This window comes from Thalassophryne amazonica, chromosome 14 (genome assembly GCF_902500255.1).
Source record: "Thalassophryne amazonica chromosome 14, fThaAma1.1, whole genome shotgun sequence".
Classification (NCBI taxonomy): domain Eukaryota; kingdom Metazoa; phylum Chordata; class Actinopteri; order Batrachoidiformes; family Batrachoididae; genus Thalassophryne; species Thalassophryne amazonica.
In genome coordinates, this window is record NC_047116.1 from 67,248,918 (window position 1) to 67,321,006 (window position 72,089).

Genomic DNA, 72,089 nt, shown 5'->3' on the forward strand with positions numbered 1-72,089 from the left:
ACAGAGAGCAAAAGAGCAGAAGCAGTCAGCCGGAAATAATTGCACCTAAGGCATTTTTTTTTTCAATATTTATTTAATTCATTTAAAAAAAGCAGAAAAGCAGAAATGAGTACATTACAAGACACTGAATGAAAAGGACTAGAGAGAAGAACAAGTCTTATATTTTCTGCCCCTTTTTACAATACAATCTTTCAATTTTAAGCATCATTATTCAACATTATTTAACAGATTACATTTTTTGACTTTGTCACATACCACTAACTTATTTCATAATTTTAGCCATTATTTAAAAGATTACATTTTTAACAGGTTACATTTTAGACTTAAAACATTTTAGACATTATTAACAGATTACATTTTAGACTTTGTCACAACCCACTGACTTATTTCATAGTTTCATACTTACTTAATACATCTAGTTTAATACGTTTTTTAAATAATTTAAGCGACCTTGATTCTTTGATTCTTTGTTGAGGTTGTTCCATAATTTTACACCATTCACTGCAATACTCCTTTCCTTTACTTTGGTTCTGAATCTTGGTTTTTTTAAAGACCTCTATTCCTTTCAAATTATAACTACTTACTCTTTTTTCAAACATATTTTGAATGTTTATTGGTAAGGTATTTTTATTAGCTTGGTGCATTGCTTGTAATATTTTCAAATCAACTAAATCATGAAATTTAAGTACCTTATACTTAATGAATAATGGATTAGATGGATCTCTAAAACGACTATTGCTAATCATTTTTAAAGCTCTTTTCTTCAGAATAAATAATGGTTGTGTATAAGTTTTAGATTTCTACACAATAAGTTAAATATGGGACAATCAATGAATTGTACAATGTTAATAAACCATAACTATTCAATGAAAATTTTACTTTATGCAAAACAGCAATGGCTTTTGCTATTTTTCCTTTTGTGTAATTTATGTGTGACTTCCATGTATTAGTTCATTAACAGTACATACACAGGGAAGCAGAGAGAATACTAAGGTGATCGCCGGTAGCTAGCCCTCTGCTTCACTAACAGACCCAAAATTTATATGTATTGGGCTGAGATCTGTTCTGTTGTTACCAATATGAATGTCCAAGGAGAGGAAACATCATTCCATACTACACCAGTATGCTAGCCATACAAGAGCGAGAATAGATGCATCTTTAGTCCGGACTTGCATGTCTCTACGGAATCAGTCTGTTTTATCCCTGCACAGAGATCATTTCACAAGGCAGGCACACGATAAGAGAAGGATCTATGGCATGCCGACTTTATTAAAGTTAGGGACACAAAGTAGTGCTGCACCCTGAAAATGCAGAGCATGGGCCGGTACAAAGGGTGTAATTAGGTCAGCTAGGTAGGGAGGCACTAATGCATGAATAGTTTTAAAAGTTAGTAACAGAACCTTAAAATCAGACCTCACAGAGACAAGAAGCCAATGAAGGGAAACCAAAATTGTTGTAATGTGGTCAAATGGCAATGTTACATCAGTAAGTATGTTGGGATAAATTTGCCCTCCTCAGTCTGTTCTGAGTGAGTGCTGATGCCACCACAGCATTCATTATTACTCATCATAATGGTATGTGAATGAAAGCAGCCACTCTGAACCTGTAAGAAGAGAAGGTGTTCAACTGCACACCATGAGCAACTTGGGGATTAAGGACCTAACTCAAGGGCACTTAATAAGTTTTCTGTCAGATAGGGAAACAGACAGAAAATCCTCATGTTCCATCACAAGCCTGTCCCACCTCAGTCCCACCTGTCCCACACATTCAGCTTGCAAAAGATCAATGTACAGAGACATCTTGGATGAAAACCTGCTCCAGAGCACCCTTGAACTCAGACCTTTCATCTTTCAGATGGACAATGACCCTAAGCACACAGCCAAGATATCAACAGAGTGGCTTCAGTGGTTTCAGGGCAACTCTGTGAATGTCCTAGAGTGGCCCAGCCAGAGCCCAGATCTGAAGCTGAAAATGACTGTGCACTGATGCGCCCCATCCAACCTGATGGAGCTTGAGAGGTGCTGCTATCAGGCATGGCGGGTGCCAGACACCCGAAGTGTTTGGACCCAAAATGCAAACTCTCAGACTAGGCTTGGATGTAGAAGAAATCATGGTCTTTAATTCAAGCTCTGGTTCGGTACACAGGTGATCAGTCGGTGAGGCAGAAGCACAAACAGGGTCAGGCAAAAACGCAGTCATGGGCAAGCAGGGTTCAAAGGCATGAGCAGACACAGACATCATGGGCAAGGCAAAAGGCGCAGTCAAAAAACACAAAGCAGGATCTGGATACACAGCAAAAACAGGACTAGACAAAGCGCTGGTTAGTGTACAAGGACAACAAATGAGCAAGGGTGTGATGGCTGGGTGGAGATTAAATAAGACAGGAGTTAACAAGGTGCAGGTGAGGAACAATCAAGAAGGGGGCGTGGCTAGTGAACGAAGATACTACATTGTGCAAGACAGTGAGGGAGGACAACACAATGTGGAGTGAAGAAAAGACAAAGATATGTGAACAGGTGCACAGAGCGCGAGTGAGAGAAAAACACAAAGCAGACAGAGTTAAAGAAAGAGAAAAACATGACAGGTGCAGGACGTGAAGTGAACATAAATAACTGGGCGTGAGATGAGGACATGAAAGCAGGTGCAGGATGTGGAGTGGGAACAAGAGGCAAAAACAAACCTGAGCTACAACTGAATAATATTACTGAGAACAGAAATCAGACATGAACATGAGAACTAAACATGAACTGGTGAGACAGACTTAACAGGACAGAAAAGCAGACCAGAGATAAACTAGATAAAACTGCTCAGATAATAATAACAAATTAAACACCATGACAAAACTAAACTGGAACAGGCAGACATAAGCTCCAAGTAGAAAAGAAACAAAACCTGACAAAGTGCAGACAGAAAAGAGAACAGCAAAAATAGGCAAACGATAACTAAATGATCAACCATGAAAACACAGATTAATAGAATGGAACTGAGACATGGTCAGAATATAAAAGTAACAAGGAAAGAAAGTGACAAAGCAAAATTAGAGCGTAGAATAAACACATGATGAAAGTGACAAATCAAAACAATGTGACAAATCAAAACAGAACTGAGAATAACCATATGATGAAAATAATATAACTAGTGAATCGTAACAAGAACAAAGTGACCAGAAAAACATGGCAGAATAAAACATGATGAAAATAATTACTAATAAATCAAGGCTGCAGCAGACGGGAGACCATGAAAAGGGGAAAAACAAGGGCTCAGTGCCCTGACCTGGCCCAGTCCCTGACAGCTGCAAAGAGGAATCAGAATCAGAATCAGAATCAGAATTGAATTTATTGCCAAGTAAGTTCTCACATCCAAGGAATTTGATCTGGCATTGTTGATACATAAACAATAATAAAAAAGAAAAGGAAAAAGACTTTTGTAAAAAAGCAAAAGAGTCAAATAGGAAAAACTATTTTCACTGTAAAATAAATAAATATAGCATAGTGGAATGAGACTGTGCAAAAGCATAAGATTGGTGTGCAGATGTACAGTACCTTTCAATGCAGAGATCACCAATCTGGACTTTGTGAAAGTGGGGGAGGGGACAGGGTAAATGGGGGTCTTGTCTGGCATTATTTATTAGCCTAGCAACAGATGGAAAGAGGCTGTTTTTGTGTCTTTAGGTTTTAATCCTGACGGACCGCAGACATCTGCCAGAGGGGAGGGTAACAAAAAGTTTGTGACTTGGGTGAGAGGGATCAGCCACTATCTTACTGGCTCGCCCCAGGGCCCCGGAGGTGTACAGGTCCTGTCGGGATGGCAGATTGCAGTCGATCACCCTCTATGCTGCGTGGATGATATGCTGCAGTCTGTTCCTGTCCTTAGCAGTGGCAGCAGTTTACCAGATGTTGAAAGAGGAGGAGATGATGGACTCAATGATGGCAATGTAGAAGTTCACCATCATTGTTTTTGGGTGGTTGAACTTCCTCAGCTGCCACAGAAAGTGCATCCTCTATTGGGCTCTGTTGATGAGAGCTGATGTTCAGCTCCCACTTGAGTTCCTGGGTGATGGTGATCCCCAGGTAATGGAAGGAATCCATAGTGGCGACTGGGCAGTCACACAGGGTTATTGGGCTGGCCAGGATTGAGTTCTTTATGAAGTCACCAACCATTTCCACTGTCTTGAGGGCACTGAGCTCCAGACTGTTCTGTCTGCACCAGGATACCAGGTGGTCGATCTTTCATCTGTAGGCAGACTCGTCCCGATCAGAGAAGAGCCCAGTGAGGGTTGTATCTGACTGGTGACTGGTGACAGCCGTTGGTGTACAGACAGAAGAGTAGCAGAGAAAGAACACAGCTTTGGGGGGATCCAGTACTGATGGACCAGCTTCATATGCTGCCTCCTGTTGGACAGAAAGTCAGTGATCCACCTGCAGGTGGAGTCAGGCATTCCAAGCTGAGAGAGCTCGTCCTGCAGCAGGACCGGGATGATTATACTGAAAGCAGAGCCAGAGTCCACAAACAGAATCCTGGTATAGGTTCCTGAGGGGCGCAGATACTGGAGGATAAAGTGGAGGGCTGAGACCTGTCTGAGACCTTTCCCGACAGACGTGGAGTCATTGGCTGAGAATCGATGTTGGAGTGTCCCAGAGTTATAGTAGTCGCTCACTCACAAGATGTTCTAGAATGTTAACTAGAACACATATTTTAGAAATAGGCCTGCAGTTATTTACAGTTTAGAACTAAAGGATCCCCTCCTTTCAGCAATGGGAGAATAAAAGCAGATTTCCATATGTTGGGAATTACATTGTTAGTCAACATCAAATCAAATCAAATCAAATCAATTTTATTTATATAGCGCCAAATCACAACAACAGTTGCCCCAAGGCGCTTTATATTGCAAGGCAAAAGCCATACAATAATTACAGAAAAACCCCAATGGTCAAAAACGACCCCCTATGAGCAAGTACTTGGCGACAGTGGGAAGGAAAAACTCCCTTTTAACAGGAAGAAACCTCCAGCAGAACCAGGCTCAGGGAGGGGCAGTCTTCTGCTGGGACTGGTTGGGGCTGAGGGGAGAGAATCAGGAAAAAGACATGCTGTGGAAGACAGCAGAGATCAGTCACTAATGATTAAATGCAGAGTGGTGCATACAGAGCAAAAAGAGAAAGAAACACTCAGTGCATCATGGGAACCCCACAGCAGTCTAAAGCTATAGCGGTATAACTAAGGGATGGTTCGGGGTCACCTGATCCAGCCCTAACTATAAGCTTTAGCAAAAAGGAAAGTTTTAAACCTAATCTTAAAAGTAGAGAGGGTGTCTGTCTCCCTGATCCGAATTGGGAGCTGGTTCCACAGGAGAGGAGCCTGAAAGCTGAAGGCTCTGCCTCCCATTCTACTCTTAAAAACCCTAGGAACTACAAGTAAGCCTGCAATCTGAGAGCGAAGCGCTCTATTGGGGTGATATGGTACTAAGAGGTCCCTAAGATAAGATGGGACCTGATTATTCAAAACCTTATAAGAAGAAGAATTTTAAATTTTATTCTAGAATTAACAGGAAGCCAATGAAGAGAGGCCAATATGGGTGAAATATGCTCTCTCCTTCTAGTCCCCGTCAGTACTCTAGCTGCAGCATTTTGAATTAACTGAAGGCTTTTCAGGGAACTTTTAGGACAACCTGATAATAATGAATTACAATAGTCCAGCCTAGAGGAAATAAATGCATGAATTAGTTTTTCAGCATTACTCTGAGACAAGACCTTTCTAATTTTAGAGATATTGCGCAAATGTAAAAAAGCAGTCCTACATATTTGCTTTATATGCGCATTGAAGGACATATCCTGATCAAAAATTACTCCAAGACTTCTCACAGTATTACTAGAGGTCAGGGTAATGCCATCCAGAGTAAGGATCTGGTTAGACACCATGTTTCTAAGATTTGTGGGGCCAAGTACAATAACTTTAGTTTTATCTGAATTTAAAAGCAGGAAATTAGAGGTCATCCATGTCTTTATGTCTGTAAGACATTCCTGCAGTTTAAGTAATTGGTATGTGTCCTCTGGCTTCACGGACAGATAAAGCTGGGTATCATCTGCGTAACAATGAAAATTTAAGCAATGCTTTCTAATAATACTGCCTAAGGGAAGCATGTATAAAGTGAATAAAATTGGTCCTAGCACAGAACCTTGTGGAACTCCATAATTAACCTTAGTCTGTGAAGAAGACTCCCCATTTACATGAACAAATTGTAATCTATTAGATAAATATGATTCAAACCACTGCAGCGCAGTGCCTTTAATACCTATGGCATGCTCTAATCTCTGTAATAAAATTTTATGGTCAACAGTATCAAAAGCAGCACTGAGGTCTAACTGAACAAGCACAGAGATGAGTCCACTTTCTGAGGCCATAAAAAGATAATTTGTAACCTTCGCTAATGCTGTTTCTGTACTATGATGAATTCTGAAACCTGACTGAAACTCTTCAAATAGACCATTCCTCTGCAGATGATCAGTTAGCTGTTTTAGAACTACCCTTTCAAGAATTTTTGAGAGAAAAGGAAGGTTGGAGATTGGCCTATAATTAGCTAAGATAGCTGGGTCAAGTGATGGCTTTTTAAGTAATGGTTTAATTAGTAATGGTTTACCTTAAAAGCCTGTGGTACATAAGATTACAGATAACAGAAGAACATAAGATTAAAAATTTCTGTCATTGGTTCTGCTATAAAATCTGCAGCCAATCTCAGGAAGTGAAGATCGAGCTTATCAGGACCTATGGATTTGTTGGAATCCAACTTCTTCTGTGGACCTCTGACACATCAAATAGGATAAAATTTAAAGACATTAGAGGTTGATGAAAATTGAGCCCTCTGTGCATGAGACTCTTTTAGAGATGGTTGAAGAGACTTGAAAAGAGAATCCAATGAAACATGGTGTTCATTAAAGCAGTTTTTTATTTTTTTCCCCTGTCTGCATATATAGTAATGGTAAATGCCACACTGGCAGAACCATTTATGAACATTAATACACATATATGCAATTTATTCTTGCAGGACAGAAGGTATGTAGTGCGTGAGTGAATGTGGTGTGCGTGTGACCCCCATCCGCCCTTCCCGATCACCCCACAAGATCCTACTCAAAGCCGACTGACAATCAGGAGGGACGACCACCACAACAACACGAAGACAGACAAAAACGAAAGACAAGTGGTGTGTTGTGGCTGGCGTGCACCTGATCACCTGAGGCTGATCACCTGCGGCTCGTCAGGACTCACAGCTGTGGTGCATCTACACGGATTGGAACATGGTGGCATTTAAGTCTGGAGTACACAGTGTGTATTTGCCAGAGACTCGACCTTGTGACCAGACGGGTGAGATCGTCGTCTCGAGAGCCATCTCATCATCAGTGGATGCAGAGAACGTCCAGGTTTGATGCATGGTCTGTGAAAGAGGAGGGGGTGAGGTCTCACGCTCGTCAGCACACTTCCTGAGACTCGGTTTGTCGCGGCCACCTGGGGGGTGTCGGCGGGGTCCTTGGGTCCGAACTGTTTCTGGCTCTGGACCGTTTGTGCAGCTGGGAGCGCACCGTAATTACCACCTCGCAGACCGCACACTTATTTGTTGTATTATCACATCACTGTTATGTTTATTAAACTCTGTTATCCTTTGTACCGTGCTCTGCTTATTTTATACTGGGTCCTTCAAACGCTGGTCGGTTCTCCGGGCTGCGTCCGACACATAACATGGTGAAAGCAATAACTGTGAAGTGAGACACAGAGGAGATGGGGCCCCAACATAAAACATGCCGGAACAAACCACCACACATGAACAAGCAGTGACCTTGTGAAAGTAAAATGAGTTTTTGGATAAACTCTTTAAACTCATTCAGGGGGTCAAATCGCCAGGTGCGTTGGGGTTTATGGGGTTATGTGTAGCTGTATGGTGCCATGATCAGATATGACAATACTTTTATATTTATACTCCCTGACTGTAGGAAGGATCCTGCTGTCGAGAAGAAAAAAATCTATCCTTGTGTATGAATTATGCACTGGAGAGAAAAACTAATGTTGCTTCATCGTTGGATTTTCTTTTCTCCAGCGATCAAAATGTGCAAAGGATTCAACAAATGACTTGATAACGGTGTCTACCTTTGAAATCTTACTATTGGGCCTTGGGTTTGACCGATCTAGATAAAGGTCCAACACACAGTTAAACCCCCCCCCAATATCAACTGGTGATCATTCAAATCTAAGAAATCTAAGAAATATAATGTTGGAACTCAAACATTTTAAATGTGTAAAAACTGCTGTGTTTTACAGGGTCATGCATCCTCTTTATATTCCGACTTAAAAAGCCAAAAAATGAGTGTTGCCCACAATTGTGCGTATCAGACATCTTTTACCATAAAACAAAATAAATATATAACAAACAAAATTCCCTGTCAGTGACCCACAAAAAGAAAAAGAAAAAAGTAGCCTCAAAACCCCATGCTGAGCTATTAATTCTCTAGAGATCACACTCCTTATCACTAGTATAACAAAGCCAGTAACCATATATAAACTATCAACCAAGGCAAACAATCCTCTTGTCAAGATTACTTCACAAGCAACTTAAAATATTTAGTTTGTTTTTTTTCCCTCTTAACATCAACCCCCTAATTCTCTGGACTACAAAATAATTCCTTTTCAGTGACCTTATATAACCTTAACTATTTTTAAATAACCTTACATATAAGCATTAGATAGGTGTTTTTTACCATTAGATAGTTGTATTTTACATATAGACACCTGCGGCACAACGTCACATTTGGCCAGCAACGTAACCACAATGAATAGGACCTGTCCCCAGCGGCTTCTTCGCTGGCAAGCTTTTCCTCTAAGGATTGCCTTGCTTCAGTGCAGCTCTTGGAGCTGGTAATCTCAGTCTTATGTGACTGAGATTACCAGCAGTTATCAGCATGTGGAACTGAGTGTCATCAGCATAGCAATGAATGGTATGTGTCGTAAGTGGAGTGCGACAAGGGAGTTGCTTCAGTCCATTATTATTAACAATTTTCACAAATGATTTACCATATATTTTAGATAAAGCTAGTATAGTGATGTATGCAGATGATTCAACCATTTCTACATCAGCACGCTCACGCAATGATTTAGAAACTGCTTTAAATATGGAACTGCACAATGTAGTTGACTGGGTAACATCTAACAAGCTAGTGTTAGGGGAGGTGGTGGTCTAGTGGTTAAGGCATTGGGTTTGAGCACCTTGTATGGCAGCACCCTCACATCGGGGTGAATGTGAGGCATTATTTGTAAAGCGCTTTGAGCTTGTGATGCAGATGGAAAAGCGCTATATTAGTGCAGTCCATTTACCATTTAGTGTTAAATACAGTAAAGACTAACTGTATGATTATTGGCTCCAGTTGTGCCATTATGAAAAACCCTGTATTGGTAGCCTTGCTGAGGCTACCAATACAGGGTTACCAATACAGTGCTAACCATACTGTTCACTACTCTTAGCTTCATAGTGGAGTAGAGCAGAGAAGGATTTTCTTTCACCAAAACAGATCAAATCCAGGCTTGCATCTCAGATGTACCTTCTGACAATTTGTAGCTAAACTTTCAGGTCTTCTTTTTAAGAAAATCCTCCTCTATAGCACTTCATCATGAAGATGGATAACTGGTGATACAAAATGCAAAGCTTGCACTGTGCATAATTTCTCCAATCTTGCACAGTCACTCAGTTTTTGAGAACTGTCTACTCCATGCAGATTTACCATAAAGTGCCATATTGTTTGTATTTCTTTGTAATTGATGTAAATAAAGTCTGAAACATATTCAGTGGCAGCTTTACCATCAGAGAGCCTCGTCCACAACTATCACAAAAGACTCCAAGCTGTCAGTGATGTTAAAGGGGGCAATACACAGTAAGAACAGGGGTATGTAAACTTTGGATCAGGGTCATTTGGGTAGTTCTCTTGTCATTTTGATTTAAAAAGAGGAAACACAGTTGTTTGACAATAAATGGCTTCACCCAAACCTCTAACAATGAGTGAGAAAAAGGTTTTTGTGTTGTCATTCATATTCTCTTAAAAATGGCCAAAAAAAGCTAAACTTCTGCCAAGGTATGTAAACTTTTGAGCACACCTGTATGTAACTCTTTGGCCGGGTTACACCTTGGACACGACCCCTGTCTGATCACAGGCCCACATGAACAGGCATCTAACCTGCATGTCTTTGGAAGCAGGAGGAAGCTGAAGCACCTGGAGGGAACCGATGTAAACACAGGAAAAACATACAAACCCAACACAGAAAGGACCAGGCGGGAAGCGATCCCACAGCCTTCTTGCTGTGACACAACAGTGCTAACCACTAAGCCATTCATCCATTTCATTATACTGGGCAACAAAAAAAGTTTAAAATAGTTTTGTCACAGAATTAAACGTACTCACACCATAAGGAGTTCCAGGTACTTCCATCGCTATGTTGAACTGCACATACATGAACCCTTTTTGGAAAAACATCACTGACTCATTGACTGTCTCTTGGGTTTTATCATTCCAGTCATCAGCACTCACTTCAAACCAAATAGTGGTTAAAAAACAAACTTCTTCTTGCACTGGGAGTCAAAGAATAGCATAAAAATGATACATTAAAAAAATTGGTAAATGACTACAAACCACAAGACAAAAAATACCTGCTGTATGGTAGCTGGGAAATGCAAACCAAATTTAAATGTTGGAAAACACAATTATAAAAATAAAACAAATTTACATGGTGGCACAACATTACAAGATGAATGAGCAGGGTGGTCTTGAAACCTTCTGGAAACAGAAGTTTTGCTTGTCTACCACACCTGCTTTATTCTTACAAAATATATGGGTTTTTTTTAAGTCTGTTGGTAAAGACTGCCTAAAATATGATGTCAATCTTCAAATACACCATGCATTGCAGTGACTTTATTTACTTCAATTCTTAAGAATTATACAAACAGGATGGTCTGTATGATAAACCTGTCTGGAGAAAGCAATTCTCAAAAAACGGAGTAGCCGGGCAAGAAATAGATGGTTTATGGAAGCCACCAAGACATGCAAGTAACTCTGAAGAAGTTACGTAGGCATGTGTGGCTGTGGTTGGAGAAATGGTGCTGCATTTGTCTTCTGATACAGAAGACAAGGAAGAAGACAAGGATTGCACAAAGTGCAGAAGACAAGGATTGTCATACAACAAAGCAGATGAAAGCTAGGCTTGCATCTCATGTGTGCCTTCTGGTAAAATTGTAGTGGAACATTCAAGTGTGCTGTTTAAGATCATTTCAAATGCATTGTGATAGTTGTAAACATCATATTACTGTCTAAATACTTTTACTTTCTTTTGGGGTACAGACAAAATACTTTTGACTGTACCCCAACTTACTGTTAAGGTGACTATTTTGATCCATTTATTTAAATTGGCAGCATACAGACAGAGGTAATGTGATAAAAACCTAAACTCTGGGATTTCACCCTGTAATTTATACTTTTAAGTTATTATACATAGATTGGTAGCTTTTCCCAGTTTAAAAAAGTGCAGGGTTTGCAGTTCTGGAACAGAGCTGCCAGCACATAGCCCAGACAAACCTGTCAACCTCAAAAGTCACAGCTCAGCAAGAAATCCAGAGACAACAAACAAGTACCTTCATGTTCAGTAAGAGAAGTGCACATGACAAAATGTCAAGATTTCATCAGCATTATGGTTGACCACAAAATTTCCCCTTCCTGTTTAATGAAGTTCACAAAATCATGAGAATGAGCTGCTGTAACAACAGCTCAAGACCCATCAAGATGACTATGATCAGGATTACCATCTTCATCATGACTTATCTGAGCCTCATCTCCCATGGCCAAGGTAAATATATGTTTTAACTCAGCTCTCACTGTCAGTGTGGGCTTTTAGTTTATTAGTAATTTATACTGTATTGTGCATGTTGGGCAGTATCATACCTCTAGTTATCAACCAAGATAAGGTAGAAGAAACTATATCCATGTGTGATATGTGACTTTAACACAATAGCTGGTTTTCTTTTTTAACCTTCAGGTTTTGAGGTGGTGCAGCCAAAGACTCAGACAGTGAATGGTGACGGCTCAGTCTCTATCAGTTGTGGCCACAATGCCAGTGACAGCATTGTCGATGTACGACTGAACCAACTATCTCTGTATGTATTCTGACATGGCCTGTGTCTCACATACAGTTTTGGTCTGAAATTTACATACACCCATCATGTACATGAATGTCATGTCATTTTGGGCTTTTAAACATGTCTTTGAACTGTTCTTTTGTCAGGGTGGAATGATTGAACGGACTTCATGAATTCATTTATAAAACAAGAATTGGGTGCACAAGTTTGAATTCATTTAAGATTTTATCTAACCCACACAGGGTCAGAATTATACATACAGGCTCAAACATTTCTACATTCACTTAATTCTTTTCATAAGTGGTGCTGAAGGTTCTGCAATGTCTTTTAACGTGACATGGCCTAGGCTTATTAACTCCTCATTCGTAATCATGATTGACTACAACTGGTAGTGTGTCTTACCAGTATAAAAAGGACGTGTTTGACAGCACTCACTGGACTGATCAATACTCAGAACACTGGGAAAGTCCAAGGAACTAAGTGAAGATCTAAGAAGGAGAATTGTACATTTACAGAAGTTGTGAAGGTCTCTTGAACCTTCACACATAACACAAAGTTGGGCAAAAGAAGCAGGGACCGGCCAAAAAAAAGCGAAAAAAAAACCAACCCTTTTTGGCGAATGGCAAAACATTCCAACTATTGTCGGGAGGGACAAATTGTCGGACAGGCGTGAGCGATCCCAGGGTGATGGTTTCGTGTGCACATGCATGAAGAGTGCAAGCACGTACATCACACTCAGATAGCAGCAGCAGCAGCGAGTAAATGATGGACATATTATATATGTTGTGCATAAATCAACGGAAATGTGTAAAGCACAAAAATAATGTGAGTGCACTTAATGTACTGTTTAATTGTAACACAGTCATGTTACTGGCCATGATTCTGTCCTCACTGTAAAAACAATAAAAAAAACATGTACACAGAAAAACACAACCGCACTATTTAATATTTAATTCCTGCTATAAAGAACAGACAATACAGGATTTATCCTCCTCCTGGACATTAATGTGGAAGCACTGAAGTGACATGGATGACTTTTTCTTCCTTTTATTCTTTACATGAATGACCTGATACGCCCCTGATACGGGGTGATCCCGTGTGTTTTTTTTTTTCTCCATGTCATCATCGTTTGCAGACACGCGTGCATAATATTACATTGCAGAGATATTTTCTTTCGACTGGACTTCATGGTGTTCAGCTCATCAATGGATGTTTTTGAAGTGCATCTGTATTTTGGTTGTCTGCACAGCAAATGTTCCTGATTGGGACAAATAAAAATATTTCTTAAAATATAAAGAAACACTAAACAGTTTATATATATATAAAAAAAGAAAAGCAAAGAAACAAACAAAAAAAAAAACTATGGAAAAAAACGCCCCCAAAAAAGTTATTTAAAGTTGAGCTTTTGTGGTGTCCGAAAAAAGCTGTAGCTTTATTTGGTAAAAATAAAAAAAGACTGAGCCATTTACAAATTAAAGCGTTCACTCAGATCAACTGTGCTAAAAGGCTAAGCTAAAGTTAGCTGATCATCAAACCTTCACAGCAGTTCAGTAAATGTCACGTTTTATTTTTATATTATTCTCACCTTGATAAAGCTGCAGAACTAAACTCTGTTGGTCAAACTGGGACTTTGCATATATCCAAAAAGTGGGAGATTTCGGACTGAGTGGGTTTGCTCCATCACCCCGGCTGCCTGCCTCGCTCTGCCCAGGAATGATGCCCCAAATCCTGGCTTCTCCGTGCGGGTCGGCCCGCTGTCGCGGTTCGATTGATATCCCACCAAGTGGTCAGTCCTGTTGTGTGGGCCGCTGAAGAGGAGGTACTGCTGGCCCACCACCACCAGAGGGCGCCCTGCCTGGAGTGCGGGCTCCAGGCACCAGAGGGCGCTGCCGCATCATGGGAGTAGCCTGGGTGACAGCTGTCACCCATCACCAGACACAGCTGTTCCACTCAGCACAGAGGTATATCAGGAGGACGGCGTCTCCACCTCAGTGCCGAGATATCGCCTAAGACTAAGGTAGTATTCTCTGCATTTATATATATTAACCAGCTAAACCTATTAAACCTTTTCAGGACTGGTGACTACAGATAGCTTCACTGTTTTGGATAAGTACTCACCTTCCTGCTGTTCTTTGACAAGAGGTGGAGGCGGCTTCTCCCCTCTCCGTTACTGGGTGCGGTCATCCACGCCTGTGTGTTGTCGCTCTCTCCTGCCAGCAGTACCGGATCCGACGAGCGGAGGCAGTGGCCACCTGGGGATTCGGGACTTGGCGGTTCCAGTATTTCCAGGGTTCGGTGGCAGAGGAGATCTGGGTGGTTCCGGTTCGACTGAGACGGACGTCTCCTACCTTCGAGCCTGCCCACACGACACCAGCGGATTCGACCCCAAATTGTGTTTGTTATATTAATTGTGCCTGTTTCACAGAAGTAAATCTTGTTATTTACCTTCTCCATTGTCCGTTCATTGCGCCCCCTGTTGTGGGTCCGTGTTCCAACACTTTCACAACAGGATATCTCGGCCAGCGTCATGGACCCCAAGGGGCGTCAACCGGCTGTTGAACGGCCAATGGAAGACCAAGGCGCGGCGGAGGCTCCGGGAGGGGTACTCGGTGAGTTGCAGCGGATCCTCACCGCTTTCACCTCTCGGATCGATTTAATGACCGAGCAGTACGTTCTCCTAAACCGCAGGGTGGAGGCTCTCGCCGCACAAGTGGAGGCGCGCCCTTCGGGCGCCGCTGCGGCTTTCCCTCCCGAGGACCCTGCGTGCGAAAGTGACGTTCCACTGGTCGTTCAACGGTCCCTTCCTCCGTCCCCAGAAGCATACATAAGCCCTCCAGAGCCATACGGAGGCTGTGTGGAGACGTGCGCGGACTTTCTGATGCAGTGTTCGCTCGTCTTCGCACAGCGTCCCGTGATGTACGCGACTGATGCTAGCAAAGTAGCTTATGTGATAAATCTGCTTCGCGGGGAGGCACGCGTTTGGGCTACAGCGCTCTGGGAGCAGCACTCGCGGCTCCTTCATACATACGATGGGTTTGTACGGGAGCTCAGAACGGTGTTCGATCATCCCAACAGAGGAGAGTCCGCTTCAACCGCACTACTGTCAATAAGACAGGGGCGTCGGAGCGCAGCTGCCTATGCAGTCGCCTTCCGCATCGCGGCGGCGAGATCCGGCTGGAATAGCACTGCCCTCCGCGCTGCCTTTGTAAACGGACTGTCACTGGTCCTAAAAGAGCACCTGGTGGCTAAGGACGAACCGCGGGATTTAGATGGGCTCATCGATCTAGTCATACGACTCGACAACCGGTTAGAAGAACGCCGTCGGGAACGAGGCGAAGGGCGTGGCCAGGCACGCGTCGTCCCTCTCCCTTCCGGGTCCGATCGAGCTCCGCCCTCCCCACGCTCCTCTGTTCCTGTGCTCCGTGGGGTCACAGCTCCCCCTACTGACGAAGCTAGGGACACGAGTAGGGCAACATTTAGGGCACCAGATGCACAGAGGAGATGGACCCACGGAGCGTGTCTTGGTTGTGGTTCAATGGAGCACCATGTGAGAGACTGCCCTGAGCGGTCAAACGCCAACCGCCCGCCCCTAGAGACTGGGCCAGGGGTGGGCCAAAACATTCGCGTGGGACACACCCACATTGCTACACGACTCCCAGTCATGATCCTGTTTGAGGATTCAACCCTGAAGGCCCCAGCACTGGTGGACACGGGCTCTGAGGGGAATCTGCTTGACAGTAGATGGGCCAGGGAGATAGGGCTCCCTCTGGTGGCTCTTACCTCGCCTGTGCAGGTTCGGGCGCTAGATGGCTCCCTACTCCCACCAATCACACATAAGACACCTCCAGTAACTCTGGTGGTGTCAGGTAACCACCGGGAGGTGATCGAGTTCTTTGTGACTCAGGCCACCTCCCGTGTGGTTTTGGGGTTTCCATGGATGCTAAAGCACAATCCCCGGATCGATTGGCCGTCCGGGGTAGTGGTTCAGTGGAGCGAAACCTGCCATCGGGAGTGTCTAGGTTCCTCGGTTCCTCCCGGCTCCCAAGCTAAGGAGGAGGTCCGAGTCCCGCCCAATCTGAAGGCGGTGCCGGCGGAGTACCATGACCTCGCTGACGTGTTCAGCAAGGATCTGGCTCTCACGCTTCCTCCCCACCGCCCGTATGATTGTGCCATTGATTTGGTTCCAGGCAGTGAGTTTCCGTCCAGTAGGCTGTACAACCTCTCACGGCCGGAGCGTGAATCAATGGAGACCTACATCCGGGACTCATTAGCTGCCGGGTTGATCCGGAATTCCACCTCTCCGATGGGTGCTGGTTTCTTTTTTGTGGGTAAAAAGGATGGCGGGCTTCGTCCATGCATTGATTATAGGGGGTTGAACGAAATCACGGTTCGCAATCGATACCCGTTGCCCCTGTTGGATTCGGTGTTCACCCCCTTGCATGGAGCCAATATCTTCACCAAACTTGATCTTAGGAATGCGTATCATTTGGTTCGGATCCGGAAGGGAGACGAATGGAAGACGGCATTTAACACCCCGTTGGGCCATTTTGAGTACCTGGTCATGCCGTTCGGTCTCACTAATGCTCCCGCGACCTTCCAAGCGTTGGTAAACGATGTCCTGCGGGACTTCCTGCACCGGTTCGTCTTCGTGTATCTGGACGATATACTCATCTTTTCCCCGGATCCTGAGACTCATGTCCGGCATGTCCGTCAGGTTCTGCAGCGGTTGTTGGAGAACCGCCTGTTTGTGAAGGGCGAGAAGTGTGAGTTCCACCGCACTTCTTTGTCCTTCCTGGGGTTTATAATCGCCTCTAACTCCGTCGCCCCGGATCCGGCCAAGGTTGCGGCGGTGAGAGATTGGCCCCAACCTACAAGCCGTAGGAAGCTGCAACAGTTCCTCGGTTTTGCTAATTTCTACAGGAGGTTCATCAAGGGCTATAGTCAGGTAGTCAGCCCCCTGACAGCCCTGACCTCTCCAAAAGTTCCCTTCACCTGGTCGGATCGGTGCGAGGCCGCGTTCAAGGAGTTGAAACGGCGCTTCTCATCTGCACCAGTTCTGGTGCAGCCCGATCCTAGCCGCCAGTTAGTGGTTGAAGTGGATGCCTCGGACTCAGGGATAGGAGCGGTGCTCTCCCAGAGCGGGAAGACCGATAAGGTCCTTCACCCGTGTGCCTATTTTTCTCGCAGGTTGACCCCCGCTGAACGGAACTATGACGTCGGCAATCGGGAACTCCTTGCTGTGAAAGAGGCCCTCGAAGAGTGGAGACATCTGTTGGAGGGAACAGCCGTGCCATTCACGGTTTTCACTGACCATCGGAACCTGGAGTATATCAGGACCGCCAAGCGGCTGAACCCCAGGCAAGCCCGCTGGTCACTGTTCTTTGGCCGTTTTGACTTCCGGATTACCTACCGTCCCGGGACCAAGAATCAGAGATCGGATGCATTGTCCCGGGTGCACGAAGATGAGGTCAAAACAGAACCGTCGGATCCCCCGGATCCCATCATCCCGGAGTCCGCTATCGTGGCCGCCCTCACCTGGGACGTGGAGAAGACCGTCCGGGAGGCCCTGACCCGTGTCCCGGACCCCGGAAACGGACCAAAGAACAGACTATACGTCCCACCAGAGGCTAGGGCTGCAGTCCTGGACTTCTGTCACGGTTCTAAGCTCTCCTGTCACCCAGGGGTGCGAAGGACCGTGGCAGTCGTCCGGCAACGCTTCTGGTGGGCATCCCTGGAGGCCGACGTCCGGGACTACGTCCAGGCCTGTACCACCTGCGCCAGGGGCAAGGCCGACCACAGGAAGACCTCAGGGCAGCTACAGCCACTGCCCGTGCCTCATCGCCCCTGGTCCCACATCGGTCTGGACTTCGTCACGGGTCTCCCGCCGTCCCAGGGAAACACCGTCATCTTCACGATAGTGGACCGTTTCTCCAAGGCGGCCCACTTCGTGGCCCTCCCGAAGCTCCCAACGGCCCAGGAGACAGCGGACCTCCTGGTCCACCACGTCGTCCGTCTGCATGGCATACCATCAGACATCGTCTCCGATCGCGGTCCCCAGTTCACCTCACACGTCTGGAGGAGTTTCTGCCGGGAACTGGGGGCCACGGTCAGCCTCTCGTCTGGGTACCACCCCCAGACCAACAGGCAGGCAGAGCGGGCGAATCAAGAACTGGAGCAGACACTTCGCTGTGTGACAGCCGCGCACCCGACGGCCTGGAGTACCCACCTGGCCTGGATCGAGTACGCCCACAACAGCCAAGTGTCATCAGCCACCGGCCTCTCCCCGTTTGAGGTGTGCTTGGGGTATCAGCCCCCCTTGTTTCCGGTGGTTGAGGGAGAGGTCGGTGTGCCCTCGGTCCAGGCCCACCTACCGAAGTGCCGTCGGGTGTGGCGTGCCGCCCGCTCTGCCTTGTTGCAGGCCCGGACGAGGGCGAAGAAACATGCAGACCGGCGGCGAGCCCCGGCCCCCAAGTATCGTCCTGGGCAGGAGGTCTGGTTGTCCACCAAGGACATTCCTCTACAGGTCGACTCACCAAAACTCCAGGAACGGTACATCGGACCGTATAAGATCCTCAAAGTCGTCAACCCCGCCGCAGTGAGGCTCCAGCTTCCGGCCTCACTGCGGATACATCCAGTTTTTCATGTTTCCCGGATCAAGCCTCTTCACACCTCACCCCTCTGCACCCCGGGTCCGGCGCCGCCTCCTGCCCGGATTATTGATGGGGCGCCGGCTTGGACTGTCCGCCGGCTCCTTGATGTCCGTCGGATGGGCCGGGGTTTTCAGTATCTGGTGGACTGGGAGGGGTACGGACCCGAGGAGCGCTCCTGGGTGAAGAAGGGCTTCATCCTGGACCCGGCCCTCCTGGCCGACTTCTACCGTCGCCATCCGGACAAGCCCGGTCGTGCGCCAGGAGGCGCCCGTTGAGGGGGGGGTCCTGTTGTGTGGGCCGCTGAAGAGGAGGTACTGCTGGCCCACCACCACCAGAGGGCGCCCTGCCTGGAGTGCGGGCTCCAGGCACCAGAGGGCGCTGCCGCATCATGGGAGTAGCCTGGGTGACAGCTGTCACCCATCACCAGACACAGCTGTTCCACTCAGCACAGAGGTATATCAGGAGGACGGCGTCTCCACCTCAGTGCCGAGATATCGCCTAAGACTAAGGTAGTATTCTCTGCATTTATATATATTAACCAGCTAAACCTATTAAACCTTTTCAGGACTGGTGACTACAGATAGCTTCACTGTTTTGGATAAGTACTCACCTTCCTGCTGTTCTTTGACAAGAGGTGGAGGCGGCTTCTCCCCTCTCCGTTACTGGGTGCGGTCATCCACGCCTGTGTGTTGTCGCTCTCTCCTGCCAGCAGTACCGGATCCGACGAGCGGAGGCAGTGGCCACCTGGGGATTCGGGACTTGGCGGTTCCAGTATTTCCAGGGTTCGGTGGCAGAGGAGATCTGGGTGGTTCCGGTTCGACTGAGACGGACGTCTCCTACCTTCGAGCCTGCCCACATGACACCAGCGGATTCGACCCCAAATTGTGTTTGTTATATTAATTGTGCCTGTTTCACAGAAGTAAATCTTGTTATTTACCTTCTCCATTGTCCGTTCATTGCGCCCCCTGTTGTGGGTCCGTGTTCCAACACTTTCACAACAAGTCCTCCCTCGGTCGGCGTCACTCCGAAAAGTAGCTGGAAAAAGCTTCTCCCAGCAGGGTGACGGGAGAATCATTCTACTGCTGTTTTTTTAAAGTAGACCTGTATTGAAATAAAGGTGGTCAGATCTCAGAAAGAAATAGCTGATATGTATTTATAAGACCCTTATGAATGCAGTAAAGTAAATCTGTAAGCCCAAATTTGTAATTCAGCGGAGAAATCTTCGTTTAAAAATGACACATTTGCAGCTAAAATTTAGCCCTCCGTGAAAACAGTTTGTACATCCGGGTCATTTCCATGACGTCGGGGAGAAGACGACGCGCTTGCGCCTTCAGTCCGATCAAAAAAAAAAAAAAAAAAAAGCCTTCAGTCCGATCCCGCATTGAAATTGATTTTATCTGTTAGTAATGTTACTGTTATACACATCCTGATTTCAACATCCAAAAGTAAGCTCCAAAAGTAAAGCATGCTCAGATCAGCAGCGACATCGACAGCGGGCGACGTTCTTCTCTGTTCTTCTCTGTTCTTCTGTGTTTTGATGTGGAGCGGCCAGTAACACCTGTTGCCCGCAAGGACAGACTTCTTGCGGCAAAATCCGCAGCGCTGCACGGTCTCGGTAATCGGAGCCGCAGAGCTCCGTGGCCGCTGAGAGAGGTTTATATTTTTTAATGACTTGAATTCTTTGCAGGTCCCGCATCCGTACCCTGCAACGGTAACACCGGAGGCTAAAGACAGTACATTTTCAATGCGACACCACTCAATCAAATGGGCGTATGGAAAAAGTCCCCAAAAATCATTTTCAAGCAACAATAAAAGAAATGTATACTCACCAAACGTACCGCAAGACAGCGGAGGTCGGTCTTGAAGTCCTGAGCGATTTCTCTCACCAGGCGCTGGAAGGGCAGCTTGCGGATCAGCAGCTCGGTGCTCGAGGACCGCAATGTAAATAAGCATCCGTATTGGAGGCATTCTTGTGTTATCCTCTGCGGTATTTTTATGTATTGTTATATAATTTTATTGCCGAATAAAATAAAATTCTGGGAGCAGTGGACTTCTGTTAGCGGCGGATCTCTCACAGCGCCACGGCGCCGTGAGGCTTCTTCACGCCGACGTTGAAACTTCTGCAATTGTTCGCCAAATGCACGAAGTGTAATCACAGCGGCCACCGCGTTGTAATCTAGAATGGCCACGGGACACAAAATGACGCGACCGATACGTCACATGAAAACCCTCTATAAGACAATAAAAAGGTGCTTTTGTAAGAGATGCAAACTGATGTAAATCCACAAATTACAGTTGGCGCGCGCAATGCATGCTGGGATAGTCTTTTCTCTGATGTCTCGGCAGTGTCCCGGATGTACTGACAGTTTTGCGGAGGGCTAAATTTTAGCTGTAAATTTGTCATTTTTAAACTAAGATTTCTCCATTGAATGACAGATCTGGGCTTGCAGATTTACTTTACTACATTCAGAAGGATCTTACGTGTAAATAGAAGTCATTTTTTGGTCCAAAGATCTGACTGCATTTATTTCAATGCAGGTCTACTTTAAAGCTTTTTTGTGGTTCAAGTGACGCAAATTCAAGATTTCGATCACTCAACTTTTTTCGGGTTGTGGAAACAGCCAGAGTGTGACGTAGCAATCTCTGCCCCCCTTGCCACTTCCAAAGCGAAGCGTTTGATGTCACGACGCTTTGGGAAGCATTGCCGACGCGTGGAAAGTGTGCGGTATGAAAGGCCCTTTATTCTTATTCTTATTCTTATTCTTAGTCTTAGTCTTATTCTTAGTCTTAGTCTTATTCTTAGTCTTATTCTTATTCTTATTCTTAGTCTTAGTCTTATTCTTATTCTTAAACAAACCAAGCATGAAGTCAAAAGAATTGTCTGGAGACCTCCAAGACAGGATTGTCTTGATGCACAAATCTGAGGAAGGGTACCGAAACATTTATGCTGGATTGAAGGTCCCAATGAGCACAGTAGCCTCCATCATTCATAAGTGGAAGAAGTTCAGATCCATCAGGACTCTTCCTAGAGCTGGCCGCCCGTTGAAACTGAGTGATCTGGGAAGAAGGACCTTAATGGTTCTTGGTCCAGTGGCATCAATTTGACGAGCTAACGCTTAGCCTCAGCTTGTGTGTTATGCATCACATTGACAAAGTGAGGAACCGTGGGGTATTTTTGATCCTACCTTGTCCTTTGACCTATACATTAGAGATATTACGAGGACTGCTTTCTTCCACCTGCGAAATATAGCAAAGATCCATCCCATCCTGTCTATGGCTGATGCAGAGACCCTGATCCATGCCAGCCCAGTCTCATGTTTTTTTTTTTCATGCTCCCGTGAAGAAATTAGTCAAATTTTCGTGATGGGGCTTTTCTAAACTCACTATATTCCTAACCCTACTCCCACCCCCACCCATAACCTTAACCATAACCTAATCTTACTCCTTCCCCCCACCCTAACCATAACCACCCTAACCGCTTCACTTTTAATTTTATGCAGCCATCACTGAATGAATGAGAATGAATTTGTGCTGCCGTGACAAAAATGAGGCACTTTTCGTCACAATAGCACGAACCAATAGATTAATGTATATTTCGTGCTGCTGAATCACGACTTGCCATGAGACCAGGTTGTCCATGCATTTGTTTCTTCTAGATTGGACGACTGGAATGTTCTATTTTCTGGTTTACCACAGTCCAGCATTGGACTCCAATTGTTCCAATTGCTGCTGCCAGAGTATTGACAGGAAGCAAAACGTTTGACCACATTACACCCATTTTGGCATCTCTTCACTGGCTTTCTGTCTCTGTGAGATCAGATTTTAATGTTCTGCCACTAACCTATAAAATTATTCACGGACGTGCACCTCCCTCCTTAGCTGACCTAGTCAAGCCCTACGTACTGACCTGGGCTCTGTGTTCACAGGGTGTAGGGCTACTTTGCAGATTTGTAGATGTCAATGCTCTGCCAGGGGCGTAGACATGAAGGAGCTCAGCCAAGTAGTGGGGGGCTAGGCCATTAAGAACATTAAAAACAAATAATAAGATTTTAAAATCTATTCTAAAAGCAACCGGGAGGCAATGAAGTGAAGCTAAGACAGGGTCATATGGTCACGCTTTCGTTTTCCAGTAACGAGAGGAGCAGCTGCATTTTGTACCAGCTGCAGGCGGTGCAGGAGTAAATGGTCCAGGCCAAAATACAGCGAGTTACAGTAATCCATTCATGTCTTTATAAAAGCATGGATTACAGTCTCGAGATCTTTGTGTGACAGCAAATGGGTACCTTTTAATTTTGATAAAATCCTTAAATAAAAAAAGCTGTTTTTCACAACTGAACTAACCTGGCAATCAAATTTCAGCCTGTCATCAAATATTACATCAAGATTTATCACTGATGACTGGATGTTTGGTGTAAGAGGGCCCAGAAAGCCAGCAGGAAAATCAGATGGACCATTTACAAACATTGTAATTTCAGTCTTGTTTTCATTTAAATTAAAAAAAAAAAAATGTGGTCAACCAGGATTTAAGATCATTTAGACAATCAAGCAATGACTGTATAGAGTTACTGGATTTTAATGTTAAAGGCAGATAAATCTGAACATCATTGGCATAACAGTGAAAAGAAAGATTAAATTTGCTAAAAATTTACCCCAATGGTAACATACAGCAGGAAAAGAATCGGCCCAAGGATGTAGCCTTGGGGGACCCCAGTGATGAGAGGAGTTGTGGATGAAGTAAATTCACCAAGCTGAACAGAAAAACTCCAGTCACTCTAATATGACTGGAACCATGAGAGAGCAGAGCCTGTAATGCCCACACACAGTTCCAGTCATGCCAGGAGGATCCCATGGTCCACAGTGTAAAAGCAGCTCTCAAATCAAGGAGCACGAGCAATGCAGGGTTTCCTGAATCAACACTTACCATTAAATCATTAAAAACTCTTAGCAGTGCTGTCTCAGTGCTGTGGCATGGTTTAAAACAAGGCTGAATACATAGATATTGTTGTCCACTAAAAATGATTGGAGCTGAATAAGAACCACTTTCTCTAAAATTTTGGACAAAAATGGCAATTTAGAGAGAGGCCTGAAGTTAGAGGATTCATATTTAAATTTTTGAATAGAGGCTGCACAACAGAGTGTTTAAAAGAGTCTGGAACGCATTCGGTGCTAAGTCAGGAATTAATAAATAAAAGAATATCAGAGTCCACCGTACTGAATACCTCTTTAAGAAGACACCCAGATTACCCAGAAGTGCACATTTTCACCAGCACAGGATATTTCAGGAGCAGTATGTCCAAATAAGGAATGAAATATTTTGACACAGGCCAATTTGGGAAAAATACGCCAATGATTCTGGCTTTATATGGAACCGCCTTCAATGAAAATATAGATTCTGCACCTTTGCATGTGGCCTTTAAGGGATCTGTACAAGCCCAAAAGAGACTAAAGTCAATACAATACAACATCCATAACTGGAGTTTTGTGGTCTGCTCATCTTCAGGTAACACCACACAAGCTTTACTTTTTCAGTCTCCAGGAGCCTCTCCTGCCTGGTTGGAATGCGGTGTGGCTCATTTGGTCATGTTTAATGTTTAACAGACAAACCAAGTGTGACTGTTGGGAGGAACAGATGTTGGAGCACCTGCTCGTCTGCCCTTATCTGCTAGAACCTTGTTCACCTGAACATCTGAAAATGTTCAATCCCCAAGCCAAACCCTACATCCTGCACTCAATAGGTGGTATAGTAACCCTAGAAGAAGAGAAAGAATTACTTCAGAACTTTTTTTTGAGTATGGGAATGTTCAGTGTCCTTTGGTACATTTGGTAATCATTCATTATTTTGTTGTATGTGTGTGTGTGTTCCAGCAGGTCTTCATGTTGAGAATTTATGTTGCTTCAGTGAAATTAAGAAGAAAAAACAAAACTGGAAACAGCTTCTGTTCCCTTCCACCTCTTCACCCATGGCTGTATTTGTAACAGCTAAATACTGTGGCCTCATTTATAAACCATGTACATGTGCTTTTCCACACATGAACTGGAATTTCTATGTGCAGAATTGCATGTACCTCATGCATACTTCTCAAAGCATGCATGCACATTTTTCAGAGAGAAACTCAAGGTGGATATGATAAAATGAAAAATTGCACAACACAGAATTTAATGTACACTCAACAAAAATATAAATGCAACACTTTTGGTTTTGCTCCCATTTTGTATGAGATGAACTCAAAGATCTAAAACTTTTTCCACATACACAATATCACCATTTCCCTCAAATATTGTTCACAAACCAGTCTAAATCTGTGATAGTGAGCACTTCTCCTTTGCTGAGATAATCCATCCCACCTCACAGGTGTGCCATATCAAGATGCTGATTAGACACCATGATTAGTGCACAGGTGTGCCTTAGACTGTCCACAATAAAAGGCCACTCTGAAAGGTGCAGTTTTATCACACAGCACAATGCCACAGATGTCGCAAGATTTGAGGGAGCGTGCAATTGGCATGCTGACAGCAGGAATGTCAACCAGAGCTGTTGCTCGTGTATTGAATGTTCATTTCTCTACCATAAGCCGTCTCCAAAGGCATTTCAGAGAATTTGGCAGTACATCCAACCAGCCTCACAACCGCAGACCACGTGTAACCACACCAGCCCAGGACCTCCACATCCAGCATGTTCACCTCCAAGATCGTCTGAGACCAGCCAATCGGTTTGCATAACCAAAGAATTTCTGCACAAACTGTCAGAAACCGTCTCAGGGAAGCTCATCTGCATGCTCGTCGTCCTCATCGGGGTCTCAACCTGACTCCAGTTCGTCGTTGTAACCGACTTGAGTGGGCAAATGCTCACATTCGCTGGCGTTTGGCATGTTGGAGAGGTGTTCTCTTCACGGATGAATCCCTGTTCACACTGTCCAGGGCAGATGGCAGACAGCGTGTGTGGCGTCGTGTGGGTGAGCGGTTTTCTGATGTCAGTGTTGTGGATCGAGTGGCCCATGGTGGCGGTGGGGTTATGGTATGGGCAGGCGTCTGTTATGGATGAAGAACACAGGTGCATTTTATTGATGGCATTTTGAATGCACAGAGATACCGTGACGAGATCCTGAGGCCCATTGTTGTGCCATACATCCAAGAACATCACCTCATGTTGCAGCAGGATAATGTCCCAGTTCTTGCATGGCCGGCATACTCACCGGACATGTCACCCATTGAGCATGTTTGGGATGCTCTGGACCGGCGTATACGACAGCGTGTACCAGTTCCTGCCAATATCCAGCAACTTCGCACAGCCATTGAAGAGGAGTGGACCAACATTCCACAGGCCACAATTGGCAACCTGATCAACTCTATGCGAAGGAGATGTGTTGCACTGCATGAGGCAAATGGTGGTCACACCAGATACTGACTGGTATCCCCCCCCCCAGTAAAACAAAACTGCACCTTTCAGAGTGGCCTTTTATTGTGGGCAGTCTAAGGCACACCTGTGCACTAATCATGATGTCTAATCAGCATCTTGATATGGCACACCTGTGAGGTGGGATGGATTATCTCAGCAAAGGAGAAGTGCTCACTATCACAGATTTAGACTGGTTTGTGAACAATATTTGAGGGAAATGGTGATATTGTGTATGTGGAAAAAGTTTTAGATCTTTGAGTTCATCTCATACAAAATGGGAGCAAAACCAAAAGTGTTGCGTTTATATTTTTGTTGAGTATAAAACATATTTCTATGTAAGCATACATGTATATTAATATGTACATTTGTCTATTACGAGGGTAGGCTGAAAAGTTCTAAGGCTCACTATAATGCAGTTAATGCATTACTCCTTCATGGGGAGCCTTAGAACTTTTCAGCCTACCCTCGTACAAACTGCAGTTTAAATAATTGAAAGTCATAATTCAAGGGTTTCAGAATTAGAATTACAGATTTAAATATTAATTTTCCTAACATTACTTTTCTTCTGTCAGAGTGGAGAAACAGAGTAGGCGATCACTTCTCTGCCAGTGGCAAAAGGACAAGTGTCACAATATAGTCTTATATGAGGAGAATTCCAGAAAATACCTTTTCATCATGCTGTACGTTGGAGCAGAGCAGATGGACTTTGGCTATGAATGTGAGTTCACAGTGACAAGAGAAGATGATCTACATGAAACCAAGAGAGGAGAGCCAACCAGACTGCTTCCAGGTCAGTTCAGACCAAATATGTTATGTCTACAGTAGAGTGTCTATGTACAGATAGTAGTAACAAATTGTGATTTGATGCCATACTGTTTCCCAGCTCAATCCATTGGACACTGCATTTACTGTGTTTACCCATAACCTATATTGAATCTGCATGATGAGTTGGCACAAGCTTTACACCAGATGCCCTTCCTGACACAACTCCACATTACATAGAGTTTGGGCACCGGTGGTCTTGAACTGGGAACCATCTGCTCTGTCAACAAACACACTTACTGCTTGATTCCCACCCCAGCAATATAGTCTGTATAATTAATTAGTCTAATGTGTTATTTTGACAGCCATAATTACAGTGGTGGGCACTGTTCCGATAATCCTATAACCGATAATTATCAAAGATAAAGCTTTCATTATCGGATTATCTTTTCAGATAACTTTGAAAATCATTATCAGACTAATTATCATCCGATAAATTTTTGTGCGATAATTTTTAGGCCGTTAACGTGGTAAACAAAGGTGAACAGATGTGTAGTTCTACCCTCTGCAAACAGAGGAGAACTGCTTCTGGAAGAAACAGCTCTATCCTCTCTCTGCAGGCTGTCATGGTTTGGCCCTGTTCAAGGCTTTGATTCCTTCTTTCTTTACAACCCCTTCGGCTCCTGCTTTGTCTTATTAGTGGATTATTTTCATCATGTGTTTATTCTGTGTTCCATTTTGCTTTATTACTTGGTCTCTTTGTCACTTTGTATTTCTTTGTCATGATTCAGTTCCATTCTAGTGTTGTCCTGCCAGTTTGTTTTCATCATGAGTTTATCACATTTATTGTATATGCTTAGTCACGTTATTATTTTTTTTAACTTTGGTGTTGCTCATCAGATTATGTTCCATTTGTTATTCATGACATTTTCTGTTCATCAGTTATCTTGTATTATTTATTGCATTATTCTGTATTCTCTGGGTTTTGGTTATTTGCAGTTCAATCCATAGTCGTTGTGCCTTCATCAGTTGTTGTATTCTCTTGTCTGCCAGTATTTGTTTCATCCTAGTTTCGTTTAATTCAAAGATCCTTGTTTTTTCTCTCTTTAGACTTGCCACCGTATTTCTTAGTTCTGCCCCTTTTGGTTTCACTCACGCATTATTGTTTGTCTAGAACACGTCAGGTTATTCAGTTAGTCTTTCTACTACTTATCCTACTTACCTACTTATCTTGCTTAGCACCGTCTTGTTTTGCCTTCCTGCACTTTCTTGCCTTTCGTCCCTCTTCTTTGTCACTAAACCGCACCTCCTTCCACACACCTGCTCCACATCAACCTGATTAGTTTGCTCCTCTTTAAAACCCTCACAGTTCCACAGCTCACAGCCTGATTGTTGACTTTGTACACTTTCTCGCCTCACGTTCTTGTCTAGTTTGCTCTTGTGTGTTTTGACCTTGCTTTTGTGCTCCGATCTCCACCTTGCCATATCCTGAACTCTACTTGTATTTTGACTCTGCCTTTGCTTTGCCTACTATGTTCCTCGACGCTGTGTGAACGACCCCGGCCTGGTTTATGGACCACGTCCCACCCTATACCATGTCTGATACCTCTGCTTCCATGTCTGACTACCAGTGTACCGTACCTAATGCCTGGTTTCAAGATAAAGCCAATTATTCATCTAAACCAACCATGCCTGTGAGTCTGCATTGGTCTCCTACCACTTCTTGCATCAAACCAGCACCAGCCCTGACACAGGCAAAGGACAACTAATCACACACACACACACACACACACACACACACACACACACACACACACACACACACACACACACACACACACACACACACACACACACACACACACACACACACACACACACACACACACACACACAAAGTCATTTATTTTAACCCCATACTGATACGCGGCCTATAACACCCAAGTCATCCAGAGGCATACATTTTTAACAATTTTAACCAAACTTATTTCGGACAAGTTATTTAAATTAACGTCACATCTGAAGTTTTATAAAGTGAAAATATCAGATATATGTTTTAGTTTTAAAGTAATGCACTAATTTTTAAGATTTTAGTGTGGACATGCTGTGTCCAGGTGCATTATGGGTAATCTCAGTATGTTCACAACAGGAGAAATGTATTGAGACACTTTGATCAGGCTCCACAGACAACAGTATTAAACTCTAGTGCCTAAAACTCTCGTGAATATATTCTCTGGGTTTATAGACGTTATTGTGTTTGCATTTATTAAATTCCACGCATCTTAAACGTAGCAAGTAGCAACACAGATTATCTGGAATTTTGTTTTGGCAAGTTTTCAAGGTCTCTACTGCCATCTACTGGCCAGTAGTGTTCATGGCAGTATTCAAACTGAAGCTGGGCAGACACTGTACAATATTTTCAATCGTACTCAGTTCCAGCTCAAACTGTACCACAGAACCACATGGTGTAAAAGTTCAGAGCGCATTTATGTTCTCACACACACTGTATGTTCAAAAACCACACATCGGACTTGTGTTTCTAGAAGGAAAAGTTAAAAGTTAAAAAAAAAATTACAAGACAGGTCTGCGGTGTTTACACAGGCACAGTGTGAGAGGTTGGACGCTTGTAGTGCTTCAGCAGTGGGATACCCTCACAACGGCCGACCAGAATATAGAACAGGTTTGAGTTTCATCTGACCATATGATCGCCGATCAGGAGGTGGTCGTGAGATGTTAAATGCAGCTCATTACTCCATGTATACTAAATGATGCAGGATGCGCGATTAACCTGAAACTCTGTGCGATCCAAAAAATTCTCGCACAAATAAAAAATCAGCTGAAAAAGGGCCAAAACTCGCACTGGCACCAGTAGATCATGGCAGTGTTCTATTTATTTTGACACCGGTTATATCAGACGGTTATCTAATTACAACTTGGCTTTTTTTTTGGAAAATGCCTTTTTTTTTTTTTACAAATAAGAAATGGCATATTTTACAAAAGCACATTTATCTGTAAACACCAACACACGACACACTTGACATTATCGTGTTGGTTTACATAGAATGAATCAACCAATCAGTGTTTAGTGGAGGCACATTTTACCCAGAATGCCATCTGTCTGTGTTTGTTACAAAACTTCAGAATTAGTGCATTATTCAACATTAAAAGATATATGTTATATCTTAACTTTGCACAAATGACAGACAATACTGGAATTTATCGGTTATCTGTAACTTCCGATACATTTTTGGGTGGTTTATCATTTTAGCTTTATCAAAGATAACTTTTCAGTTATCTGATTATCTGTTATTAAAGTTAATTTTTTGGTTATCTGTGTCCACCACTGCATAATTATAATATGATACCCTGATGACTACTGTACAGCTGCAAAAGATAAAATTCACTTTAAACGTTGTGAAATGTTGGCAAACATATCTCACAAAACAGCAACAAAACAGAAAACTACTGGACAGGTGTATAGGCATAAAGATTTTATCATGAATGACTGAAAAGTGTAAAATCTTGAAGTCAGCCTGAAAATGCTCATTGCATAAAATTAATGTAGGTCTATTCACTGACCATCCTCCTCTTCAAGACTACAGTCAGAGCCTTTGTTGCCAGAGAAGCCCCAGTATTGTATCTGACTGATTGATATGATACTTTGGCCTGTTAATAATTCCTGAAATCTATTTCTTGGTGTTGCTGGATGCATTATGATTTATAACTTGTGACCCTTTGGCAATGCAGTTTTATTTCTATATTATTATTATTATTTATTATTTATTAAATAATGAATTTGACCAAGTACTCCCTTCTTGCCCTGTAGTCTATAGAAAAGGCACTTGACATATTCTGACTATAATCTACAGAGGCACTTAAGAACTGGACAGTACAAACCAAGGAATATTTCAAAGACAGTTTCTGGAGACACCACTGGCTCCTACGTAGAATGTTTAATGTGTCTTTTCTGTTGTCTGTGCACCCAAGGTTGTCAGTGGAATCTTTCCATTTACTGCGTGATATAGCCAAGATTATAAATGTACCTATAGATAATCAATCAATCAATCAATTTTTTTATATAGCGCCAAATCACAACAAACAGTTGCCCCAAGGCGCTTTATATTGTAAGGCAAGGCCATACAATAATTATGTAAAACCCCAACGGTCAAAACGACCCCCTGTGAGCAAGCACTTGGCTACAGTGGGAAGGTACCTCTTGGTACGACAATGAGAACGTCGTACCAAGAGGTCAAGCTCCGATGCATTTTACACAATAGCCACTGGCAGCTCTGTGGAAGTACTGCTGCCATCTTGGTCTGTTGATGTCTTCATCACAGTCCGGACAATGTAATTTAACAATCCTTTTTTATTTTTGTGTTGGTGGATCATTAATGGGATTTGTTTTCATCATGAGCAGAATGCTGAGAAAATGATGGATGGCTGTGGTGAGTGCTGGGACCATTGTGACTAATAAAATAATTGCAGAATCGACTTTAATCTCTTAAAATGATTGTTTTTTTCTTCTGAGATGGCAACTGAGAAATGCACTTGGAGCAGACACAGGGATTTTTTTTTAAATGCTGCGATTATTCACAAGGAGTTTCCATGATAAAGAATTAAAGTACTTCCAGATGTCTACTTCTGTGGATAGCAGTTTTCATCAGACTGTGAGTTTGACTCAGGGACAAAGAAGACCTACAGATTAAATTAAAAGACTTCATTTGCTTTCTGTGATGTCAACAAGTCTGCTTCAAATGATGCAAACTTTATTTTTGTTCGTTAAAAAATGAAAATACAGGATCTAACAGCTTTCTTCCCGTTTGCTGGCAGGGATTTCTTTAGAATGGAAATAGAAACAGTAACCATGTCAGGTTCAGATCAGATTTGGTAAGAAATATGGGGTACAAACCACACTCATAATGACCACGAGATGTCGAGCGAACAGGAAGCAACACAAATGCAAAGTAAAACATAATTACCTTCATCTGGTTGGATTTCTAGGGAAGTTACAAAATCAGAGCCGCACTTGAACGCCTCGTACAGCAGTCACCAAATCCATTCAGGCACAGCACATGCACTCTACATTCACGTGCCCCTCGCATCGGAAACCCATTCAAACGGCGGGCAAGATGAGTCACACTACCATCTGATCGTGTTCGCAACATTCACACGGCATATCATACATAGGTCGAACATATTGTGCCGTGGCAGAGGAGCTGTATGAACTCATCGGCCATGTTGAACCCTGGCCGAATGGTGCGATCAAGGCAGCCTTCACACCAGTGGCAGAATGTCGACGAATGCCAGAAGAATGGTCATTCGACCCACTCTCAGCTGGAGTCCAAATGCCACCCACGAACATCTAACACCATTCGTGGGGCACTTAGAAAAGGTGGGGCCATTTGTGCTGCCAGGACGAAAATAGAAAGCAGGCAGATCACTTTCGAGCTGACTGTGCGAATGGCCCCACATTTTCTCAGTGCCCCACGAGCGTGTAACCAAGCAACACAAATGGTGTGTGAGTGTGCCATTCCCCCCAACACAAATGACATGCGAGTGTGCGGTGCCCCCCCCCCCGGTAATACAAATGGCATGCGAATGTGTTGCCTCCTCTCCCCACACCATGATCTACCATTGTCAGGTGCGGCTGAGGTGGCCGGAGTGCAATCGCTGTCTAGTGCAGTGCGCATCTGGACAGCTGTCATGTACAGCTGGGACAGATGACTGCGGTGTACTCGCAACTCACAGCTGGAGAATGCATATCGTGCCATAAACAACATCAGCTGTCCACACAATGCACATGTGTGGGCGGGCAGTCATATTCTCAGAACATGCTGATAATTACATACAGACAAGATCACGGCACGGTGTGAACTGCTATCAGCTGGCCAGCCAGGCTAATGTCACTTCCACCACATAAATTGTTGTCCACATGACAGACAGAAAGAGTGGAAAATAAAGAAAAACATATCCAATAAGGGGAAAGGTATGAACTCATTCATGTGTGATCGATTTGGTCATAGAGTGCAGCAATTAACTGAAACAATCCTTTACTTGGTGATACAAGTATCAGATTTGGCATGAATGTTCTTCATAAATCAGTGTCAATGAATAATTACACAGGGGTCAAAATTTAAAAATGCTCCTGTCATATTGAAAACTATACCACATGATGTGTCTCATCACAAAGATTCCAAAAAGGTATAGTTTGGACTATCTATGACTGAATCTTATGGAGTTATGGGGTAAAAACAGCAAGAATGGTGACAAAGGTCAATTTGAGTTTGTACAGGAGTCAAAAGTTAAACTTGTTCCAATTTTGGTAAAAGGTGGTGCAAATTATTGGTTGCGCTAATAGGATTAATAAATTGAATCGTTTTGACTGTGTTAAATGCTTGGTCTGCGAGGTAAAGGTCAAACAATGTCGATGTCCATTGAATTCTATGTTGTGACATATGTTACGCTGTAATGTGACAGCTGGGTGTGACCCATGGTGTAAACTATTCCTTTTTAAAACCCTATTAACTCAACCAATTATTTGCATTACATTTTACAAAGAGGCCTTCACCCAGACTTTACGTCTGTTTCACTTATCCAGGGATTCATTTTCAACTTTTACCACCTCTGGTTTCTACTATGCAAAGTATAGTGGCACACACACCTTGGCATATCCATTACACAAAGCAAAATGTAAAATAATAAACAAATCATTAAAGATAATAAAAATAAGAAAGGCAAGTTAGCTTCCACTAACACTCATTCGAAACCGTGGAACATGACAAATTTAAGAGTTCCCATTGAGGTGCATTGTGGGAGCTGCAGTGATTTCAGCAACATAATGTCACACGACAGCCAAAATGGCCAAAAAATGGATTTCCAAGTTTATTCCACCTTTTTATATGGAGCGCTTAACAGCTCATTTCAGATACAAAAGACCGGACCCCCACCTTTCTGAATTTACAAGTCTTGTGAGCAGTGCTGCCATCTACTTGTGGCTGACTATATTGTATCCTATCTGGCTTCAAAAGGCTAACCTTGTAGTTTAATGCTGAAAATAAATAAAACTGAAACTTAATAAAATTGCACACTCTTGCATTGTTTTAACATTTTTAATCACTTTTAACTAATTAAGCTGGTACCATCCTGATTGTAATTTAACAGCATCGACTGTCTCTCTCACTTTAGAAAAGAGGATTATAAATTTTTTACCTTTTCCAAATTAATTCCCTACTTGTGTATTTTGTGTTAATCTGCTAATTTTATTTAAGTAAAGTAAAAAGGTCTCGGCCTTCTGTGAAGACTCACGGTTTTTAAAGAAAGATACAAAATCAACTGACAGTTATAATTTTGATAAGAGTATTAGTGATTTCAATAATGATTAGGAAATTTCCTGCAAAAATGAAAGCAGCTACAGGTGATATCACTGTTCAAATCTGGTGACAAACATATCTACTCAAACTATGAGCAGATCTCACTGTTACCACAAAAAAAAAAAAAAAAAATCTTTTTTGGAAAAGGTATTTGCTAAAAAGGTTAAATGATTTCATGGCTAAACACCAAATACTTTGTGAACAGTAATAGGGAATTGCAAAAATTTGAACCATCTGATTAACTTGTGTTATTATTTTTGGATTGTGCCTATTACTTATTTGGTTGTGCTGACGAAGTTTAGGTTCATTCATTATATTCAAATGTTTGTGCTTTCCTCTTGTATATTTCTTAAGCCTGATGAATATAAATTGGTGGATCAAATAGTGGCGGGATTGCGAGAGTTCGGGATCAATACAGAGCTGCGGAGACAGCCAAGCATAAATCGAGCTTTAATGAACCTTAATTCTGTTTTTATTAGGGCCAAAGGAGGCACAGCAGGTTCTGGTCCTTCACTCTGTACCACCTCCTCGGGCTCCACCTGCTCCTCAGGAGTCACAGCTCAGGTGGTGTCTGATTGGTTTGCTGACTCTGATGCTGCTGTACAGCTGTGTCATCACTGCCTTCTACATCATGCTATGGGTGACTGTCTAATTACTTTTTCATTTAGTACTTTTGTTTGTTTGATATTCAGTTTTTTTGATATGCACCTTACACTAGTGACTTCAACAAATGTAATTAAACCACTGGAGCTTTAGGTTAACTTTGTACAGAGGTGACAACAAGTCACCATTTTGTAAGTCCCAAGTCCAAGTTAAATTCTGGGGTTTGAAGTCTCAAACTGGGGAGATATACGAGGTCTATTAGACAATAAACCGACACTTTTATTTTTTTTTAACTATATGGATTTGATTGACGTACGATTACACCAATCATACTTGAACCCTCGTGCGCATGCGTGAGTTTTTTCACGCGTGTTGGTGATGTCATTTCCCTGTGGGCAGGCCTTGAGTGAGATGTGGTCCCGCCCTCTCGGCTGAATTCCTTTGTTTCACACGCTGCTCAAGACGGCACGCGTTGCTTTATCAAAATTTTTCTGGACTTGTGAGAAATATCCGAGTGGACACTATTCGAGAAATTAAGCTGGTTTTCGGTGAAAGGTTTAACGGCTGATGAGAGATTATGGGGTGTTTCTGTTGCTGTAAGGACTTCCCACAGAGCGGGACGTCGTGCAGAGCTTCCAGGCGCCGTCGTCGGCCTGTTTCGACCTGAAAACATCCTAATTTAAGGCTTAATTCACCCAGGACGTCGTGAGAGAACAGAGAAGATTCAGAAGAGGCTGGCATGAGGACTTTATGCGGACATTCCACTGTTTAAGGACATTTTTTAATGAAAGACGTGCACGCAAATTCGCAGAGTCGTTTCTGTGACGACTCGGCAAATCTGTGTGCGCCGCGACAGGAAAAACACCTCCGTGTTGAAAACCATTTGTAAAATTCAGGCGGCTTTTGATGGCTTTCAACAAGTGAGTAACTGAAAAATTGTTTAACAGCTTGGGCATGTTCCAACTTGCCCGTTAAGGTTTCCAACGGAGGTGTTTTTCCTGTCGCGACCCCCCGCGGTCGGGTCCGGCCTGACATGCAACTCTGCCCGCATGTTCTTTCATTACAAAATGTCCGTTAACAATGGAATGTCCGAATAAACTCCTCATGTCGACTTCTTCTGAAAGTTCTCTGTTCTCTGACGACTTCCTGGATCAACAGAGCCTGAAATGTGGAAGTTTTCAACTTGAAACGGTGAGACGCTGCCGCCTCGAAGCGCAGATCGCCGTCAGGCGCCGTGGGCCGTCCTTAAAGCGACACTACCAGACCAAAATCTCTCATCAGCCGTTAAAATTTTTACCGAAAACCAGCTGAATTTATCGAATGGTGTCCACTCAGTTGTGTCTTACAGTTTTGAAAAAATTTTGATCAAACAAAGCAGCAGTCTCTGAGCCATTCCTAAACAATGAAAAAAATCGACGAGAGGATGGGCCACTCCTCACTCAAAGACTGCCCACAGACGAATGACGTAACCGACAGGCATGAAAAAACTCTCGCATGCCCACGAGGGTTCAAGCATGTCTCGTGATTCAAATCCATATGGTTTTTGAAAAAAATAATAAGGTCGGATACTTTTCTAATAGACCTCGTATACAGTGTAGGTGCTACAACAGATTGACATAAAATGTTGTTCTCAGCCAAACAAGGTCTAGCACATGATGTTAAAGTCCATCTGGGCTGGTGGTGGTTGGAGGTCTTGATCCTGACAGACTGGCTGTGTTATCACTTCTTCTTCTGCTACTTCTTTTAGTTGCTCACTACAGCAGATCATCAGCTTCCATCTCACCCTGTCCTGACCCCCTTATGTAAGGCTACTTTAATTTAAGCAATCATTAATTAATCAGTCTCAAATCATTAATCAGTCTCAAAGATGAAAGCCGTAACTTCTATGATATGACTGACCAACACTGTTTTCACCTGAACACAATAAACCACAGCAGGATTATTTACATATTATTTACAAATATACAAGGGAAATGAACAGTTTACTGGCATTTTGAGTTTATGAACAATGATTAAATAGTTTTATTATGGACATATTTGTTACTCATGAGACATTGAAAGAAAGCAGTGAAATAAAGTTTAAGTAATTAAGTAAGTGAATTTAGTGATGAATTTTGAAGCCAGTTATTATTATTAAATGAATATGTCTGAAGCCACTTTGCATCCATTGACAACAAAACCATTGCTGGAACCTTTTACCGGGTACTTAGCTGGTCCGTTGAAGATGTGGGACAAGCAGATTTCATCTGTTTCTGGTGGCCGGGTTCGGCTCCTTTGTGGTGGGACTTTGTGGCCTGAGCTTGCCTGGGTGTGGGGTTGAACCGCTGGGTTTCCCTGGTAATCCCAAGGCAGTGTGGGCTTCAGTTGGTTTGGTGGCAGGATGGCTGATACTTCTGCAGGCAGGTCCGTTGTAGCTTACTTGACCCAAGAGGTGAAGGAGTTTGTTGAAACTGGTTTCTGGTGGCTTTTAAAAATTTGTGGAACCAGATTAAAAGTCTTTGTGAATTTAGAAAAAGTTAATGTTTTGAGAGCGACGTGGTAATGTTACAAAAAAGGAGAAACACACTTTTCTGTAAATTTGCTCTGGGTTTGCAGCATGCCAGCATTTTTTTTGGGGGGGGGGGGGCTACATTCAGAGAAAAAAGGCAACTAGGAACACTTTGTGTGTAAGTCATAATTTTATTGGTTTGGAAAAGGTTTGGAAAAGATGTGGAAGTTTGAGTTTAACCCTCTGGGGCCGACACGCTTTACTAAATTATAAATAACTTTTTAATGATAAGAGATAGAAACATACTTTTTTTTTGTTGAAAAGTTAACTCTGTGGACTTTCTATCCACCGTCGGCCATCTTTGTACTCCTCATAGAAGCTGTGTGATGACGTTCAATGTGAGTGTCCAATCGGAATTGGTTCACCGTAACATGGTTTTCCAAAATCCAATCGTAGGGGAGATTTACCTCACGTGATAAACCAAAGATCATTTTCAGGAGAGATATCTTACTAGTTGGCCCATTTGAATAGGCCCCTCCCTCTCCAATGTGCCCTTCACCATTACGCACAGCGAAAGTGAAAGCAGATGGAGAGCCTTGCATGACAATCTCACGTGCTCAAACAAAGAGTGTGTAACTATCAGGATTGCTCCACTAGTTTGCATTTGAATGTTACTAGATTACTCTGTGGCTCTCTTCCTCTGTCATAAAGCACTGTTTACCATATCAATGAGGTGAAGGAGAGGGGCCGCTCCTCAGACTGGAGCATAAATGCATAGACCATTTTGTATATATTGTTCAAAATGTGCTGGCTTGAGTAGGATTTGGCCCGATTCTTTTTAATGACTTCCGGGATTCAGCCGTCTAAAGTTCATCAGTGCGTAGTGGTAGAGCCCAATTTGTCGTTGAATTCACTTACGTTGTGATATTCATATCTCTGGGTCTTCAGCCTTTGAGATAAAGAGACACATGGAAAGAGCTTATGGAATCATGAGATTGCTGGACAGAGATGTTTGGTGATGTTGATATCTTTGCAGGAAAACAAAGGTCCAAGTCTTTAAGGTTCCGGGGCTTCCCTTCTTACTGTATGGTTGTGAGAATTGGAAGCAAACCAGTGACTTAGGGTGATCACTGGATAACTCTGGAACATTGTCTCTTTGGAGGATCCCTGAGCCCTGCTGGAATGAGTTTGCATCAGATGAACAGTTACAGTAGTGTTCAGAAATAATAGTAGTGCGATGTGACTAAAAAGATTAATCCAGGTTTTGAGTATATTTCTTATTGTTAATGGGAAACAAGGTACCAGTAGATTCAGTAGATTCTCACAAATCCAACAAGACCAAGCATTCATGATATGCACACTCTTAAGGCTATGAAATTGGGCTATTAGTAAAAAATAGTAGAAAAGGGGGTGTTCACAATAATAGTAGCATCTGCTGTTGACGCTACAAACTCAAAACTGTTATATTCAAACTGCTTTTTTAGCAATCCTGTGAATCAATAAACTAGTATTTACTTGTATAACCACAGTTTTTCATGATTTGCTCAAATCTGCAAGGCATTAATTTTGTTGGTTTGGAACCAAGATTTTGCTCATTTACTAGTGTGCTTGGGATCATTGTCTTGTTGAAACACCCATTTCAAGGGCATGTCCTCTTCAGCATAAGGCAACATGACCTCTTCAAATATTCTGACATATCCAAACTGATCCATGATACCTGGTATGCGATATATAGGCCCAACACCATAGTAGGAGAAACATGCCCATATCGTGATGCTAGCACCACCATGCTTCACTGTCTTCACTGTGAACTGTGGCTTGAATTCAAAGTTTGGGGGTCGTCTCACAAACTGTCTGCGGCCCTTGGACCCAAAAAGAACAATTTTATTCTCATCAGTCCACAAAATATTCCTCCAATTCTCTTTAGGCCAGTTGATGTGTTCTTTGGCAAATTGTAACCTCTTCTGCACGTCTTTTATTTAACAGAGGGACTTTGCGGGGGATTCTTGCAAATAAATTAGCTTCACACAGGCGTCTTCTAACTGTCACAGCACTTACAGGTAACTCCAGACTGTCTTTGATCATCCTGGAGCTGATCAGTGGGTGAGCCTTTGCCATTCTGGTTATTCTTCTATCCATTTTGATGGTTGTTTTCTGTTTTCCTCCACGCGTCTCTGTTTTTATTGTCCATTTTAAAGCACTGGAGATCATTGTAGATGAACAGCCTATAATTTTTTGCACCTGCGTATAAGTTTTCCCCTCTCCAATCAACTTTTTAATCAAACTACGCTGTTCTTCTGAACAATGTCTTGAACGTCCCATTTTCCTCAGGCTTTCAAAGAGAAAAGCATGTTCAACGGGTTCTGGCTTCATCCTTAAAAAGGGGACACCTGATTCACACCTGTTTGTTCCAAAAAATTGACGAACTCACTGACTGAATGCCACACTACTATTATTGTGAACACTTCCTTTTCTACTTTTTTTTTTACTAATAGCCCAATTTCATAGCCTTAAGAGTATGCATATCATGAATGCTTGGTCTTGTTGGATTTGTGAGAATCTACTGAATCTACTGGTACCTTGTTTCCCATTAACAATAAGAAATATACTCAAAACCTGGATTAATCTTTTTAGTCACATAGCACTACTATTATTCAATCAATCAATCAATCAATTTTATTTATATAGCGCCAAATCACAACAAACAGTTGCCCCAAGGCGCTTTATATTGTAAGGCAAGTCCATACAATGATTACGTAAAAACCCCAACGGTCAAAACGACCCCCTGTGAGCAGCACTTGGCGACAGTGGGAAGGAAAAACTCCCTTTTAACAGGAAGAAACCTCCAGCAGAACCAGGCTCAGGGAGGGGCAGTCTTCTGCTGGGACTGGTTGGGGCTGAGGGAGAGAACCAGGAAAAAGATATGCTGTGGAGGGGAGCAGAGATCAATCACTAATGATTAAATGCAGAGTGGTGCATACAGAGCAAAAAGAGAAAGAAACACTCAGTGCATCATGGGAACCCCCCAGCAGTCTAAGTCTATAGCAGCATAACTAAGGGATGGTTCAGGGTCACCTGATCCAGCCCTAACTATAAGCTTTAGCAAAAAGGAAAGTTTTAAACCTAATCTTAAAAGTAGAGAGGGTGTCTGTCTCCCTGATCTGAATTGGGAGCTGGTTCCACAGGAGAGGAGCCTGAAAGCTGAAGGCTCTGCCTCCCATTCTACTCTTACAAACCCTAGGAACTACAAGTAAGCCTGCAGTCTGACAGCGAAGCGCTCTATTGGGGTGATATGGTACTATGAGGTCCCTAAGATAAGATGGGACCTGATTATTCAAAACCTTATAAGTAAGAAGAAGAATTTTAAATTCTATTCTAGAATTAACAGGAAGCCAATGAAGAGAGGCCAATATGGGTGAGATATGCTCTCTCCTTCTAGTTCCCGTTAGTACACTAGCTGCAGCATTTTGAATTAACTGAAGGCTTTTCAGGGAACTTTTAGGACAACCTGATAATAATGAATTACAATAGTCCAGCCTAGAGGAAATAAATGCATGAATTAGTTTTTCAGCATCACTCTGAGACAAGACCTTTCTAATTTTAGAGATATTGCGTAAATGCGAAAAAGCAGTCCTACATATTTGTTTAATATGTGCTTTGAATGACATATCCTGATCAAAAATGACTCCAAGATTTCTCACAGTATTACTAGAGGTCAGGGTAATGCCATCCAGAGTAAGGATCTGGTTAGACACCATGTTTCTAAGATTTGTGGGGCCACGTACAATAACTTCAGTTTTATCTGAGTTTAAAAGCAGGAAATTAGAGGTCATCCATGTCTTTATGTCTGTAAGACAATCCTGCAGTTTAGCTAATTGGTGTGTGTCCTCTGGCTTCATGGATAGATAAAGCTGGGTATCATCTGCGTAACAATGAAAATTTAAGCAATGCCGTCTAATAATACTGCCTAAGGGAAGCATGTATAAAGTGAATAAAATTGGTCCTAGCACAGAACCTTGTGGAACTCCATAGTTAACCTTAGTCTGTGAAGAAGACTCCCCATTTACATGAACAAATTGTAATCTATTAGATAAATATGATTCAAACTACCGCAGCGCAGTGCCTTTAATACCTATTGCATGCTCTAATCTCTGTAATAAAATTTTATGGTCAACAGTATCAAAAGTAGCACTGAGGTCTAACAGAACAAGCATAGAGATGAGTCCACTGTCTGAGGCCATAAGAAGATCATTTGTAACCTTCACTAATGCTGTTTCTGTACTATGATGAATTCTAAAACCTGACTGAAACTCTTCAAATAGACCATTCCTCTGCAGATGATCAGTTAGCTGTTTTACAACTACCCTTTCAAGAATTTTTGAGAGAAAAGGAAGGTTGGAGATTGGCCTATAATTAGTTAAGATAGCTGGGTCAAGTGATGGCTTTTTAAGTAATGGTTTAATTACTGCCACCTTAAAAGCCTGTGGTACATAGCCAACTAATAAAGATAGATTGATCATATTTAAGATCAAAGCATTAAATAATGGTAGGGCTTCCTTGAGCAGCCTGGTAGGAATGGGGTCTAATAGACATGTTGATGGTTTGGATGAAGTAACTAATGAAAATAACTCAGACAGAACAATTGGAGAGAAAGAGTCTAACCAAATACCGGCATCACTGAAAGCAGCCAAAGATAACGATACGTCTTTGGGATGGTTATGAGTAATTATTATATTATTATTATTCTGAACACTACTGTACATAGACTTAGACTTACTAAAAGAGAAGATGAGTATGACTTGTACTGCTTTTTTGCAGCAGCTATGACTCGTCCACACCTCTTAAAGTGCGGTGACAACACCACACCTGCACTGAGCTTTACAAAGACATTTTTATGCTTTTTTTTCTCCGAGCCGCTCCGTATCTGCTGCTAAAAACAGCTGATCCTCTGCGATGTGTCAACAACTCACACTATTTTCCACTCAAATGCACCTAAACTCTCTTTCTGAGGACCACATGATGTGAAAATGCAATAAAACTTTTTTACCTAGAAATCTGGTCATGTTTCCTGCATAAATAAATGTTATCAATTCTTTGTGCTCAAATGCCAAAGCAGGGGCGAATCCAGAAGGAACGGGGGCGTGGGGCAGGGATGTGCCCCCACAACACCCCTAGATTAAAGATCCAGTTTTGAAGCCGTTTTTTTACTACAACTACTAATACTACTTAAAATAATAATAATTTCGACAAGTAAAATGTTTAGAGAGAATTTAAATGTTAGAAAAATGTTAGAAAGAATTTAATAGTTAGTTAGTTTAATAGTTACATTTATAAGTTTTACTGTTACAGTGCTGTCAGCAGTTAAATATGAGGTCAAGAAAGAGGTCTTTATTTTACTTTTTATAAAACAAGTATTTATTTTCATTGAAGTCAAGAAAGGGTGACTATAAAGTGAGTTTTGGCAAAACAAGTATCATTGTCATGTTGAGATGGCAGAGGGTTGTTGTCGGCAGCTGGGGAAAGTAACTAAAAAAGTAACTAGTAATCTAACTTAGTTACTTTTCCAATTGAGTAATCAGTAAAGTAACTAAGTTACTTTTTCAAGGAGTAATCAGTAATCAGTAATTGGATTACTTTTTCAAAGTAACTGTGGCAACACTGGTAAGCACACAGAGTATCAAAGGTGAAAAAAAAGAAAAACAGTTTGCAAATATAAATACAAACACAAATATACAATATAAATACCAGACATACTGATCAATACTGGTTTACTTGCTACTACTGTTCCTCTCATTCTCATTCCTGTTCTCTGTCTTCCTGTTACTCCTCCTCTCCCTGAGTGAGGAGTTGTACAGTCTGATGGCCTGAGGGACAAAGGCATTTTCTCTTCTCTGCCACCATCTGTTCAGCTTCATGCCAACCACAGAGCCAGTCCACCTGATCAGTTTGTTCAGCCTGGAGGTGTCCTTCTTGGATGTGCTGCCCACCAGCACACCACAGTGTAAACGAGAACGTTGGCTACTACAGACTGGTAGAACATCCACAAGATTTTCCTGCAGATGTTAAATGACCGCAACCTCCACAGAAAGTACAGCCTGCTCTGTCCCTTCCAGTACAGGTGGTTGGTGTGGGTTGTCCAGTCCAGTTTGCTGTCCAGCCACAGCCCCAGGTACTTGTAGGAATCCACAGCCTCTACCTCAGCTCCCTGTATCAGAACTGGTCAAGGATTTGGTCTGGACTTCCCAAAGTCAATGACCATCTCCTTTGTCTTCGAGGTGTTGAGCTGTAGATGGTTTGTGTGGCACCAGTCAGCAAAGTCCTTCACTAGGCTCCTGTTTTCCTCCTCTCTGTCATTCCTGATGCATCCAACAATAACTGTGCCATCTGTGAACTTCTGGATGTGACACATCTCAGAGTGTAGCAGAAGTCAGAGGTGTACAAGGTGAAGAGGAGAGGGGCCAGCTCCGTGCCCTGGGGTGCTCCAGTGCTGCTGATCACAGTGTCAGATGTGGTGTCCCTCAGCCTGACATGCTGCGGCCTGTTGGTGAGGTAGTTGGAGATCCAAGTGACCAGGCAGGGGTCCACTCGAATCCTGTTCAGTTTGTCCCGGAGCACAAGGGGTTGGATGGTGTTGAAGGCACTCGAGAAATCCTCACTGTGCTGTTTCCCTTATCCATATGATCCAGATCCTTCACACAAACATCTGCCTAATATGCAAACTGCAGACAGTCCTGGGCATGTTGCACCTGGAGTTTGAGGAAGTTGAGGAAAGCTGGTTCAGTGTCTTCATCAGGTGTAAAGTGAGTGCCACTGGTCAGCAGTCATTCAGCTCAGTGGACCAGTTCTTCTTAGGAACTGGAATGATGCATGAAGTCTTCCAGAGCATGGGCACTCTTACTAGCTGCAGGCTAAAGTTGAAGATACATTGTAGCAGTTCTCCCAGTTCAGTCACGCAGGTCTTCAGTAGACACACATTGTCTGGGCCTGCCGCTTTCCTGGGATGGTCCACAGTGATGTATGGAGGAGGTTGTGTTGAGGTGGATGAGGAGGAGGATGTGCTGCTGTTGTGATGTCTGGGAGGAGATGTGCTGAGGGAAGGAGGCGAGATGTCTGCAGTGAGGGAGAGGGTGGGGGAGCATGGACTGGTTGAACCGGTTGAAGAAGTTGTTAAGTTTGTTTGCCCTCTCAGTTGTCCCCCCTGTGTCTCTGGACTTTGTTTTATGGCCTATGATGGTTTTCACACCTTCCCAGACCTCCCTCATGTTATTTTGTTTCAGCTTGTGCTCCATCTTTCTCCTGTAGCTGTCCTTTGCTTCCCTCATGCAGAGTTTCATCTCCCGCTGTGCTGCCATCATTGCCTCCATGTCTCTGATCCTGAAGGTGTCCTTCTTCTTGTTGAGAACAGCTTTGACTTCCTGTGTTACCCATGGTTTGTTGTTAGGGTTACAGCGGACAGTCTTGGTTGGGCAGACCAGGTCTGCACAGAAATTAAGATAATCCGTCAGACAGTGTGTCAGCCCCTCTATGTCCTCACTGTGCAGGTTGATCAGCTCATCCCAGACTGTGGTGCTGTAGCAGTCTCTCAGGGCACTTTGCATTTCATGGGACCATCTCCTGATGGATCAAGTGGTTACTAGCTGCCTTTGTACCAGAGGGGTATATTGTGGCTGTAGGTAGACCATATTGTGATCAGACTTCCCTAGAGGGGGAGGGGTGTGACTCTGCGTGTATCCCTGTTGTTTCTTGTTGGACAGTGAAAAGCTGGTGAAATGCGTGATCCTGACCATTCATTGAGCCATAACAATGGCCATGGGCGTAATTTGGTGGGGGATAGGGGGACATGCCCCCCCACACCTTTTCAACCAGGGGGGACAGAATATGGTATGTCCCCCCCACCTTCTGACATATATGTGTGTACTTGAAACATGTTATGCCAGTCTTATGTGCAAACCATGTCAGTCTTATGTGCAAAACCTGTTGGGAAGGTGTCGTAACACGGACCCACAACAGGGGGCGCAAATGAACGGACAATGGATAAGACAAAGAGTAACAATTTAATGTTGTGAAACGCACAACTGGATACAGACAAAAATATAATGCCAATTAAACACAAGGTGACGTGCGGGCAGGCTCGAAGATAGGAGACCTCTGGCGACCCACACAGCTTCCACCACCAACGGCCTGAAGAACACCGGAGCCGCCAAGTCCTGAGTCCCCAGGTGGTCACCGTCTTCTGTTGCAGACCCTGGTACTGCTGGCAGAAGATGAAAACAGTTAATGGTGAGTGTGTATCCACACACCCAGTAATTCTTCACCTACAGGTCTTCAAGGAGGGAAAACCTCCACCTCCAGATACAATGTCACCCATGCAGCTCCTGTTGGTCTCCTTCCTGGATGGAGTGAGAGACGAAGACCGTCGTCCTCTCACTGTCCGCCAATCCAGCCTTCAATAGACCCCGCAGGAACACGGCTGCACACAGACCTCTGTTTTCAGACCACGAATAATCACAGCAGAGAAAATTACCTTAGACGGTAGCTGATTTCTCGGCGAGGAGGTGGAGTAATAATCCAGCTTTTGTAGGGAAGGTGGTGATTGGTGACAGCTGGTGTAAATGAGTGACAGCTGTCACTCTCTGTTGTCTCGGCGCCCTCTCATGCTTGAAGCCCGCACTCCAAGCAGGGCGCCGACTGGTGGTGGTGGGCCAGCAGTACCTCCTCTTCAACGGCCCACACAACAGGACCCCCCCCCCCTCAACGGGCGCCTCCTGGCGCCCAACCAGGCTTGTCCGGGTGTCGGCGGTAGAAATCGGCCAGGAGGGCCGGGTCCAGGATGAAGCTCCTCTTCACCCAGGAGCGTTCTTCGGGTCCGTACCCCTCCCAGTCCACCAGATATTGAAAACCCCGGCCCTTCCGACGGACGTCCAGGAGCCGACGAACAGTCCATGCCGGCTCCCTGTCGATGATACGGGCAGGAGGTGGTACGGGTCCAGGGGTGCAGAGTGGTGAGGCATGGTATGGCTTCAATCTGGAGACGTGAAACACTGAGTGAATCCGCAGTGAAGCTGGGAGTTTCAGCTTCACTGCGGCCGGGCTGAGGATCTTGACTATAGAAAAAGGTCCGATGAACTGGTCTTTGAGTTTCTGTGATTCAACCTGCAGTGGGATGTCCTTAGTTGACAACCACACCTCCTGCCCAGGCTGGTATGTAGGTGCCGGGGAACGCCGGCGATCTGCATGGGCCTTAGCCCTCGTCCGGGCCTGCAACAGGGCAGAACGGGCGGTCCGCCACACCCGGTTGCACCTCTGCAGGTGGGCCTGGACCGAGGGGACCCCGACCTCTCCCTCCACAAGTAGGAACAATGGGGGCTGATACCCCAAACACGCCTCAAAAGGGGAGAGGCCGGTAGCAGATGAGACTTGGCTATTGTGGGCGTACTCGATCCAGGCCAGATGGTCACTCCAAGCTGCCGGATGCGCGGAGGTTACGCAGCGGAGGGCCTGCTCCAACTCCTGGTTCGCCCGCTCTGCCTGGCCGTTCGTCTGTGGGTGATACCTGGACGAGAGACTCACGGTGGCCCCCAGTTCCTTACAAAAACTCCTCCAGACCTGCGAGGAGAACTGGGGACCACGATCCGAAACAATGTCCGATGGTATCCCATGCAGATGCACGACGTGGTGGACCAGGAGGTCTGCTGTCTCCTGGGCCGTCGGGAGCTTTGGGAGGGCCACGAAGTGGGCCGCCTTGGAGAACCGGTCCACTATCATGAGGATGACGGTGTTGCCCTGGGATGGCGGGAGGCCCGTGACGAAGTCCAGGCCGATGTGAGACCAGGGGCGATGAGGCACAGGCAGGGGCTGGAGGAGGCCCCTGATCTTATGGTGATCCGCCTTGCCCCTAGCACAGGTGGTACAGGCCTGGACATAGTCCCGGACGTCGGCTTCCAGTGACGCCCACCAGAAGCGCTGCTGGACCACTGCCACGGTCCTACGCACCCCGGGATGACAGGAGAGCTTGGATCCGTGGCAGAAGTCCAAGACGGCAGCCCTGGCTTCTGGTGGGACGTAGAGTCTGTTCTTAGGACCGTTCCCCGGGTCCGGGTTCCTTGCCAGGGCCTCCCGGACGGTCTTCTCCACGTCCCAGGTGAGGGTGGCCACGACAGTGGACTCGGGAACGATGGTCTCGATGGGGTCTGACAACTTGGCCTTGGCTTCCTCTTCGTGCACCCGGGACAGTGCGTCGGATCGTTGGTTCCTAGTCCCGGGACGGTAGGTGATCCAGAAGTCAAAGCGTCCGAAGAACAGGGACCAGCGGGCTTGCCTGGGGTTCAGCCGCTTGGCGGTCCGGATGTACTCCAGGTTCCGATGGTCCATGAAAACTGTGAAAGGCACCGTAGCTCCCTCCAACAGGTGTCTCCACTCTTCAAGAGCCTCGTTCACCGCGAGGAGTTCCCGATTGCCCACGTCATAGTTGCGTTCAGCGGGGGTCAACCTGCGGGAAAAGTAGACACATGGATGGAGAACCTTGTTGGACTCCCCGCTCTGGGACAGAACAGCTCCTATCCCTGAGTCAGAGGCGTCCACCTCCACTATGAACTGGCGAGTAGGATCAGGCTGCACCAGAACTGGTGCAGACGAAAACCGGCGTTTCAACTCCCTAAACGTGGCTTCGCACCGATCCGACCAGGTGAAAGGGACTTTAGTGGAGGTCAGGGCAGTCAGGGGGCTAACAACCTGACTGTAACCTTTAATGAACCTCCGGTAGAAATTTGCAAAGCCAAGGAACTGTTGCAGCTTCCTACGGCTTGTTGGTTGGGGCCAATCTCTCACCGCCGCAACCTTGGCCGGATCCGGGGCGACGGAGTTGGAGGAGATGATAAACCCCAGGAAGGACAAAGACGTGCGGTGGAACTCACACTTCTCGCCCTTCACAAACAACCAGTTTTCTAGTAACCGCTGCAGGACCTGACGCACATGCTGGACATGAGTCTCAGGGTCCGGAGAAAAGATGAGTATATTATCCAGATATACGAAGACAAACTGGTGCAGGAAGTCCCGCAAGACGTCATTAACCAATGCTTGGAACGTTGCGGGGGCATTAGTGAGGCCGAACGGCATGACCAGGTACTCAAAATGACCTAACGGGGTGTTAAATGTCGTCTTCCATTCGTCTCCCTTCCGGATCCGAACCAGGTGGTACGCATTCCTAAGATCTAGTTTGGTGAACATTTTGGCTCCATGCAGGGGCGTGAACACCGAATCCAACAGGAGCAACGGGTATCGATTGCGAACTGTGATCTTGTTCAGCCCTCTGTAGTCAATGCATGGACGGAGTCCGCCGTCTTTTTTACCCACAAAAAAGAAACCCGCACCCATCGGGGAGGTGGAGTTCCGAATCAACCCGGCGGCTAAGGAGTCCCAGATGTAGGTCTCCATCGATTTGCGTTCTGGACGTGAGAGGTTGTACAATCTACTCGACGGGTACTCAGCGCCCGGGATCAAATCGATGGCACAATCGTACGGTCGGTGCGGGGGAAGAGTGAGTGCCAGATCTTTGCTGAAGACGTCAGCAAGATCGTGGTACACCTCGGGCACCGCCGTCAGATTGGGGGGGACTTTGACCTCCTCTTTAGCTGTGATTCCGGGTGGAACTGAGGATCCAAGACACTCCCGGTGGCAGGTTTCGCTCCACTGCGTCACCACCCCAGACGGCCAATCAATCCGGGGATTGTGCTTCACCATCCATGGAAATCCCAGAATCACTCGGGAGGTAGAAGGTGTCACAAAAAACACGATCTCCTCCCTGTGATTCCCAGACACAACCAAGGTCACGGGCTGTGTCTGATGTGTAATTAACGGGAGTAGAGTGCCATCTAGTGCTCGCACCTTCAATGGTGAAGGCAGAGCCACCAGAGGAAGCCCTACTTCCCTGGCCCATCTGCTATCCAGCAGATTCCCTTCTGACCACGTGTCTACCAGTGCTGGGGCGTGAAGGGTTAAATCCCCACTCAGGATTGTTACTGGGATTCGTGCTGATTCCTGTTGGGAAGGTGTCGTAACACGGACCCACAACAGGGGGCGCAAATGAACGGACAATGGATAAGACAAAGAGTAACAATTTAATGTTGTGAAACGCACAACTGGATACAGACAAAAATATAATGCCAATTAAACACAAGGTGACGTGCTGGCGATCGAAGAGCCGGGACCCACACAGCTTCCACCACCAACGGCCTGAAGAACACCGGAGCCGCCAAGTCCTGAGTCCCCAGGTGGTCACCGTCTTCTGTTGCAGACCCTGGTACTGCTGGCAGAAGATGAAAACAGTTAATGGTGAGTGTGTATCCACACACCCAGTAATTCTTCACCTACAGGTCTTCAAGGAGGGAAAACCTCCACCTTCAGATACAATGTCACCCGTGCAGCTCCTGTTGGTCTCCTTCCTGGATGGAGTGAGAGACGAAGATCGTCGTCCTCTCACTGTCCGCCAATCCAGCCTTCAATAGACCCCGTAGGAACACGGCTGCACACAGACCTCTGTTTTCAGACAACGAATAATCACAGCAGAGAAAATTACCTTAGACGGTAGCTGATTTCTCGGTGAGGAGGTGGAGTAATAATCCAGCTTTTGTAGGGAAGGTGGTGATTGGTGACAGCTGGTGTAAATGAGTGACAGCTGTCACTCTCTGTTGTCTCGGCGCCCTCTCATGCTTGAAGCCCGCACTCCAAGCAGGGCGCCGACTGGTGGTGGTGGGCCAGCAGTACCTCCTCTTCAGCGGCCCACACAACAAAACCATGTCAGAATAGTATCTTTGTTTCTGCAAGTTTGTATTTTTAGCAGCATTGACTTGTTTACAACATCTGTTTCTTGTTTGTCACATTCTGAATTTTCTGGGACTGCATTTGCCCAGATTTGAAACCAAAAATAGTTGCCTCTAGGGACTAGTGTCTACACATAAGTATCAATGGACCATATGCTAATTTACTAAATTCTGAAAGTTAGAAAAGGAAATCAGAAACGCTATCTGGGACCTCAGAAAGCCCACCTGCAATTATTGCTTGATCTCCAAAATCAGTCTATGCAAGCGAAATTATGTTCAGTATGAGTGTTGTCATTAGTGCCACTTTGAAAATTAAATTCATGATAAGTAATTTATCCCAAACTTATGATCTGTTGTTTTTTCAAACTTCCGTAAAAACTAGAAGCACTCGGAGAGTGCAAACCTCCGCCAAGGCCATGGGGTCACTGACGCCATAACATCTACACACCGTGGAATCATTGAACCTAAAAAGGTATAACAATGATGTAGTAAAAAAAAGTTTCATCTGCTGTGACTGGATAGCATGTATCCTTAGCGCTTGGCATCACAGTTTATTGCAACTTGCACCTTTCCCAGAAGCTACTGTCATCTGAGCACTGATATTGATATTGCATTTGCTTATAGACAAAAACAAATAAGAGACAAAATTCAATTTATTATTCAACTAAACTGCAAATATATGAATTGTTTTACATTTATGAAACACTTCTCTAAATAAATAACAGTAAATTCTGAAATAGAACTATTTTTTAAGTGTTGCATGTGCTACACAAGGCCATAGGGTCACTGACCCTAAAGAGATTCCCTCCTTGGCACAGTGATCTATTCAACAATTCAGTGTTACAACCAAAACTATGATACATACACTTTTCTTTCCTTTATATTTGACATCCTTGACCATGAAAACATACCACTAGAACTTGGAATCACTTTTATGTCTTTATTAGTTCAAACGTTATTGTATAAAAACAATTTTTCGGTAATGGCGGTTTTCTTCTGGATCTAGCTCCATAACATTTGAAGCTACATCAAATCTGATGAATCAGTAATCAGTACAGATTCAGCTACAATTTGGTGTTAGTTGTGCATCTCTAGCTTAATTTGTCACCTCACACTGACACATTTTCTATTTTCCCTATATTTTTGTATATTCTGGATCACCAGATCCGGAATCCGGATCCGATCATCACCAAACTTTGTTGTTTGATAGAACATTTGACTATGTTACACCCTTATGTTTTTCAAGCCTTTCTGCCTTGTTTTTGTGGAGTTAGAAACTAGAATGTCAAAATTCCCCCTATCCCGCAATGGTGAAGAATCCTTTAAAAAATTCCTGGATCCGGATCGTGATCACCACTAAAATTTAATCACTTGTTCCTCTTGTCATTTCCAACCACTCCACAAAATTTGTTCAAAACTTTTTGAGTTATCCTGCTGACAAACAGACAGACAAACAAACAAACAAACAAACTCGACCGAAAACATATCCTCCTTGGTGGAGATAACAAATCTTGAGAAAAAAAAATACAGTATGCGATAGTTAATAATTATTAAGAGCCTGTTCTTTCATATTTATGAATACATTTTACCACATTGCAGTTGTTTTTTTTTAATGAAAATTCAACTTATCATTCTTTTTGAGTTCTACACATGTGGTGATACCTTATTTACACCCGGATGTTAATAAAATCAATGCTGGCTATTCTCAGAATAAAGTACTTATATCCACAGTTTCAAATTGCATAAGTCAAATGGTGTCCACTTTATGGTCTTCTCAAAACATTAAAATTACTGTTCTGGATGCACAGAATGCATCTGAGCTTATCTAGAAACCGTTGGCTTCTGGGGCCGCTTTAGACCCCCGGCCTATGGGCTTCGGCCCTGCGGGCTTCGCACTTTGCCCCCCCCCCCCCAATTTCTAGTTCTAAATTGCACCCTTGACAATGGCTGCATTGTTCCACAGCAGAAACTTAACCAGATGAGATGAGGTGGTGTTCTTCACCACCCATCTGTAATAATGTTTTTTGTTTGACATCTATTGTCCCTTTGAGACCACCAGATCTCAGAAGAGTCTAATTCCCACGGCAACAATAATTGCTTTGAAGTAATGACTATGTCACATACAAATCCTTTACAGATCACACAGAATTCTCACAATTTCTGCAGTAGAAATAGCCTCTCGTTTCCACTTGGTTAGTAAAAGAAGAAAGGTTTGTCACTTTTGCTTTTTTTGCTGTTTCAGAACAGTAGACGAGAACCTGACATCAATGCCACCTATGTGGAAATGAGGAAAGTCCTTCAGCGAGGACACTGATTGAACAGATGAAGCACATCCAATAAAGGTTTATGGGACAGCACTATTACATTATGTTTTTTCCCAGCAATTTCTTTGTTTGCCTTTTTGGGGGAGGAGGGGAGTCCCCCTTCTGGGACAAAGCATACTTCTACTAACATCCAGCAGGCGTGAAAGTATATCTGTTCTGTCTTTCACCTTAGTTGCAGCTACAACAGACTCTCATCTATTCACCCTTCTTCCACTCAACTTTTTCTACTCTGTAAAATATGGTTATTGCAATATTGTTACATTACATAAACATTCTTTCATTTCACCTGATATTTTCTTGTGTATTTCTGAAATAAACATTTTGATATATTTGCAGTATCACAATTTAATTTATTTCATTCATATATCGCCAAATCACAACAAAGCTGCCTCAAGGTGCTTCACACAAGTAAAGTCTAACCCAGGGGTCACCAACCCTGTTCCTGGAGGGCCCCTGCTTTTTTTCTAACTCTCTCTGTAAAACTCCCAGGCAATTAACTCTATCAGATGTGTTCAGCCAATCAAGAGCTGGAAAACACCTGTCATACTTGGCCCTGGCTCGGGGTCCTCATTTTGGCACTATGTCCTTTATGGTTTTATAGTTTTGTTTTCATTTGTGTGTTCTTTCTCTTGTAAATCTCAGTTTGGTTCTGTTTAATGCTTTGCTTTGCTTTCTAGGTAGTCACTGGTTCCATTCTTTATCTTATCATTTTGTTTCACATTTATTTATTCTATAGTTGGTTTTTGTATTTGTTCTGTCATGGTCCTTTAGGTTTCTTTAGTTTTGTTCTGTTTATCACATTTATTGTATATGTTTGGTCACAGGTTTTTGTTATTATTTATCTTTGATGTTGCTTATTGGTTTACGTTTCATTTGTCGTTTATTGTATTATTCACTTGTCACCTGTTTTGTCTTTTGTTCATTCCATAGTTTTGCCATTTTTATTGGACGAGTTCCATTCCAGTTTTAATTTAATCATTAGTTTCCTGGTTTTCCTCTTTTTGATTTGTTATGGTAGTTCTTAGGTTTGCCCCTTTTGTTTTGCTAACATTCATTTTTGAAGACATCATGTTTCTCACAGTTAGTTTTTCTATCACTCACTTCTCTTGTTTCGCATCACTTTGTTTTGCCCTCTCGCACTCTCTTGCCTTTCTTCTCTCTTCTTTGTTCATTTCACCACACCCCTTCCAGAACTTTCCACACACCTGCTCCACATCTACCTGATTGGTTTGCTCCTCCTCACTGTTCCACAACTCACTGCCTGATTGTTGACTTTGTTCACTCTCTTGCCTTCAGTTCTTGTCCTGATTGGTCTTCAGTGTTTTTTTTTTTTACCTTACTCAGTCTTTGCCCTGTACTCAGCCTGTTTTTGACTCTGCCTCTGTTTTGCCTACATTACTCCTCCATGCTGGTTGTATAAACTTTGCTCATTTCTGGACCCTGACCTAGCCTGCATCATGTCTGATACCTCTTGTTGTGAAAGTGTAGTGACACGGACCCACAACAGGGGGCGTAAATGAATGGTCAATAGATGAGCCAAAAAGTAACAATTTAATGTTGTGAAATGTGCACAATGAAATACAGACAATCTCAGAATATAATTACAGTCAAATCACAAAGGTGACGTGTGGGCAGGCTCGAGGATAGAAGACGTCTGTCCTGAGAAGAGCCGGAACCACACGATTTCCGCCGCCTCCGAACCTGGTGAATACTGGAGCCACCAAGTCCCGAATTCCCAGGTGATCACCGTCCCCGACTGTCGGATCTGGTACTGCTGGCGAGAACAAAGACAGTCGAGTGTAGGTGTGTGCACACCCAGTAACAATAACGGTGGGAATGCCACCTCCACCTCTCACTCAATATGTAGCAGAGTACCGCAGTGATCCCTCAGAGGAAAAGAGTGCCGTCCTGCACTCACTCAGCCTCCACAGGAAGAGGGACCGGTACTCCTGCAAACACTCACAATATACAGCTTATTAGTAACACAAATGGCTGAGGATATTACCTCCAATGAAGTACGATATCTTGGCAACGAGGTGGAGATGATGTCTGGTCTTTATGGAGTGAGATGATGTTGAGTAGATGGGTGACAGCTGTCAAGAGATAATGAGTGACAGCTGTCACCCCCGGCTGTGTCCATGGCGGCAGCGCCCTCTCGTGCCTGAAGCCCGCACTTCAGGCAGGGCGCCCACTGGTGGTGGGCCAGCAGTACCTCCTCTTCTGGCGGCCCACACACAACACCTCTGCCAGTAAGTTTGACTACCTGTGTACCGAATCCTATGCCTGGTCTTCTGATAAAGCTTTTTATCAATCTAAGCCAACCATGCCTGTGAGTCTGCATTGATCTCCTCCTGCTTCATGTGTCAAGCCACCGCCAGTACTGACAACACCACTTCAAAAAAAATCAGGTGTTACTTGAGTAGGAAGATGTAGAAAACATGCAGGGCAGGTGCCCTCCAGAAACAGGGTTGGTGACTCCTGGTCTAACCTTACCAACCCCTAGAGCAAGCACATAGGCGACAGTGGTAACAAAAACTCCCTCTGATGATTTCATGAAGAAACCTCAAGCAGACCAGATTCAAAATGGTGACCCTTTGCTTAGGCCATGCCACCGACACACTTGACAATACAAATATACAGGAAATTTTGGTAGTCCGTGCTGGTGTACACGATGGGAGGTTGGCTGGGGAGAGGAGGGGAGGGGGGTTGGGTCCACAGATCCTATCTATTTCATGACCATAACAGAACAAGACACCCACTCCCACTTATGGATGGAGCCACACCTCAGACAGAGAGAAAAAAAATGAATTAGGCTGCAGAAAGACAACAAATAAGACATAATTTGTCAGTATTAAGCAACAAGAAAAACAGAAGAAATACTAAAGTGATCGCCGACCACTAGCCCGAAGCTTCAATAAAATACCCCGACTTTAGATAAAGTTGAGGCCATGACATGCTTGTTTAATAATAAAATAAATTTAAAAGGGTTGGAAGCATAGTACCATACTATGCCAGTATGCTAGCCATATGAAAGTGAAAATAAGTGCGTTTTGACACCATTGATCATCATATTTCTACTTGATAGGCTAGAAAATTGTTTCGGGATTACTGGAACTACCCTTGCATGGTTGACGTCTTATCTGTCTGGTCATTCCCACTGTATTTTGTGCAATGACACTACCTCTGATTTTAGGGACATGATATTTGGGGTTCCACAGGGATCCTTTCAGGGCTTTCTGCTTTTTTCCCTGTATATAGCACCCCTTGGGAACATTATGGCGTTTTGGGGTTGCATTTCATTGCTATGCTGATGACACTTTTATATATGCCGATAACTGCTGTAAATCTTGTCCACATAAAATCTCTAGAAGACTGCCTTGCAGCAGTGAGAAGTTGGATGTCTAGTAACTTTCTACTTTTGAACTCTGATAAGACTGAAATGATGGTTCTTGGTCCAGCAAGACATCGGCATCAATTTGATCAGCTAGTGCTTAGCCTAGGTTCTTGTGTTATACATCATACTGACAAAGTGAGGAACCTTGGGTTAATTTTTGATCCTACGTTGTCCTTTGACCTCCACATTAGGGACATTATGAAGACTGCTTTCTTCCATCTAAGAAATATAGTGAGATTCGTCCCATCCTGTCTATGGCTGATGCTGAGACTCTGATTCATGCTTTTATTTCTTCCAAATTGGACTATTGTAATGCTTTGTTTTCTGGTTTACCGCAGTCCAGCATCAGGGGTCTTCAACTGGTTCAAAATGCTGCTGCCAGACTTCTGACACGAAGCAGAAAGTTTGACCATATTACGCCGGTTCTGGCATCTCTTCACTGGCTTCCAGTCTCTCTGAGATTGGATTTTAAAGTATTATTATTGGCTTATAGTCTTGATTTGGTGCTATATAAATTAATACATTTAAAATTTGAATTTGTCTTAAGTCTGGATTTGAAAGTGTCTACAGAATCTGTTTTTATTGACGCAGGGAGATCATTCCACAAAACGGGCAAAATAAGAGAAGGCTCTGTGACCTGCAGACCTTTTATTCAGCCTAGGGACAGAAAGTAGCCTTGCACCCTGAGAACACAGAGCCCGGGCTGGTACGTAGGGTTTAATTAGGTCAGTTAAGTCAAGAGGTGTAGTCCGTGAATAATTTTATAGGTTAACAGCAGAACCTTAAAATCTGATCTCACAGGGACAGGAAGCCAATGAAGAGACGCCAAAATGGGTGTAATGTGGTCAAACCTTCTGCTTCCTGTTAAATGTCTGGCAGCAGCATTTTGAACCAGTTGGAGAGCCCTAATGCTGGACTGCACTAAACCAGAAAATAGAACATTGTAGTAGTCCAATCTAGAAGAAACAAATGCATGAACCAGGGTCTCAGCATCAGCCATAGACAGCCTGGGACGAATGTTCACTGCATTTCACAGGTGGAAGAAAGCAGTCCTCGTAATATCTCTAATGTAGCAGACAAAGGACAACATAGGATAAAAATTACCCCAAGGTTCCTCACTTTTTCAGTGTGATGTATGACACACAAGACTAGGCTAAGCGTTGGCTAGGCAAATTGATGCTGATGTCTCACTGGACCAAGAACCATCATTTCAGTCTTGCCCATCTTCACTCACTCACTCATCTTCAACTGCTTTTCCGGGATCGGGTTGCAGGGGCAACAGCTCCAGCAGGGGGCCCCAGATTTCCATTTTCCAGGCCATATGGAACAGCTCTGACTGTGGGATCCCGAGGCATTCCCAGGCCAGTGTGGAAATATAATCTCTCCGCGTAGTCCTGAGTCTTCCCCAGGGTCTCCTTCCAGATGGACGTGCCTGGAACACCCCCCTAGGGAGGCACCCAGGGGTATCGTTACCAGATACCCAAACCACCCCAGACTTATTTATAACCAATGAGTAACATGCTGTGAACCTATGTGCAACTACCAGAAATGCCGTATTGACACCAATTAGTATAAAAATAGGGTGTGGGAGGAGAAACCCATTATTTGTCTTCAGACTCCATGGTGAACAGCAATGCAACGACAAAACCTACTTGCTGTACTACATCAGAACGAGCGCATGGCTTTGACACTGCACATGCTGCGTGTTCAAAGAGCCAGGAGAAGAAGAGATGATCGAAGGAGAAGGACCTGGGTGAGACCCTGGATCTGGAGGCGATGGGAGTTTGGGATGTATGACCAGCTCATGGTTGAACTCCGTAACGAGAACCATGCATCCTTCACCAACTTGCTTTGTATGCCCCCAGCGATGTTCGATGAGCTGCTAGCCAGAGTGGGTCCAATGATAACCAAGCAGTACACCTTTTTCAGCGAGCCACTTGATCCTGGGATGAAGCTGCCCCTGACTTTGCATCACCTTGCATCTGGGAACACATATGCTTCAATGAAGTTTGGCTGGAGGGTCCCTCACAACACCCAGTCCATAATTGTCAGAGAAGTATGTCAAGCTATTTTTGATGAGTATGTGAATGAGGTCATGCTTTGCCCAACTAGTCCTGATGGTTGGCACACCATAGCTGAGAATTTCTTCAGAAGATGGAACTTTCCGCACACTTGTGGGGCACAAAGCACGTGGCCTGCTGCTGTCCTCAAAGGCTGGGTCCCAGTACTTCAGCGATAAAGGATTCTACTCCATTGTGGTACTGGCCTTTGTAGATGCTGACTATAAATTAAATTGGGCAGATGTTGGTGGAACTGGATCAGCATCAGATGCTCAGTTCTACAATCACAGTGAGGTGAAGGAATGTGCTGAGAATGGAACCCTTGGTTTTCCTGACCCTGAGTCTCTTCCCAATGACAACCAGGATGTGCCGTGCTTCTTTATTGGGGACAATGCCTTAGCACTATGGCACACAAACAGTTTTACAATTGTTGGGGGAAAAAACCTACAAAAAATAACCTTTACTCAAAACATAGAAAATCTCAGGTTTCCCCTCGTGAGTCCGTGGGCAGTGCAAATAGAATACACAGACAACAATCATTTGAATTCAAGTTAATCCTACCAGGTTTATTAAAACAGCAGAGCAGACCAGTCCTCAGAAGTCATTCATCTTTGCGCAAAAATGGGTTCAGAATGTACACACATCTTTAATAATGCCACAAAACCGATACCCACAGCATGTGCAGCAAAAGAACACTTCTTTTCAAAAACAGAGTTTTTTTAAGCTTGCAGTTCAGAAATCTGTCCGGGCAGGGCTCCCAGTCCCGCACGTCAATCTGTCCCGGCGGGATGCCCAGTCCCAGTCCTCAGTCTAAGCACAAACGTGTAACTTCATGGAATAAAGCAGGCATTGCTGTTAATCCTTAATTGTCCAACGTTGTGATGGGAATTGATTTGATAATTGCCCTGGGTGCAGAGGTTTACAAGCACATACACCCCCACTTTCTGCCTTTCGCGGAGCAGTGTACCTGATAATCACCGTTTTCTTGTTTTCAGCTCCGTATGAGAACAGGTCCATGTGTTTAGTTTAGTGGCATTATTGTGTCTCTCCAGACACCTTCAAGGTTGCCTCCCCGATAACAAATAACCCAGTCATTGTGGAAGCAAAGTTCTTTCAAAGTCAAAGTATGAAATCACTCACATTTTACAGAATGCAGAAGCAGCAATTAATTTTGAACAATACTGTCATTCAACTGTTCATTATTTATCAGCATAGTTCAAACATAAATGTACAAACCATTTGATTATAAACAGAGGCAACAACAATATTATTTGCAGTACACATCTTGACCTCATGACCTTTAAACATATCATGAAACATCATGTCAGGCATTAGTCATGACTTTATTAAAAATGGTCAATGTCTGACATGCTTTAAAACCAACATGTTACACCCTACTTAAGCATATGTTATTTATGAAAACCTTAAACCAAAACACTTTACTGATTTGAGAGACAACAAATCTGTCAGCAGTTCAACATGTTCAATACAATTCATCATAAGCACATATTTCAATCATTAATCAGACCGCATAATATTGTATCATTTCAAAACCATCATAAATCAGTTGAACACCTATCAAAGCATAGGCATACACATTTTCATGCATTTGACATCAGGATAAAACCCTTAAACACATTATGCACAACTGTTATGAAAAGTGTAGGAACACGGACCCACAACAGGGGGCGCAAATGAACGGACAATGGAATAAGCCGAAAATATAACAATTTAATGTTGTGAATGTGCACAACAGAGCAACAGACAACACAATTAGATCAACAGTCAAATTAGTCACAGTGATGTGTGAGCAGGCTCGAGGATAGAAGACGCCCGTCCAGAAAAGAGCCGGATCCCACACGCCTTCCACTCCACCGGATCTGAAGCAACCCTGGAGCCACCAAGCGCTGGGTCCCCAGGTGGCCACTGCCTCCGGCTGTCAGATCGGGTACTGCTGGCAGGAAGAACAGACAGGTGATGGTGGGTGCGGGAACACCCAGCAAACAGTTCAGTATTAAGGTGGAAAGCACCTCCACCTCTCAATCACAATGTTTACGTGCAGATCCTGTTGGCAAAGTACGTAGCCTCCAACCGAGGAGCGGAGTAGGCAAACTCCCCACACATGACTACTCAGTACAAAACAGGAACGTCTGCAAAAAATACTTGTACACACAGAAGTAAGGTCGTCACTAATGTGATACTTTAGGCTGAGCAGTTTACCTGTTCGGTAGACGATTTCTCTGCAGTGAGGTGAAGATGCTGCCCGGCTCTTATGGAGGTATGGATGATGATGATGAGTGACAGCTGGCATTGTTGATGAGTGACAGCTGCCACTCCCGGTTGCTCCGGCGCCCTCTCGTGCTTGAAGCCCGCACTTCAAGCAGGGTGCCCTCTGGTGGTGGTGGGCCAGCAGTACCTCCTCTTCAGCGGCCCACACAACAGGACCCCCCCTCAACGGGTGCCTCCTGGCGCCCGACCAGGCTTGTCCGGGTGACGGGTGTAGAAGTTGGCCAGGAGGGCCGGGTCCAGGATGAAGCTCCTCTTCATCCAGGAGCGCTCTTCGGGTCCATAACCCTCCCAGTCCACCAGATACTGGAACCCCCGGCCCTTACAACGGACGTCCAGGAGCCAGCGAACTGTCCACGCGGGCTCCCCGTCGATGATCCGGGCAGGACGCGGCGCCGGTCCGGGGGTACAGAGAGATGAGGTGTGGTGAGGCTTGATCCGGGAGACATGAAAGACAGGATGTATCCGCAGTGAAGCTGACAGCCTCAGCTTCACCGCGGCAGGGCTGAGGACCTTGATGATGGGGAAGGGGCCGATGTACCGATCCTTCAGTTTCTGAGATTCCACCTGTAACGGAATGTCCTTCGTAGACAACCAAACCTCCTGCCCGGGCTGGTATGCAGGGACCGGGGATCACCGGCGGTCTGCATGGGCCTGGGCCCTCGTCCGGGCTTTGAGCAGGGCAGAGCGGGCATAGTGCCACACCCGACGGCACCTCCTCAGATGGGCCTGGACCGAGGGCACCCCGACCTCTCCCTCCACAAGCGGAAACAATGGGGGCTGGTACCCCAAACACACCTCAAACAGGGAGAGGCCGGTGGCAGATGAAACTTGGCTGTTGTGTGCGTACTCGATCCAGGCCAGATGGTTGCTCCAGGCCGTCGGGTGCGCCGAGGTCACACAGCGAAGGGCCTGTTCAAGTTCCTGGTTGGCCCACTCTACCTGTCCGTTGGTCTGGGGATGGTACCCGGACGAGAGGCTCACGGTGGCCCCCAGTTCCCTACAGAAACTCCTCCAGACTTGCGAGGAGAACTGGGGACCATGGTCAGAGACGGCATCGGATGGAATCCCGTGCAGACGTACGACGTGGTGGACCAGGAGGTCTGCAGTCTCCCGGGCCGTCGGGAGCTTCGGGAGGGCCACGAAGTGGGCCGCCTTGGAGAACCGGTCCACTATTGTGAGGATGGTGGTCATGCCCTGGGACGGCGGGAGGCCCGTGACGAAGTCCAGGCTGATGTGGGACCAGGGGCGGTGGGGCACAGGTAACGGCTGGAGGAGACCCTGTCGTTGGTGGTCTGCCTTTCCCCTGGCGCAGGTGGTGCAGGCCTGGACATACTCCCGGATGTCGGCTTCCATAGACGCCTACCAGAAGTGCTGCCTGACCACTGCCATGATTCTTCGCACCCCTGGGTGACAGGAGAACTTGGACCCGTGACAGAAGTCCAGGACAGCAGCTCTGGCTTCTGGTGGGATGTAGAGTCTGTTCCTTGGGCCGGTCCCTGGGTCCAGGTTCCGTGCCAGGGCCTCCCGGATGGTCTTCTCCACGTCCCAGGTGAGGGCTGCCACGATAGTGGACTCAGGAATGATAGGTTCCGGTGGATCTGACAGCTCAACCTTGACCTCCTCTTCATGGAGCCGGGACAGGGCGTCAGAGTACTGGTTCTTGGTCCCGGGGTGGTAGGTAATCCGGAAGTCAAAACGCCCAAAGAACAGTGACCAGCGAGCTTGCCTGGGGTTCAGACGCTTGGCGGTCCTGATGTACTCCAGGTTCCGATGGTCCGTGAAAACCGTAAATGGTACCGCAGCTCCCTCCAACAGGTGTCTCCACTCCTCAAGAGCCTCTTTCACCGCAAGGAGTTCCCGATTGCCGACGTCATAGTTCCGCTCTGCCGGGGTCAACCTACGGGAAAAATAGGCACAAGGATGGAAAACCTTATCGGACTCCCCGCTCTGGGACAGCACGGCACCTATCCCTGAGTCAGAGGCATCCACTTCAACAACAAACTGGCGATTGGGATCGGGCTGCACCAGAACGGGTGCAGACGAGAACCGACGTTTCAACTCCCTAAACGCGGCTTCGCACCGATCCGACCAGGTGAAGGGGACTTTAGTGGAGGTCAGGGCCGTCAGGGGGCTAACTACCTGGCTATAGCCCTTAATAAACCTCCGGCAGAAATTTGCAAAGCCGAGGAACTGTTGCAGCTTCCTACAGCTTGTCGGTTGGGGCCAATCCCTCACCGCCGCAACCTTGGCCGGATCGGGTGCGACGGAGTTGGAGGAGATGATGAACCCCAGGAAGGACAAAGAAGTGCGATGGAACTCGCACTTCTCGCCCTTCACAAACAGCCGGTTCTCTAACAACCGCTGCAGGACCTGACGTACATGCTGGACATGGGTCTCAGGATCCGGAGAGAAGATGAGGATGTCGTCCAGGTATACGAAGATGAACCGGTGCAGGAAGTCCCGCAAGACGTCATTAACCAATGCCTGGAACGTCGCGGGCGCATTGGTGAGGCCGAACGGCATGACCAGGTACTCAAAGTGACCTAACGGGGTGTTAAATGCCGTCTTCCACTCGTCTCACTTCCGGATCCGAACCAGGTGGTACGCATTTCTAAGATCCAATTTGGTGAAGATTTGGGCTCCATGCAGGGGCGTGAACACAGAATCTAACAGAAGCAGCGGGTATCGATTACGAACCGTGACTTCGTTCAGCCCTCTGTAGTCTATGCATGGACGGAGTCCGCCGTCCTTTTTGCCCACAAAAAAGAAACCTGCACCCATCGGGGAGGTGGAGTTCTGGATCAACCCGGCAGCTAAGGAGTCCCGGATGTAGGTCTCCACTGATTCGCGCTCAGGACGAGAGAGGTTGTACAGCCTGCTGGACGGGTACTCAGCGCCTGGGATCAAATCAATGGCACAATCGTACAGACGGTGCGGGGGAAGAGCGAGTGCCAGATCTTTGCTGAAGACGTCAGCAAGATCATGGTACTCCTCAGGCACCGCTGACAGATTGGGGGGGGACTTTAACCTCCTCATTAGCTGTCACACCGGATGGAACCGAGGATCCTAAACATTCCCGGTGGTAGGTGTCGCTCCACTGCGTCACTACCCCAGACGGCTTTAATATCCATGGAAACCCCAAAATCACTAGGGAGGCAGAAGGTGTTATATAAAACACAATCTCCTCCCTGTGATTTCCAGACACCACCAATGTCACTGGTTGTGTCTGGTGTGTGATTAATGGGAGAAGGGTGCCATCTAGTGCCCGTAGCTTCAATGGGGAAGGTAGTGCCACTAGAGGGAGCTCTACCTCCCTGGCCCATCTGCTGTCCAGCAGATTCCCTTCAGACCCCGTGTCCACCAGTGCTGGAGCGTGAAGGGTAAGATCCCCACAAAGGATCATCACTGGGATGCGTGCTGATCTACGGGCTTTCCCCGCGTGGATGTTATGGCCCACCCTTAACCCAGTCTCTAAGGGCGGGCGTTGAAGTTTATCCGTTTGGGGCAGTTTCTTTGTATGTGCTCATCAGAGCCACAGAAAAAACACTCCCCGCGAGCCAGCCTCCGTTGTCTGTAATGTGATTTTACTTTGGCCCTGCTCGTGTCCATAGCTTCGTCAGCAGGGGGAACTGTGGCTCTACGGAGCTCTCTGACTGTGGAGCGTGGGGACGGCGGCACCCTTTTGGACCCGGAAGGAAGAGGGACGGCTCGTGCCCAGCCACGCCTTTCGCCCCACTCCCGACGGTGTTCTTCTAACCGGTTGTCCAACCGTATAACCAGGTCGACAAGCCCGTCAAAATCCCGCGGCTCATCCTTAGCCAGTAGGTGCTCCTTCAGGACCGGAGACAGTCCATTTACGAAGGCGGCGCGGAGTGCAACGTTGTTCCAGCCTTACCTCGCAGCCGCGATGCGGAAGTCAACTGCATATTCGGCTGCACTCCGACATCCCTGTCTCATAGACAGCAGCATGGTCGAAGCGGTCTCGCCTCTATTATCCATGACGCTGGCCGAGAAATCCTGTTGTGAAAAGTGTAGGAACACGGACCCACAACAGGGGGTGCAAATGAACGGACAATGGAATAAGCCGAAAATATAACAATTTAATGTTGTGAATGTGCACAACAGAGCAACAGACAACACAATTGAGATCAACAGTCAAATTAGTCACAGTGATGTGTGAGCAGGCTCGAGGATAGAAGACGCCCGTCCAGAAAAGAGCCGGCTCCCACACGCCTTCTACTCCACCGGATCTGAAGCAACCCTGGAGCCACCAAGCGCTGGGTCCCCAGATGGTCACTGCCTCCGGCTGTCAGATCGGGTACTGCTGGCAGGAAGAACAGACAGGTGATGGTGGGTGCGGGAACACCCAGCAAACAGTTCAGTATTAAGGTGGAAAGCACCTCCACCTCTCAATCACAATGTTTACGTGCAGATCCTGTTGGCAAAATACGTAGTCTCCAACCGAGGAGCGGAGTACGCCAACTCCCACACGACTACTCAGTACAAAACAGGAACGTCTGCAAAAAATACTTGTACACACAGAAGTGAGGTCGTCACTAATGTGATACTTTAGGCTGGGCGGTTTACCTGTTCGGTAGACGATTTCTCGGCAGTGAGGTGAAGAAGCTGCCTGGCTCTTATGGAGGTATGGATGATGATGATGAGTGACAGTTGGCGTTGTTGATGAGTGACAGCTGCCACTCCCGGTTGCACCGGCGCCCTCTCGTGCTTGAAGCCCGCATTTCAAGCAGGGCACCCTCTGGTGGTGGTGGGCCAGCAGTACCTCCTCTTCAGCGGCCCACACAACACATACACTCTATTCAACTTCATTCATTCAATACAATATCTACTTCATTTAAACCTGCATGGTGTACATATTTCTAAACATTTGTTACTTTTTGAAAATAATGAACACAAAACCTTTTATTCAGTTTGGTAACTTTTAGCATTGTTAGCATGCAAAGCTAATTATGAGTAAAATAGCATATATTTACATTTATTCTTTACACAATCTGTATAAAAAGTAATATATTTATTGCACAGCATTTCAGGGAAGTACAACCCCAATTCAGATAATTGACAACAGTTAACGGGTTATGTGTAAAATCTCATATTAACATTCTTTACACACAACTGTAGCACACAAAAAAGCGCATTTAAAGAAATGTCATCATGGTCTTACCTTTACTTAGAAATGAAGTCCACATGTGCTGCTCCTTCTGAACAAAAGTATCGATGGCTTGTGTTCCTTATCTTCCTTCAGTTTTAAAACTCTCTCTGTCTCAGTGGAGATCACCTCCAGGGAAGAAAGTTGTCCTTTCTGGCTTTGAATGTGAGTGGGCGACTGCTCGTGTTTGATGAGAAAATACTTCAATCAATCAATCAATCAATCAATCAATCAATTTTTTTATATAGCGCCAAATCACAACAAACAGTTGCCCCAAGGCGCTTTATATTGTAAGGCAAGGCCATACAATAATTATGTAAAACCCCAACGGTCAAAACGACCCCTTGTGAGCAAGCACTTGGCTACAGTGGGAAGGAAAAACTCCCTTTTAACAGGAAGAAACCTCCAGCAGAACCAGGCTCAGGGAGGGGCAGTCTTCTGCTGGGACTGGTTGGGGCTGAGGGAGAGAACCAGGAAAAAGACATGCTGTGGAGGGGAGCAGAGATCGATCACTAATGATTAAATGTAGAGTGGTGCATACAGAGCAAAAAGAGAAAGAAACAGTGCATCATGGGAACCCCCCAGCAGTCTACGTCTATAGCAGCATAACTAAGGGATGGTTCAGGGTCACCTGATCCAGCCCTAACTATAAGCTTTAGCAAAAAGGAAAGTTTTAAGCCTAATCTTAAAAGTAGAGAGGGTGTCTGTCTCCCTGATCTGAATTGGGAGCTGGTTCCACAGGAGAGGAGCCTGAAAGCTGAAGGCTCTGCCTCCCATTCTACTCTTACAAACCCTAGGAACTACAAGTAAGCCTGCAGTCTGAGAGCGAAGCGCTCTATTGGGTTGATATGGTAATACGAGGTCCCTAAGATAAGATGGGACCTGATTATTCAAAACCTTATATGTAAGAAGAAGAATTTTAAATTCTATTCTAGAATTAACAGGAAGCCAATGAAGAGAGGCCAATATGGGTGAGATATGCTCTCTCCTTCTAGTCCCCGTCAGTACTCTAGCTGCAGCATTTTGAATTAACTGAAGGCTTTTTAGGGAACTTTTAGGACAACCTGATAATAATGAATTACAATAGTCCAGCCTAGAGGAAATAAATGCATGAATTAGTTTTTCAGCATCACTCTGAGACAAGACCTTTCTGATTTTAGAGATATTGCGTAAATGCAAAAAAGCAGTCCTACATATTTGTTTAATATGCGCTTTGAATGACATATCCTGATCAAAAATGACTCCAAGATTTCTCACAGTATTACTAGAGGTCAGGGTAATGCCATCCAGAGTAAGGATCTGGTTAGACACGGGGCCAAGTACAATAACTTCAGTTTTATCTGAGTTTAAAAGCAGGAAATTAGAGGTCATCCATGTCTTTATGTCTGTAAGACAATCCTGTAGTTTAGCTAATTGGTGTGTGTCCTCTGGCTTCATGGATAGATAAAGCTGGGTATCATCTGCGTAACAATGAAAATTTAAGCAATACCGTCTAATAATACTGCCTAAGGGAAGCATGTATAAAGTGAATAAAATTGGTACTAGCACAGAACCTTGTGGAACTCCATAATTAACTTTAGTCTTTGAAGAAGATTCCCCATTTACATGAACAAATTGTAATCTATTAGACAAATATGATTCAAACCACCGCAGCGCAGTGCCTTTAATACCTATGGCATGCTCTAATCTCTGTAATAAAATTTTATGGTCAACAGTATCAAAAGCAGCACTGAGGTCTAACAGAACAAGCACAGAGATGAGTCCACTGTCCGAGGCCATAAGAAGATCATTTGTAACCTTCACTAATGCTGTTTCTGTACTACGATGAATTCTAAAACCTGACTGAAACTCTTCAAATAGACCATTCCTCTGCAGATGATCAGTTAGCTGTTTTACAACTACCCTTTCAAGAATTTTTGAGAGAAAAGGAAGGTTGGAGATTGGCCTATAATTAGCTAAGATAGCTGGGTCAAGTGATGGCTTTTTAAGTAATGGTTTAATTACTGCCACCTTAAAAGCCTGTGGTACATAGCCAACTAACAAAGATAGATTGATCATATTTAAGATCGAAGCATTAAATAATGGTAGGGCTTCCTTGAGCAGCCTGGTAGGAATGGGGTCTAATAAACATGTTGATGGTTTGGATGAAGTAACTAATGAAAATAACTCAGACAGAACAATCAGAGAGAAAGAGTCTAACCAAATACCGGCATCACTGAAAGCAGCCAAAGATAACGATACGTCTTTGGGATGGTTATGAGTAATTTTTTCTCTAATAGTTAAAATTTTGTTAGCAAAGAAAGTCATGAAGTCATTACTAGTTAAAGTTAATGGAATACTCAGCTCAATAGAGCTCTGACTCTTTGTCAGCCTGGCTACAGTGCTGAAAAGAAACCTGGGGTTGTTCTTATTTTCTTCAATTAGTGATGAGTAGAAAGATGTCCTAGCTTTACGGAGGGCTTTTTTTATAGAGCAACAGACTCTTTTTCCAGGCTAAGTGAAGATCTTCTAAATTAGAGAGACGCCATTTCCTCTCCAACTTACGGGTTATCTGCTTTAAGCTACGAGTTTGTGAGTTATACCACGGAGTCAGGCACTTCTGATTTAAAGCTCTCTTTTTCAGAGGAGCTACAGCATCCAAAGTTGTCTTCAATGAGGATGTAAAACTATTGACGAGATACTCTATCTCACTTACAGAGTTTAGGTAGCTACTCTGCACTGTGTTGGTATATGGCATTAGAGAACATAAAGAAGGAATCATATCCTTAAACCTAGTTACAGCGCTTTCTGAAAGACTTCTAGTGTAATGAAACTTATTCCCCACTGCTGGGTAGTCCATCAGAGTAAATGTAAATGTTATTAAGAAATGATCAGACAGAAGGGAGTTTTCAGGGAATACTGTTAAGTCTTCTATTTCCATACCATAAGTCAGAACAAGATCTAAGATATGATTAAAGTGGTGGGTGGACTCATTTACCTTTTGAGCAAAGCCAATAGAGTCTAATAATAGATTAAATGCAGTGTTGAGGCTGTCATTCTCAGCATCTGTGTGGATGTTAAAATCGCCCACTATAATTATCATATCTGAGCTAAGCACTAAGTCAGACAAAAGGTCTGAAAATTCACAGAGAAACTCACAGTAACGACCAGGTGGACGATAGATAATAACAAATAAAACTGGTTTTTGGGACTTCCAATTTGGATGGACAAGACTAAGAGTCAAGCTTTCAAATGAATTAAAGCTCTGTCTGGGTTTTTGATTAATTAATAAGCTGGAATGGAAGATTGCTGCTAATCCTCCGCCCCGGCCCGTGCTACGAGCATTCTGACAGTTAGTGTGACTCGGGGGTGTTGACTCATTTAAACTAACATATTCATCCTGCTGTAACCAGGTTTCTGTAAGGCAGAATAAATCAATATGTTGATCAATTATTATATCATTTACCAACAGGGACTTAGAAGAGAGAGACCTAATGTTTAATAGACCACATTTAACTGTTTTAGTCTGTGGTGCAGTTGAAGGTGCTATATTATTTTTTCTTTTTGAATTTTTATGCTTAAATAGATTTTTGCTGGTTATTGGTAGTCTGGGAGCAGGCACCGTCTCTACGGGGATGGGGTAATGAGGGGATGGCAGGGGGTGAGAAGCTGCAGAGAGGTGTGTAAGACTACAACTCTGCTTCCTGGTCCCAACCCTGGATAGTCACGGTTTGGAGGATTTAAGAAAATTGGCCAGATTTCTAGAAATGAGAGCTGCTCCATCCAAAGTGGGATGGATGCCGTCTCTCCTAACAAGACCAGGTTTTCCCCAGAAGCTTTGCCAATTATCTATGAAGCCCACCTCATTTTTTGGACACCACTCAGACAGCCAGCAATTCAAGGAGAACATGCGGCTAAACATGTCACTCCCGGTCTGATTGGGGAGGGGCCCAGAGAAAACTACAGAGTCCGACATTGTTTTTGCAAAGTTACACACCAATTTAATGTTAATTTTAGTGACCTCCGATTGGCGTAACCGGGTGTCATTACTGCCGACGTGAATTACAATCTTACCAAATTTACGCATAGCCTTAGCCAGCAGTTTCAAATTTCCTTCAATGTCGCCTGCTCTGGCCCCCGGAAGACAATTGACTATGGTTGCTGGTGTCGCTAACTTCACATTTCGCAAAACAGAGTCGCCAATAACCAGAGTTTGATCCTCGGCGGGTGTGTCGTCGAGTGGGAAAAAACGGTTAGAAATGTGAACGGGTTGGCGGTGTACACGGGGCTTCTGTTTAGGACTACGCTTCCTCCTCACAGTCACCCAGTCGGCCTGCTTTCCCGGCTGATCTGCCAGGGGGTAACTAACGGCGGCTAAGCTACCTTGGTCCGCACCGACTACAGGGGCCTGGCTAGCTGTAGAATTTTCCACGGTGCGGAGCCGAGTCTCCAATTCGCCCAGCCTGGCCTCCAAAGCTACGAATAAGCTACACTTATTACAAGTACCGTTACTGCTAAAGGAGGCCGAAGAATAACTAAACATTTCACACCCAGAGCAGAAAAGTGCGGGAGAGACAGGAGAAGCCGCCATGCTAAATCGGCTAAGAGCTAGTAGCTACGCTAAGCTAGCGGATTCAGCTCACAATATCCCATCTGAGTCCAGAAAAAAGAAGGCAGCAGAAAAGGTGTTTTCATGCTGGACGTCCACACAGCCAGCCTTTAAGTGTGTTCCACTCCATTTGAAAAGAGCATGTCTTCTGTCCCACAGCCCTTCCTATAATTATTACCTCCTGGCCAACCTCTCTGCCATTATTTACATGTAAGATGTGAAAACGTGTGCTTATATCAATTCAGATGCGTCAATTCGATTTCTGAAGTCAGATTCATCACAACTGTTGATCCTTTCTCCCTATAAGGCTGCGAATGGAGGGTAAAGTGGAGCTCCTGCCATTAGAAATGTCGTGTCAACAGTCCTTTTTTTTCTCTGTGCTTTGACAACGAAGGATTAGAATGAAATCATGAGCGGAAGAGTCAAAACAAGTGGTAAAGCCAGAGCCAAGGTGAAGACTTGCTCCTCCCGTGCTGGATTGCAGTTTCCAGCCAGCCTTGTCCACCGTCTGCTGGGTGGGCAGCGGCGGCTGTGCTCAAGTGTCTGACCGCTGGGAACCTTCGTGCTGGCTGGCGGCGCTGCTTGGGACAGTCACAGTGGGAAGGCCAAGAAGAAGTGTTTTACAATTTATTAAAAAACATTTTATTCAGTCTATATGAGTGACAGCAAAAGAGGTTCTTCAGATCTGCAAAACACCAAACCGACCAGAAATCCCCACCAATGATCCTCCTCCACTGAGCAGCTAACGTGAACGGACAAAGCTGAGGTTGATGCTGCCAGGTACCACCGATGAGACTGACCCCTCACTCCAGAGGAGGAAACTGGAAGCCAGTGTAGTCGGCTGATGGTGATGAAAAAGTACTCCTTATTTTGGATACAACACAAGCTAGTAGTGGCAACCTTCTGTGCCTTCCCAAATGTTCCTAGCACAACCGCACAAATTGCTGATATGCAATATGACGATACTTTCTTCTTCAACAAAAAAATAGCATGGATTTATGTTCAAAATAACAGTTTATTCTTTTTGTATTTGAATAATTTTTACTTTTTTCTATAAACCATGTAAGTGAAACTTTCTATTTCATGTGCTTACTTGTATTGTGGAGCATCATACATCCCATGGTGATATATGTAGGCATAGTGTGCCACTCTGAGGACATCTGCATCCAAACACACAATCGAGAAACTTGCCAGCTGTGTGACACATTGAGGATTTTTTGCCAACACATTGCATCTCTACCAAGACTGCAGAAATTTCCCTGCAACAGTGAAACTCGATCACGAGTGGCATCGGCTGACTGTGTTCATATGAGCACCTGATAAAAAACATAACATTGACATTTTTGTGTTTTCCATATACGAGGTCTGTTAGAAAAGTATCCGACCTTTTTATTTTTTGCAAAAACCTGATGGATTTGAATCACGTGGGCTTGCATGAGCCAACCTTGAACCTTCGTGCGCATGCGTGAATTTTTTCACGCCTGTCGATTGCGTCATTTGCTTGTAAGCAGCCTTTCTGTGAGGATGGGTGTAGTCTCTCGTCGTATTTTCTTTGCAAGGAAATGGCAGAACAACTGGAGCAGCGCTACTGCATCAAATTTTGCCAGAAACTGGGCAACAGCCAGGTGGAAACCATTCAGATTATTCAGACGGCTTTTGGTGACGATCCTATGGGCATCACACAGATTAAGGAGCGGTACAACCAGTATAAAGATGGCCGCACAACGGTGGAGAGCGCGCCATGCTCTGGTTGGCCATCAATACGCTGAAATGACCAGATCATTTCCAAAGTGAAAGCTGTGGTGATGTGGGACCATCGTGTGACTATCCGAGAAATTGCAGAAGAGGTGGACATCAGCACTTTTTCGGCACATTCCACTGTGACAGAAGATTTGGCCATGAAAAGAGTTGCAGCGAAATTCATGCCGATGGCTTTGGCACAAAGCTGATGGTGGAGCAAAAGTACCTTCGTTATGAAGTCTCACAGGACATGTTGTGACATGCCCACCTCTTCCACAATTTC

At 44.7% G+C, this 72,089-nt stretch overlaps 1 protein-coding gene across 1 annotated transcript; it reads left to right on the forward strand.

Annotated features, from left to right (window-relative positions):
- Nucleotides 1-11,779: 11,779 nt before the first annotated feature.
- On the forward strand, nt 11,780-52,777 carry LOC117524680. The gene is made up of 5 exons (XM_034186497.1): nt 11,780-11,868; nt 12,058-12,175; nt 26,776-26,993; nt 34,815-34,975; nt 52,487-52,777. The coding sequence occupies exons 1-5, from the start codon at nt 11,805-11,807 to the stop codon at nt 52,556-52,558; spliced, it is 633 nt and encodes a 210-aa protein (XP_034042388.1). The 5' UTR covers nt 11,780-11,804; the 3' UTR covers nt 52,559-52,777.
- Nucleotides 52,778-72,089: the final 19,312 nt, after the last annotated feature.

What these genes read in the sequence shown, in the direction of transcription:
- LOC117524680 (XM_034186497.1), top strand. Translation starts at nt 11,805, where the DNA reads ATGACTATGATCAGGATTACCATCTTCATCATGACTTATCTGAGCCTC. An exon ending in CCTCATCTCCCATGGCCAAG is followed by an intron (nt 11,869 to 12,057) that starts GTAAATATATGT and finishes TTTAACCTTCAG; the next exon opens with GTTTTGAGGTGGTGCAGCCA. An exon ending in CGACTGAACCAACTATCTCT is followed by an intron (nt 12,176 to 26,775) that starts GTATGTATTCTG and finishes TTCTTCTGTCAG; the next exon opens with AGTGGAGAAACAGAGTAGGC.